At 34.9% G+C, this 72,089-nt stretch overlaps 4 protein-coding genes and 2 long non-coding RNA genes across 7 annotated transcripts in view; all 6 read right to left on the bottom strand.

Moving 5' to 3' along the window:
• Nucleotides 1-923, bottom strand: part of LOC115966100 — a 1,793-nt gene extending 870 nt beyond the window's left edge. Inside the window, exons 1-2 of the long non-coding RNA XR_004086308.1 lie at nucleotides 571-923; nucleotides 142-297 (exon numbers count right to left, since the gene is read on the bottom strand). This is a non-coding gene — a long non-coding RNA (uncharacterized LOC115966100). The remainder of the gene's footprint in view (nucleotides 1-141; nucleotides 298-570) is intronic.
• A 925-nt stretch (nucleotides 924-1,848) lies between these two features.
• Nucleotides 1,849-3,662, bottom strand: LOC115962890. Its single transcript, XR_004085632.1, has 3 exons — nucleotides 3,574-3,662; nucleotides 3,398-3,495; nucleotides 1,849-1,943 (listed from the first exon to the last, which is right to left on the bottom strand). It is a non-coding gene; the product is annotated as an uncharacterized LOC115962890 (long non-coding RNA).
• Nucleotides 3,663-13,522: 9,860 nt separating this feature from the next.
• On the bottom strand, nucleotides 13,523-26,812 carry LOC115963230 (vesicle-fusing ATPase-like). Of its 2 annotated transcripts, XM_031082161.1 has the most exons (24): nucleotides 26,431-26,812; nucleotides 22,757-22,788; nucleotides 19,146-19,312; nucleotides 18,510-18,605; nucleotides 18,348-18,420; nucleotides 18,212-18,262; nucleotides 17,950-18,078; nucleotides 17,711-17,868; nucleotides 17,515-17,623; nucleotides 17,344-17,443; nucleotides 16,912-16,967; nucleotides 16,770-16,832; nucleotides 16,548-16,630; nucleotides 16,346-16,479; nucleotides 15,916-16,120; nucleotides 15,448-15,585; nucleotides 15,301-15,361; nucleotides 15,156-15,215; nucleotides 14,917-14,975; nucleotides 14,737-14,821; nucleotides 14,528-14,650; nucleotides 14,334-14,393; nucleotides 14,115-14,236; nucleotides 13,523-14,015 (listed from the first exon to the last, which is right to left on the bottom strand). In XM_031082161.1, exons 1-24 carry the CDS (start codon nucleotides 26,576-26,578, stop codon nucleotides 13,733-13,735), a joined length of 2,595 nt encoding a protein of 864 aa, XP_030938021.1. In that variant the 5' UTR covers nucleotides 26,579-26,812; the 3' UTR covers nucleotides 13,523-13,732. The 2 variants fall into 2 exon arrangements, with proteins under 2 accessions (XP_030938021.1, XP_030938022.1); XM_031082162.1 differs by lacking the exon at nucleotides 18,212-18,262.
• Nucleotides 26,813-29,325: 2,513 nt separating this feature from the next.
• LOC115965720 lies at nucleotides 29,326-35,908 on the bottom strand. Its single transcript, XM_031085019.1, has 2 exons — nucleotides 34,739-35,908; nucleotides 29,326-29,341 (listed from the first exon to the last, which is right to left on the bottom strand). The coding sequence occupies exons 1-2, from the start codon at nucleotides 35,847-35,849 to the stop codon at nucleotides 29,337-29,339; spliced, it is 1,116 nt and encodes a 371-aa protein (XP_030940879.1). The 5' UTR covers nucleotides 35,850-35,908; the 3' UTR covers nucleotides 29,326-29,336.
• Nucleotides 35,909-46,984: 11,076 nt separating this feature from the next.
• LOC115965019 lies at nucleotides 46,985-49,626 on the bottom strand. The gene is made up of 2 exons (XM_031084232.1): nucleotides 47,339-49,626; nucleotides 46,985-47,246 (listed from the first exon to the last, which is right to left on the bottom strand). The coding sequence occupies exons 1-2, from the start codon at nucleotides 49,624-49,626 to the stop codon at nucleotides 46,985-46,987; spliced, it is 2,550 nt and encodes an 849-aa protein (XP_030940092.1).
• Nucleotides 49,627-56,687: 7,061 nt separating this feature from the next.
• LOC115965018 (G-type lectin S-receptor-like serine/threonine-protein kinase At1g67520) lies at nucleotides 56,688-61,155 on the bottom strand. Its single transcript, XM_031084231.1, has 7 exons — nucleotides 61,080-61,155; nucleotides 58,275-58,388; nucleotides 57,984-58,183; nucleotides 57,688-57,898; nucleotides 57,321-57,558; nucleotides 57,052-57,202; nucleotides 56,688-56,969 (listed from the first exon to the last, which is right to left on the bottom strand). The coding sequence occupies exons 1-7, from the start codon at nucleotides 61,153-61,155 to the stop codon at nucleotides 56,688-56,690; spliced, it is 1,272 nt and encodes a 423-aa protein (XP_030940091.1).
• Nucleotides 61,156-72,089: the final 10,934 nt, after the last annotated feature.

Here is a 72,089-nt window from a genome sequence, read left to right as displayed (position 1 = left end):
CCCAAATTTATTGTTTCTAGTCCCAAACAAAATATTGAACAAACAAAAATAAATTATAAATTCATCAAGATAAAAATATAATCAATCAATTTTCTTTCAAGCATTTTATCAAACATTATGGATTCAAAATAAAATATATACCTACTCTTGGGCTCTTTGCAATTCACATCCACTACAAAAGTTTCACCTCCACTGGCACTTTGATCCAATCCACATAGATACATGGGTCTACGCTGTGATTGCATGTGACATGAAAGAGCTCAATCTTTTAGTTAAGCTTCTTCCTCACAGATCTTTCTACATGCCCAACAAAAGCAAATTATTCAATCAACTCAGCCTTCGCCTTAGGATCCAAACAGTATCAAATTTGACAATTTCCCTTAATCACGACCCTATGTAACATATTTAAACCACTAACCTAAAGACCAAGTTATAAATTATAGAAATGGTGTGGGTCAGAAAATATCTCAACCAATAAAGAAATCAAAGCAACACAAACAGACCACTTCAATCAGTAAAAACCCATTACAAAACAACAACAAAAAAATGAACAGAGTTAGTATTTTGTACCTCTTTAGATACAAAAGAAGGTTTTGATATTCATTCCTTGGTAGCTGTTCCTCCTTCGGTTTAGTATTTTGTACTGCAATCGGTAAAGTTGAATCTTTGATTTTCCCGAGTCTGTGTTCCTATAAACATCGCTGACCAGAAACTCAATACCTGAAATAAAAAAATGAACTGAAAGAAACAGAGAGAGAGAGAGAGAGTCAGATATCAAATAGAAGGAGAGAAACAGAAAAGTATGCGTTAAATTGAAGGGGAACTGAATAGTTAAAAGAGAGAAAGAGGTAGCAGTCATGCGAGAGAGAGAGAGAGAGAGACGTGAACTGGTTTTGTTGAACGTTTCAACTTTTAAGATGAGTGCAAAGAAGTGAAAGACCTGTAACACAGTGGTTGGGTTATAATTCATTAATTGGGCTTTTTAAATGTCAGCACATTTTTAAGCTACATGCAAGCTTAGAGTGCCATATGGCAAAACCTCATGCACTCCTGCATGAGGTCTCTGCTTGTATATATATTGATATAGATCATAACAAAAGTGGGGTAAATGCCATAAAAATTCCAAAATGTGGGAAATAAAATATGGATATCCCTTAGAATCATATTGCAGTATATGAAGCATTAGCCAGTTTGCACAACTGATCACAATCCTTAAGCTCCTCTGAGTAAAGGTTCCACTAGACCTGTAATTATGGCTAAACAGAACTATTAGAACACACCTAAGGAAGCTACTCATATGGAGCTGTATCTTGTACCTCAAAATTTCACATCCGTTGTCAATGTACCCTGAATGCTAGGGTATTTGGTAACAGGTCTTGTCCTCAGGACCTCAGTTACACAACCTTTCTTCCCAATGCATTCCTTAGCCTGGTTTGGTGGCATGTAGAAGTACCTCTTCTGGATCCATATTCTTCACACATACCACCCATTCATTTTTGTTCACTGTGCATTTGGCAAAAGAAATCCTTAATCACACTTCACATGTGTGTGTGAGAGAGAGAGAGAGAGTCTTACAGTAAAAGGCTAATGTGGATGCTGACCACGAATGAGTTCAGTCACAACCTCTACCTGACGATTTTTTCTCTAAATGCTGGCAGATGCAAACTCCATAAATGCCCTGCCATATTGATTGCTTATTAATCATTAAATAAGCAAATGAAGGAAAACACTAGATTTTTAATATTCCAGTGCTTATGGAAGAACATAGGTTTTGAGAAGTTTGGCCAAATACAGGGGCGTAGCCAGGAATACATACTTGGGGGGGCCGGGTTGTAACAGAAATATACCAAATATAATTTTTAAGTCTATTGGATACAAAATTATCAACTTTCATATATTATTATATACTTGAACATGTTGGGAATTCAACCGAAATTTCAAACCTGTGAGAAACAAAAAAATAGAGAAAACAAAACGCCAAAAGTAAAACAATCACACGCACAAGACAGTATTTACGTGGTTCGGCAATTTGCCTACGTCCACAGAGTTGCAGGGATTTCACTATTATCAAAGAAAATTACAATGTGCGGCTACAGTGTTTTTCTTTCTCAAAAACAACAACAAGACAAAACCCCAATCACAAAAAAAAACAGCTTTTATATCCTGCGCACAGGATTCACAATGGGTTACAAAACGGGCCAAAAATTTTTTGTCGGCCCAAGCCTCCGCTCCATGAACTAAGCCTCAATAAATCTCCCATTATTCGGGTCAGGTCGGGTCATCAACCGAATCAAATCATGCCTGACGACGATTTTTCATGGAATAAAATTCATCCATTATCATCTCTATAGTGAATATGACTCATAATTCTTTTCGTTTGCTCATAATTCTTTTAGCTTTAAGAATATGACTCAATTAACCTGAAAAGAATTTTAAAAAATAAAATTTTAATTAGAAATTTTTGCTTAGTTATATGAAAATTATTCATACTCAAGGAAAAAACAAAATTTTTACTATAATTTAAACAGTCAACCCATTTTTAATACAACTTTAATTAATAATAACCTCTCAAATAATTTAATTAATTTATCTTTTATAATGTATTGGTTAATTTAATTATATAACTTTAATTATTATTGTTTAGCATAACAATAAACTATATTGCTTTAATTTATTTGTCATTAATTATAATGCTTTAATCCTAGTTGGTAATTACACGTATGTTACACGTAAAATACGCATACATACGTAACAATTAATAAAACTCTCGTTTGCCGATTTGTTTCCAATTGTACAGTAAATTACGCATTATTTTGGAATGAGAGTTTCATTCCCGTTTGTAACACACAAAAGTTATAAATTGCGGAAACATACGCGCTATAAAATACTAAAGAGATAAAGTTGAAGTCAACTACAGTAATAAATGATTAAACAGTTCCTAAAAAATAGCCTTAAAAGAGTAAACACATATTCTTTGTTACAATTCCTAAAATATAGCAATAAACAATTAAACAATTCTTAAAAAATTACAATAAATAATAGCTAATAATTTAATTATTAACTTTTGAATAAATATTAATTATTATTTAATAATGTTGGTTTACACTAAAAAGTAAAAACCAACACACTGACCATTGACCAACAAAGAGGAATAACCGGATAAGATAAAGACAAACAGGAAAAAAAAAAAAAGGGTAAAATCAACCAATGAATGATTGAAATGTATTCAGCAAAAAAAAAAAAAAAAAAAAAAGAGAGTGAGATGCTATTAATGTTAAAAGAATAAAAAGGCTCAGGCAGTCAGGCAGAATTCATTTCCACTAAACGTCTAAACCATTTGGTCATTCAGTGAGATAGAGAGAGAGAGAGAGAGAGAGAGAGAGTCAGAGAGAAAAACCTTGAGGGAGGGGCGGACTGCCGGAGCCGGAGCCGGAGCGAAGGAAGCAACGACAATCTACAAAGATTTACAAAGAAAAACCCTCCGGCGTCGACGATCTACAAAGCAACAAAGATTTCGTTTCATTTTTCATTTTAGTGACAGTGAGATAAAGAGAGAGAAAAAGAGAGAAATACCTTGAGGGAGGGCCGGAGGGAGCACCGGAGCAGAGGCCGATCTCCGATCTGCGATGAGGGGCGAGCGACGGCGGCGACGACGAGTGAGCTACGGCGTCGCGGCGACGTGACCGTGGGTTTGCTGGGGTTTGGTTTTTATCTGTGTATTGGGGATTTTTTTTTTAGATAAAAACCTCTGTCTCTCTGTGTTTGGTTTGCTGTTTGTTGAGTTTGGTTTGCTGTTGAGCTTGATTTGCTCTGTATAGGCAGTATCGGGCATTGTGGTATGCTGCCACCGATTTGATTTCTCTCTGCCAGCGACGTGATGGTTGGATTTTCTGATTCTCTGTAATATATATATTTATATATATATATATATATTTTTTTTTTTTTTTCGGTTGAGAATGCGTGGGCTTGCCGTGAGCGAGCTACTGGGCTCACCGTGGGCTTAGCTTAGCTTGCCGTGGGCTTCTCTGTAAATTTTTTATTTTTCTTCAGATTTTAGTTCAATTTTTTTTTGGGCTTTTTTTTTTTTTTTTTTGCTTGAAAGTAGAACAGATCATTTTTTTTTTTTTTTTTTTTTTTTTTTTAATCTGAGGATGTTACTAATTTTTGATTGAGGCCTGGGAGAATGGGTGAGAAATTGGGAGGGGGGGCCGGCTGCCTAAGGTTGGGGGGGCCTAATTATTTTTTCTTCATAGTCTAATGGGAAATTTTTTTTTTTTTTGCAGGGGCCTCGGCCCCCCCAAGCCACTATGTGGCTCCGCCCCTGGCCAAATATATCATACACAAGATTGATCAACCCCTGTAAAGAGGAAGGGGAAGGGGAACCCCACTGAAGGTCCTTTTTTTTCCCTGGTGGTGGGGGGCAGTTTAAAACCTACATCTACTCAAGCATGTCAGCTAGATAATATATATGAAACAATTAAAAAGAAATTGCAGAGAGTAAAACACCAAAACAAGTAAAAAACATGTGGCCTATTTTTTTTTTTTTTTTTTTGATAAAGTAAGAATGTTATATATACGAATGGCTACTCTATGCATGAAGAACATAGAGCAAACCCAGAAAATACAAAGAAGGAAAAAAAAAAAAAAAAAAAAAAAAAAAAAAAAAAAAACGAAAACCAATCCACAGATTAATTACAAAGAGAAAGAGAGCTAATGAAAAAAGGGAGAGAATCACTAGTCGTGAGTCCCCAAGCCCGAGACCAATTAAAAAGAGTCCCACTGAAAGAAGCAAGCATCTGATCACCGAAACTATCCAAATCCTCAAAAGTTCGCCGATTCCGTTCCTTCCAAATACACCAAAATATGCACAACGGAACTAAATTCCATTTCTGAGACGAGTGCTTCCCCAACCAATTCCACCAGCCAAAAAGCAAATCTGGGATCAATCTAGGTACAACCCAAGATAGGCCAAAGGTTATAAAGACAAAGCTCCATAACCGATAAGCCATCTCACAGTGAAGAAATAAGTGATCTACCGTCTCTCCCCAATTTCAACACATAATGCACCAGTCCATAAAAACCAATCTCCTTAATCTTAGATTATCACCTGTTAGGATCTTATTCCAAGCTACACACCAAACAAAAAAGGAAACTCGCCTAGGGGCCTTTACTTTCCATATAGCTTTCCAAGGAAAGACAATTGAAGGAGAATTCCTTAATTTGTTATAATATGACCGGATATCAAAATCTCCATCAAGCTTCAACTTCCATCTCATCCGATCTCCTACATCCATTGGAGAAGTATTAGCTCCCAAAATACAAAGAGAATGCAGCCCTTCATCCATCTCCCAATCATTAAAAAATGCAACGTCAGCATTTAAATTAAAAAACTTAATTTATTAATTTTAACTAAATAAAAAAAAATTTAAAAACAGAATTAAAAACTAAAAATCATATGAATTTAGATTTAAGTATGTCTTGAACAAGAACAAGAAGAACACAAAATCAGATTTAAGATCACAAACCCAGAAATTAAAAAAAAAAAAAAAAAAATCCAGATTTCGCTCTAATCCAAATGGCAGGCACCACCACGAAGGTGGTTCTTGCCTTCTCTCTCTAAAGTCCGAACACAGAAACTCCAAACACTTAGACCAATTCTCTTACTTTTTGCAAACACTCAGATCTAAACGAAATTGAGCAGCTCCTCCACGATAAACAACAAGCACCACCACCCATGGATGGCTTCCAAAGCTCTCTTATCTCATTTTCTTTCTCTCTACCCGAACCAAAAGCTACTCTCTTAAACCCACATTCTCAAACTTCCAAGCTTCGATCTACTACCTAGGAGATCCATACTCGGCGCATGAGCCACATAATGAAGGTGTGAAGGCTAAAGGTCTCACGAGTTGACCACGAACCACAACGGCGGTGGAAGCACGTGAAGAATGTTGAAGTGGGCCGTGTGTGGCTTGAATTGCCACAAGTCCACATCCTCATTGCCTAAGTCGGTCACTATTTGACCAACTCCTATTTGGAATAGTAACCCACCACTTTAGCCGACTTTGACATATATATATATATATATATTAGGTTTTGAGTAGTAATGTCTAGTCATGAGATTAAAAAAAATATAGAGAGATTTCCAATTAACCTAGTAAGCAAGCTGCATGAGAGAAAATAGAGAAAAGAGAGGCAGCCAATTTCTATTCTTATTTTTTCTGTGAGAGAGTGCTAGGGTGTAATTGGAATTTGGGTTTCTTGAGAGTGTTCTTGTGCACTGTTGTATTTTCCCTGATAATAGTGAAATCCCTGCAACTCCGTGGACGTAGGCAAATTGCCGAACCACGTAAATATTGTCTTGTGCGTGTGATTATTTTTCTTTGACATGTATTTTTCTCTATTTATTTTGTTTCTCACAGGTTAGGAATTTTTGGTTAAATTCCCTACAACTGGTATCAGAGCCTAGGGTTAGGTTTAAGTGGGAGCAATGGCAGAGGAAGCAGGAAAGGCGTCTGGAATAGAAAAGTTTGATGGCACAGACTTCGCGTATTGGAGGATGCAGATTGAAGATTATCTCTATGGGAGGAAATTGCATCTGCCTCTTTTGGGGACAAAACCTGAGACTATGAAGGCTGAGGAATGGGCTCTTCTTGACAGACAGGTACTAGGAGTTATCAGGTTAACTCTGTCTAGGTCTGTTGCACACAATGTTGTAAAAGAGAAGACCACAACAGATCTGATGAAGGCTTTGTCTGGTATGTATGAAAAGCCGTCAGCAAACAATAAGGTGCACTTGATGAAGAAACTGTTCAATCTGAAGATGGCAGAGAATGCATCAGTAGCACAACATCTGAATGAATTTAACACTATCACAAATCAATTGTCATCTGTAGAAATTGATTTTGATGATGAGATTCGTGCTCTGATCGTCTTGGCTTCTTTGCCAAACAGTTGGGAGGCAATGAGGATGGCAGTAAGCAATTCTACAGGAAAAGAAAAACTCAAGTACAATGATATACGAGATTTAATTTTGGCTGAGGAGATTCGCAGAAGAGATGCAGGTGAATCCTCAGGATCTGGTTCTGCCCTAAACCTTGAGACAAGAGGCAGAGGTAATAACAGAAATTCAAATCGGGGCAGATCAAAATCCAGAAATTCTAATCGGAACAGAAGTAAATCTAGATCAGGCCAACAAGTACAATGCTGGAATTGTGGGAAAACAGGTCACTTTAGGAATCAATGCAAAAGTCCTAAGAAGAAGAATGAAGATGATTCTGCTAATGCTGTAACAGAAGAGGTACAGGATGCATTACTTCTTGCAGTAGACAGTCCACTTGATGATTGGGTCTTGGATTCAGGAGCTTCGTTTCATACCACTCCACACCGAGAAATCATACAGAATTATGTTGCAGGTGATTTTGGTAAGGTGTATTTGGCTGATGGTTCAGCCTTGGATGTTGTGGGTATGGGAGATGTTCGAATATTGTTGCCCAATGGGTCTGTTTGGTTACTGGAGAAGATTCGACATATTCCTGACCTGAGGAGGAATCTGATTTCTGTTGGACAACTTGATGATGAAGGACATGCAATACTATTTGTTGGTGGTACTTGGAAGGTTACAAAGGGAGTTAGGGTATTGGCTCGTGGAAAGAAAACTGGTACTCTGTACATGACCTCAAGTCCAAGAGACACAATTGCAGTTGCTGATGCAAGTACTGATACAAGCCTATGGCACCGAAGACTTGGTCACATGAGTGAGAAAGGGATGAAGATGCTGCTGTCAAAAGGAAAATTACCAGAATTGAAGTCCATTGATTTTGACATGTGTGAAAGTTGCATCTTAGGAAAGCAGAAAAAGGTGAGCTTCTTGAAAACTGGCAGGACACCGAAGGCTGAAAAATTGGAGTTAGTACACACTGATTTGTGGGGGCCTTCTCCGGTTGCATCCCTTGGAGGTTCAAGGTACTACATCACTTTCATTGATGACTCAAGTAGAAAGGTATGGGTTTATTTTCTGAAAAATAAATCAGATGTATTTGAAACCTTTAAGAAGTGGAAGGCCATGGTTGAGACAGAAACAGGTTTGAAAGTAAAATGTTTGAGGTCAGATAATGGAGGAGAGTACATAGATGGAGGGTTCAGTGAGTATTGTGCTGCACAGGGAATTAGGATGGAGAAGACCATTCCTGGGACACCACAGCAGAATGGTGTGGCTGAGCGCATGAACAGAACTCTCAATGAGCGTGCTAGGAGTATGAGGTTGCATGCTGGACTACCAAAAACTTTTTGGGCTGATGCTGTTAGCACTGCAGCTTACCTGATAAACCGAGGACCTTCAGTTCCCATGGAGTTCAGACTTCCTGAAGAGGTTTGGAGTGGTAAAGAGGTAAAGTTTTCACACTTAAAAGTTTTTGGTTGTGTTTCCTATGTTCATATTGATTCTGATGCTCGTAGTAAACTTGATGCAAAGTCTAAAATATGTTTTTTCATTAGCTATGGTGATGAGAAATTTGGCTATAGGTTTTGGGATGAACAAAACAGGAAAATCATCAGAAGTAGAAATGTGATATTTAATGAACAGGTTATGTACAAGGACAGGTCAACTGTAGTGCCAGATGTTACAGGGATAGATCAAAAAAAATCTGAGTTTGTCAACTTAGATGAATTGACTGAAGGTACTGTCCAGAAAAGGGGTGAAGAAGATAAGGAGAATGTAAATTCACAGGTAGATCTGAGTATACCTGTAGCTGAAGTTCGCAGATCTTCCAGGAACATTAAACCTCCATAGCGTTATTCACCCACTTTAAATTATCTCCTGTTGACTGATGGTGGTGAGCCAGAGTGTTATGAAGAAGCCTTGCAAGATGAGAATTCAAGCAAGTAGGAGTTAGCCATGAAGGATGAGATGGATTCTTTGTTGGGGAATCAGACATGGGAACTGACTGAATTGCCAGTAGGAAAGAAGGCTTTGCACAACAAGTGGGTATACAGAATAAAGAATGTGCATGATGGTAGCAAACGTTACAAGGCCAGATTAGTTGTTAAAGGGTTCCAGCAGAAGGAAGGCATTGACTACACAGAGATATTTTCTCCAGTTGTAAAGATGTCAACAATCAGACTAGTACTGGGAATGGTGGCTGCAGAAAACTTACATTTTGAGCAGTTAGATGTGAAGACAACATTCCTTCATGGTGACTTGGAGGAAGACCTTTACATGATTCAGTCAGAAGGGTTCATTGCTCAAGGACAAGAGAATTTAGTCTGCAAACTGAGAAATAGCTTGTATGGCCTAAAACAAGCTCCTAGACAGTGGTACAAGAAATTTGACAGTTTTATGCACAGAATTGGGTTCAAGAGATGTGAAGCTGATCACTATTGCTATGTTAAGTTTTTTAACAATTCTTACATCATATTACTGTTGTATGTGGATGATATGCTTATTGCAGGGTCTAGCATTGAGGAGATTAATAATCTGAAGAAGCAATTGTCCAAACAGTTTGTAATGAAGGATTTAGGAGCTGCAAAGCAAATCCTTAGTATGAGAATCATTAGAGACAAGGCTAATGGTACATTGAAGCTTTCACAGTCAGAGTATGTGAAGAAAGTTCTTAGCAGGTTCAACATGAATGAAGCTAAACCAGTGAGCACACCCTTGGGTAGTCATTTCAAACTAAGCAAAGAACAGTCACCGAAGACAGAAGTAGAAAGGGACCATATGAGCAAGGTGCCCTATGCCTCAGCTATTGGCAGCTTGATGTATGCTATGGTGTGTACAAGGCCAGACATTGCACATGCAGTGGGAGTTATGAGCAGATTCATGAGTAGGCCTGGAAAGCAGCATTGGGAGGCAGTTAAGTGGATTCTGAGATATCTGAAGGGTTCATTAGATACATGTCTTTGCTTCATAGGTGCAAGTTTGAAACTGCAGGGTTATGTAGATGCTGATTTTGCTGGTGATATTGACAGTAGAAAGAGTACTACAAGATTTTTTTTTACTCTGGGTGGTACAGCTATATCATGGGCTTCAAATCTACAGAAGATTGTTACTTTGTCTAGTACAGAAGCTGAGTATGTTGCAGCAACTGAAGCTGGAAAGGAGATAATTTGGCTACATGGTTTCTTAGATGAATTGGGTAAGAAGCAGGAGATGGGCATTCTACACAGTGACAGTCAGAGTGCAATCTTTCTTGCCAAAAATTCGGCTTTTCATTCAAAGTCGAAGCACATACAGACAAAATACCACTTTATCCGTTACCTTATTGAAGATAAGCTAGTAATGCTTGAGAAGATTTGTGGATCTAAGAACTCGACAGACATGTTGACTAAGGGTGTCATTATTGAAAAGTTGAAGCTGTGCGCAACTTCAATTGGTCTTCTAGCTTGAGAACAAGAGGATGAGTTACAGGGATGAGAGACTGTGTTATGGAGGATTGTGGCTAATGTTTTTAGCTTGTGAGCCCTTAAGGGCTAAGGTGGAGCTGATGGAGGAGTTTGCTCGTGTAGCTTGATCAATTCAAGCCAAGGTGGAGATTTGTTGAAGTGGGCCGTGTGTGGCTTGAATTGCCACAAGTCCACATCCTCATTGCCTAAGTCGGTCACTATTTGACCAACTCCTATTTGGAATAGTAACCCATCACTTTAGCCGACTTTGACATATATATATATATATATATATATATATATATTAGGTTTTGAGTAGTAATGTGTAGCCGTGAGATTAAAAAAAAATATAGAGAGATTTCCAATTAACCTAGTGAGTAAGCCGCATGAGAGAAAATAGAGAAAAGAGAGGCAGCCAGTTTCTATTCTTATTTTTCTGTGAGAGAGTGCTAAGGTGTAATTGGGATTTGGGTTTCTTGAGAGTGTTCTTGTGCACTATTGTATTTTCCCTGATAATAGTGAAATCCCTGCAACTCCGAGGACGTAGGCAAATTGCCGAACCACGTAAATATTGTCTTGTGCGTGTGATTATTTTTCTTTGACGTGTGTTTTTTCTATTTGTTTTGTTTCTCACAGGTTAGGAATTTTTGGTTAAATTCCCTACAAAGAACACCTGCTCAAATGCTGGGTTTTTGTGCTTGTGTGATTTGTGTTCAGGTGAGCAAAATCGGAGCATGCATACAAATTAGAATTAGAATGTGTACTGTGACCCTATGATGGTGCGTGCATTGTGTACCAAAGTGTAAATGTCCCACAAAGACAATAAAATAAAGAAATGAGGGACAAATGGGAGTGTTAGAAACAAGAAAATATCCAAAAGCAAGAAATTTCTAGAGAAATAGAGAGAAACTTTAGGATGAGAGTTTGCTAACGTGAATTGCTCTTACAATCTCAGTCCCAAAGAGCTTTGCACCAAGATCTCGCTCTGTGATTAAAACCCAGATCTTCTTAGTTCAATCTCTTGATGTCTAGTTCGTTATCTCTCTAACTCATCATCTTTGTCTCTCTCTTTAACCCCATGGCCAATTGGTAGTGATTGGGTGGTCTATCGGTCCACATCTGAAAGAGAGAAGCATAGAGGATCCCCTTTTTTTTTGGGTTTGTTGAGGATTTGTGGCCATGGTTTTTTTTTATTTATTTTTTTTTATTTCTGAGTTTGTGTTCATGGATCTGGGTTTGTGTTCTTATTGTTTTTGTTCAAAACATTCATTGATCTCAATTCATATGATTTTTAGTTTTTAATTCTGTTTTTAATTTCTTTTATTTAGTTAAAATTAATAAATTAACTTTTTTTAATTTAGATGCTGACGTGGCATTTTTTAATGCCAAAAAATATTTTATTATTATTAATTTAGCCACATGGACAATAATTTAGTATTATTTATTTCTGCCGTTTGCCACGTCAGCTTTTTCCGTTTTTGATGTAACGGTAGGGACCAAAACGGAAAGCGTTTTTCAAGATAGGGACTAAAAACGGTAAAAATAAAATGTAGGGACTAAAATGGGAATAGCTTGAAAATGTAAGGACTAAACAGTAAAAATAAAATGTATGGACTAAAATGGGAATATCTTGAAAATGTAAGGACTAAAATGTGCTTTTTGTTAATGATAATTTGTTCTCATTAAAAATTAAACAATATCTTAAAAGTATTTTCAATATCTTGAACTATACAAATACATTATTTTAGTATTTATACTTGTACAATACACCAGCCAAGGCATGTGAGAATGCTAGCATGGTTGGATCTAGGACGTATACGTGGAACAACTGTGAGCAAAGTAAAAGGAACGCTGGTTGAAAGAGGGATCTTTAGCTCGTGCTAATGGCATGACCATCTTGAGGGAGAGTGAGATTTGCACCTGACATGGACAACCAATACTTGCACAAAAGGAAGATAGCATAACAACCCTCCCTTGTCATATGCTATAGAACACCCCTTGGCTAAGCTTGTGCTGGACTACTGTTATCACTCCTAACATCCATGATGTCTATTTCCTTGTCCGAGGTTTGCTCTCCATGTAGCAGCAAAGCCGCCCTTAGTCCCACTACCTTAACATTGGTGTTCTTTATCTCTCGTCCAGCCACTACATATTACAGTAGCTGTTTTAGGATTCAAATGGAGAAATCATTGTTTGACACTAGTCATTATGTACTTGGTAGCATTCCTCGAACTATAAGAGGAACATATTGCTGAATCATTAGGGCAAGAACCAAGAGAGAAACTAAGAGAAAAGCTAGAAAGTTTGGGTGAGAAAGTGAGGTAGAGAGAAAGATATCCTTTGGAAAGGAATATCACCATTGTACAAAACTTTCATTTTTCTTTACATAATAGAAAACAGAAGAGTGCAAGGGCGATTCCCCTTGCTCATTAATGGTTTTTTATATGTTTCAAAGAGTTTTCCACGTATTTCTCATGTCTCTTTTTACTTCTCATGTTACACTTTCTCTCTCTTTTGACATTAAAGTGTTAAAGCTTTCATTTTTAGTGTTCTTAGGCTTTTTCACTTAAATGTATTGTTAGACCTGTCACCCAGTCTTTTACACTACCTTTTACACTACCTGATAATTTAACTTGCACATACAATACTTAAGTTATACTATCTTCATCCCAATTTGTTTGTCTTCTATTTCATTTTGGGATATCTCAAAATATTGTCCTGTTTTTAAAAATAAAAGTCATTAATTTACTGATGTTCCTATTATACCCCTACTTTATTTTCAAAACTATTTGAAAAGAAAACTAACAAATATTTAAAAAATCAATCTAATTTGGGCATATTTTTTAGTTGCTTTGTTAAGAATAACTCTTTTTAAAAATTAAAAAAAAATTGATAAATTTATTTAAAAGTAGTTTTGTAAACTTATATATTTTTATAAGACAAACAAGACAATAAATGATATTCCTTTAAAAGTTTGACTTTTCAAATAAGATAAACAAATTGGGATAAAAAGAGTAGTATGCAATGTTTTTTTTTTCCTATACAACTAAACTTCTTAAGTTTCAAATTGATTATCATGATAATCAAAACTTATAACAAAATTACAATTGATATTATTCATAGAATTGATAGGCATAATCAAATACATAGTCATGTAGATTGTGTTTTGATATAAATTTAAATTCTCACTTCCAAATTAACCAAGTATTAACTCAAACAAAAATCATACCAAAGTTATAAGAGAGAGAGGACTTGCGATGAGGAACTCAACAAACACAACACCAAAACATATCAACTCCGAGTAAAATCTTAAAAAAAAAAAAAAATTCATCAACCTAAAATAATGAGTCCCTCAAGGGAGCTCTACATTATGTGAAGAAGAGGGCTGACTTGGAGGCATAGGTGGCTGCACATGAGTGGCAACAGCCGCAGGAGGGACCCCCAGATTAGCACTCCTAAAGTCCTCAGTAAGTGCCTGGATCTGAGACTGCAGGTTAGAAATCTGAGAACGGAGTTCCAATATCTGCTGGTCATGAAGCTGAGAATTTCTCTCTGTGTCGCAGGTTAGAATTTCTCTCTCTGTCGCTTGAGCTTGGGCCTGGGCTTGTCCTTGAGCTAACTCCCCGGCACTCTTACTAGAAATAATTTGTTGAAAATACTAGTTATATATCACGAAAGTTGGTATGTTAGTGTTGATAACTTAAAAAGAGAAATTCCAAGATGTGTTTACTCACTTGATGTAATTCAAATACTGCAAAAAGTCCCCCTCATCGATATGTTTCTGGCCACTAGAACAATCATGCGCATTCTCATTGGAGATGAGATCAATCAACAAATGCAATTTTTTAAGGGAAATCTGTAAAGAAAAGATAAAAACAAAAATGGAACATGGTAAAGTAGTGGCAAGTGTAATAGCGTAGTAAGCTATAAGATAATTCAAACAAGCTACTAACTTTCTTTGACACTGCTGCTTTAATTACTTCCTCATTGCGAATATTTAAGTGTAACAAGATCTGAAAAAATGACATGTAGAAGTTAACAATAAATTATACAAATGAAAGTATTAAAAAAAATTAAAATATTTATGCATAACGTACTTCTTACTTGACATTATGTGAACTCACATGATGCTATTGTAAAAACCTACCTTTTTTAAATCATCATCTTTCAATGGTGGAATTGCTACTTGGAGAGTAAAAACATCAGAGATTCCGATTTTCTCCAATATATTCCTTTCACTTGTGATTCCTAACACAAACACTTTTGTATCCTATTGTGAAATAGAGAAAGATTGAAATTAAGTTAAACTTCCTATTCAAATACCAAATATATCTCTAGCTAATAATTAGGTGATACCTTTGTAACATGCTTTCTCAGTAGACACTTTAAAGTTTCAGAAATTGCTTTTGGATATTGTCCAACCTCTGTATATCCTACCAATCTAAACATTAACAATTGACTTAGGTAAGCATAAGATGACAGTGGACGACAGAAATTGATGGCAAGAGTTTCAGAAAGTTCCAAATATAATATTACCTCTCAACATCATCAAGAATGATGAGGCTTGAACTGAACTTCAAGGCATCCTCAAAAATCTTTTAGCATTTGCAAAAGACAAGATTTGTTAGAGGAGACAACTGAATGTTTGTTAATCTAGATCAATAAATCATCCAAATCAATCTTTATTCTATTGAATTGTAGAAATGGTACAAAAAGAAAATAAAACACAGCTAAAACATATGACTATCATGGGCTAGATATTGATAGTAACAAACCTCCACAAGTTTTTGTGATTTTTCTTTTTCAGAGAAATCAATCATTGATTCAGGTTGAACCTACATTTGCAAATAAATCAAGATAAATGAAAGTATAACATGTGTGCTTACATGTATGTTCATGTTAATATATCAATAGACATACCATATTCACATGTTTAAAACGATTTTTTTGGACAATGTGTGCAGCCAAAGTTGTTTTCCCACTGTTGAAAATGATAAGCACATAAAAAACTAGAAATATACTTGCAAATGAAAGGCTATACTTATTATTTGTTGCAAAGATGATTACCACCCACTTGGTCCTGCCAAAAGGCAGGAAAGAAAGTGATGGGATTTACAATGCCAAAGGTTTTTTGCAACTTGATCAACTCTCTCGCAGGCTTCAGAAAGAGAAGGAACACAGGAGATGTCCACCAGGACATTTGACCTGCAATTTGCCATTTGTTAAAATATGAGAGTCAAGTAAGGAAAGAAACTAATCAGATTTTTTTTTCCTCGTTATGGGTGTTAAAATTTAAAGGACTAAAAAAAGCTCTTGCATGTTCGATCTACTTTAGATATAAATCTTAATAATAATATTTTTTTTTTTTCTTAAAAAAGTGCTAGAACCAAGCAACTACATTTCCCAGAAGTTAATAGTTGATAGAAGTTGCAAGTTCCAACCGTAAAATATCCTTGCTACATCCTAATTCGGACATGTACAAAAATATAAAAAAGAACTATAAATTATATCCATGTAGAGACAAAACTGATCCACCTGTACTTTTTTAGTTTTATAACTGTGGAGTTTTTGGTTGCACATCGTTCTTCAATGCCAAATTTGAGATCAGCTTGATTTACTCTGATATTTTTCTCTTCAACTTGCCCAATAGTGTTTTCCATGATTCGATTTATAGCATTTGACAATGCAAATCTTGTGAGACCAGCAAGGTCTGCTCCAGTCCAATTTGGAGTCAAAGAAGCTGCTCTTGTGCAGATTGCGTCAACCCATATAATCACAGGCACAGAAAGAAAAACATTGCAAGTACAAGTCAGAGATTCTAGCATCTTCAATACTATAAAGAACGCAAGAGACATACATATACACAATTAATTTCAATAAACAAATTGGATTAGAATACCACAATAATTAAAATTGCCAATACACATACATGAATATACAAAATAAAGCAAAGTAGCCACTTTACCTATCTCTTCAAGGTTAACATCTGATTCAAGCAAAGAGGTTTTATCTAAATTTTGGGTGTGAACCCTCAAAATCTCAAGACGCCCTGCTTCATCAGGGGTGCCCACCTCAAGAAGAAGCTCCAATCGGCCCGGTCTATGATTTGAACACAAGGGTGAGTATATGCAACAAAGAGAGAGAGAGATAAAGAGAGGATAAAATACCTTAAGAGAGCACTATCTATAAGGTCCAATCGATTTGTTGTTCCAACAATGAAGATGTTGTTTATACCAGAAAAACCATCAATCTGAAACACAACTTATAAGTTCCATATTGGACGAGATTTAAAAAAAGAAAAAAAAAATTCTCAAAATACTTCAATTGCTCAAATCAGTTTCATACGAAATGTTTATAAACATAATGAAGACTGAAGAGCATTCACTCACCATTGTCAATAATTGATTCACAATGCCATCCCGCATTTCTGATTGAGTGGATTGACCTCTTGTCTACATAAAACAATGCAATTCCTAACAATTAAATCATGTCAAACCTACAAATGAGTGGTTAAATTCTAAATTCTTTTACCCTTGCTATTGAATCTAATTCATCAAAGATGATTATATGGAGAGAACTATTATCTCCTGAAAAAGAAAGGGAAATAGAGGATAGTTAATATTCTAACATAATGTAATGTGAATTTAACTCAAATGTATTATATATTATTCTTTTCCTTGGATTCAGATTCTCTAAATTTCTTAGGTACTCTACTAAATAGATTTCCTTAAATCTTAACCATTCTTTAATGATTTAATGGTCTAGATTCTGCCATGTCAACATTCCACTAACAATAATATTAATTGTTTTGTTTGCAACATTATTTTGTTATTTTAAGAATATTATTAGTGGAATGTTGACGTGGCAGAATCTAGACCATTAAATCATTAAAGAGTAGTCAGGATTTAAGAAAATTTATTGATAGAGTACCCTAAGAAATCTAGAGGATCTAAATCCCTTTACCTTTAATCTTGTAGTCTTCTCTTGCTTCAGCGAAAAGACTTCTCACATTCTGCTCGCTCTGGCCCACCCACTTAACTAATAGCTCAGGGCCATTTACAACCTGCAATATGTCACATTATAATGGCTTTTTTTGAAACTGTGTTTTTATGTGGGGCAGAATGAGAGAGAGACCTTTGGTTCCACTACATCCAATAGTTCAGCAAGTTTCCTCATAAGCAAGGTCTTTCCTGTCCCAGGGGGACCGTATAAAACCATTCCTTTTACGTGATTGATGTTATGTCTGTATAATGAAAATCCCATTCATATTCATTAGATAGCTAGTGGAAAGTTCACGCAAAGCATAAAAGCTACAGTATATTATAATTACCTTTTGCAAAATGTTGGGCTAAGAAATCTACTGGCAAAAGCTTTTTGAATTATGGACCGAAATGTTGGTCCTATGCCACCAATGCCCAATGATATTAGCGTCTCCTCAATATTTCTCATCTGGATTTCTTTGTTGAAGCCTTTAGGGCGTTCGATAGTCTAAAACAAGGAAATAAATTTTTATTTGTAGTTACTACTTATCATAAGAGACTATAAAAAATTTCAAATTTTTATACTTACAATTATTGTTTCTTTGGTTATTTTGCCCCGTAGATTATCGCATTCATTAGCTCGTTCCAACCTTCTTATGCAAGTAACTTTAAAATAAGCCCCGATGTGAAATGACACATTCTGACCAATACTCATTATCTAAGGAAGAAAATAATAACGAGCAGATAATGTATCGTATGAGATTAGGACTCAGATGAAAAAAATAAACAAACATAAGATAAGTGTAACAGTAGCATCACACTTGCAACATTTTAGGTAGAGAGAATCATACTTGATTCTTAAACTTATTTCTCAGTTCTAGCGGCAGTTTATCGTAGTTAAGCTACAAATTATAAAATCTTGTTAGCACCATATATGGACACATAGATATGATATAAAATTTTTGAAAAAAATAAATAATCTAATACCTCAACTCCCTTGTCCAATTTATAAACTACCACCTTCAGTTCTGCCATGTTTGGCTCATTTGTGGGCTCAAATCTAGAAAGGAAACATTAACTAGAATGTCATATGAAGAATTAAAATTGATATATTTAAGAAATACAAGTGGAAGACAGGAGGATACTCACAATTGGACACTCACTGAGTATCCATCTGATGTATTGGCAAACTTGCATTGCATTGCATCCAAGGCTATCATTCCCGCATACATAGTATTGTCTTCTGTAATATCTAATTAAGGAACGAGCTCATGCTCCACAAGGTTTTAATATGGAAAAATTCTTAGGTACTTTTGGAGTACAGGGAAATGGTGCTCCCTCTTCTTACATTCACAATAGATCTCATTACGAATTTTAGGAGTGGACCCCACAATGAATGTAAGAGGAAGGAGCACCATTCTTCATGCTTTGAGAGTACCTAAAAATTACTCATTAATGTGATACCTTCTAAAAATAAAAAAGAAAAAGAAAAAATCAGACCTCAGTTAACAAATATTATGTGAAAATGAGAAAGAACATGTCTCCTCAACATCCATTTTGACGAGAAAATTTATGTTGAAATTATTTTTAGAATGCAAAGAAAACCAAAACAAATTAAAGTCTTCATTCAAATCATAACCACAATGGGACACTTCTTAAAAAATTAAAAATAAACGAAACAAGATGTTAAGAAGGAGAAGGAGCACACATAAACTCCTAGTTAATAACATTAGAATGCAAAAGAACGATTTAAAAAAGTAATTAATTAATTGAAGTATAGGATATTGAACCTCCACAATCAACTTGTTATTCACCAAGATATGACAGCTTTTCCTAGATTTCATTCGTGTAAAAGGGCCAATTGTGTTTTGCTCATAGTTCATGATTTCCCGAATGTGTTTCATCTTCATATAAGCCACATTATTTAATTTTGGATTCTCACGAAGAAAGACCTGTAACATCAAAATTGGAGTTGACGTAAAACTTTACATTAGGTTCTTGATTCAAGAAATGTTTGCTTGAAATGGAAAGTGAGAAGTTAATGTGGAGGAGAAAATCAAAGATTTTTGAAAAAACAAGAGAAAAGAACCGAGAGGTTTCTGCACTGCACAGTGGTTTTGGTATGTGGTATATGTGTGAGCGCTGATGAAACTGATAAGGCTGTATGAGAAAGCACTAATGGAACTAATAGAACTAATCATCATTCAAAAACCCTCATTTCCTTGCTCCAAAAATATGTCTATCGCTTCCTTAGCATGCCACCTTGAGAAGATCACCTACAATTGCTTCCAAGAACCCAACTTTCTCTCACGATTTTTCTCAAACATCTTATGTGCATTTGTAAACTCTTCCAATTTTCAATACAAGCTAATGGACCCACTCTCGCAGTTCCAAGTACCCAGCCCTTATGGCTATGAAATTATAGAGGAACAAGCGCTACCTTCTACTCCTTCCATTTCCTCGAACTTCAAAACATGAAAATTGTCTTTCCATTCCCTCCATTGATGGGATTTGAATGATTATCTTACTCCCCAAATCCCTCATTTTCTTTTTAAGGGAACTACCCTCATTTGAAATCCCCAAATTTGGGAAATTTGGAAGGGGTTGGGAGGTGTTCCACTTATTTTAAATGAGATTAAATTTTCAATTTTCCCTTTTGATGTTAATTCATATCTATTGTTTTAAAATTAGCAAACATGACTATTCCCCTCCCCTCCCTCTACTTAATTTTTTAAAATATCCAAACAAATGGAAGCAATATCTCTTTCCTTTCGGTCAAAACAGTGTGAAAAGAAAGGACAACGCCATTAATGGCAATGGCAAGTGGTGGTGAGGGAGCTCAAGGAAAGGCTCGGCTATGGCGATCTGGGTTAGAGAGAGAGAGAAAGGAAAGGGCTAAGAAAAAAGGTTTGAAAGTGACTATAGTTGGACATGAGCAAAGCTTATGATAGGGTTGAATTGGTGTGGCTTGAGAAAATAATGGAGAATTTGGGGTTTCACAATAAATGGAGAGAGTTAATGATGCGATGTATTTCCTCTGTGACATATGTTGCGAAGATTAATGGGATCCCCTAAGTTTGTATCACCCCAACTAGGGATTTACACCAAGGGATCCTTTGTCCCCTTATGTGTTTTTGAAATCTGCAGAGGGGCTCTCGGCTATGATTCAGAAAGTTATTGGAGTTGGTACTTTAAAGGGTGTTTTGACTTGTAAGAGAGGTCCAAGTGTGTCTCATTTATTATTTGCTGATGATAGCTTGATTTTATGTAAAGCTACTATTGAGGAATGTGATGCCTTGTAGAGAATACTCAAAAGTGTAAGGCATGAATTCTAGGCAACAACTGAATAGAGCAAAAACTTCATTTTTTTAGCAAGAATACACCAACTAATATTCAAGAGGAGGTTTAGTCTTGATTTGAAGCTCAAGTTATTCATCAACATCAAAAATACCTAGGACTCACATCATTGGTTGGCCATTCAAAATCCAATACCTTCTTGGATTTGAAAGAAAAGATGGCAAAAGCAGGCAAGGAAATATTGATTAAAGTAGTAGCTCAAGCGATTCATACTTATATTATGAGTTGTTTCAAAATCCCAGAATCTCTTTGTGATGAGCTAACAAGCATGGTGATGAATTTTTGATGGGTTCAAAAGGGTGACCAAAAGAAAATGGCGTGGATTAGTTGGAAGAAGCTTTGTATTCTTAAATCTCAAGGTGGTATGGGTTTTAAAATGTTAAAAGGAATTTAATTTAGCTCTCTTAGCTAAACAAGGGTGGAATCTCCAAACTGACCATAACTCCCTTGCCTATAGTGTTTTTAAAGCTAAATATTTTCCAGATTGTGAATTTGTGGAGGCTACGTTGAGTAGAGGACCATCTCTTTTATGAAGAAGCATCATCGCGGCCAACACATTATAAGGCAAGGGATGAGATGGAGGGTGGGAAATGGGAGGAAGGTTCGAATTTGGTCTGACGGGTGGCTTCTGGCTCCTACACTTTTCAAAGTGATGTCACCTCAAAACACCTTGGATAACAAAGTTATGGTTGGTGATCTTATTGATTGTAGCAGGGGTAAATGGAAAACTGATTTGATCCGTCATATGTTCTTGCGGCATGAAACAGAAATTATTTTGGGAATGCCTCTCAGTTCAACTCTTCCGAATGATTCTTTGACTTGGAATTCCACAGTCAATGGTATTTTCTATTAGAAGTGCCTATAAGGTAGTTACGGACTTAAGAGATCATCAGGACACAAGTGGTGGATCCTCTGATAGTGATATAAAGAAATTTTGGAGAAAATTATGGAGCTTACAAATTCCTAATAAAGTGAAAAAATTTGGTTAGAGTGCTTGTAAAAATATTTTACCAACTCTCTCTTAATCTAAAGAAGCGTGGTATATTGGGGGACTTCTTGTGGTTTTTAATTTTTTCCAGGGAAATAGATGATGAAGCTCTTACTTTGGTGGTGACAGTTGCTTGGGTGACGTGGTCAAATCGGAATAATAAGAGGCATGGGGCAAGGTGAAGACCAAGTTTTGATACAGTGGAGCGTAGATTACATTCGAGTGTATCAAATGGCCAATGAGATTCCTGTTATTGCTAAAAGCGTTGGCTGTCAATCTTGGATTCCACCTGCAGATCCTGTATACAAAGTAAATTTGGATGTAGCTATATTTCAGACTAAACTCCAGGCTGGGATTGGGGTTATAGTCCGTGACAATTAAGGCATGTGCTCGCTGCAATGAGTAAGAATTTTTTACTGCCTCTTGGTCACATGGAGGTTGAAGCCAAAGCTTTTGAAGAGAGTTCGTTGTTTGCTTGTGACATTGGTGTTCAAGAAATTATTCTAGAGGGTGATTCTCTTGGGGTTGTAAGTATTGCAGGAAAATCATCCCCACCTTCTTCTATAGCTTCTGTGCTGTATGGTATTATTTCCCTATCTCATGATTTCTGTAGTTTTCATGTGTCACACAAAAGGAGGAATGGTAATAAACTAGCTCACTTGTTAGCAAAACATGTTCAAAATGTTGAGCATTAATGTAACCTAGATTGAGGAGGGAGAGAGCCCTTGTTTCTTAGAATATGCTCTCTCAATTGATGTAATTTTTTTTCCTTTGATTTTATATGAATGCAGTATTTTTGTCGGGTAAAAAGTCCAACAAAACAAAATAACTACTAAAATCTTATGCTAGCCTAATCTAAGTGTGTGTGTGAACTATGAAGTTCCCTCTTAGAGACCATCACGTCAAGGATGTTTAGTAGTTTGGTTGAGAAAATGGTGGTTGATCAAATTGATTTTGATGATAAGGATTTCACTAAAAAGTATAAATATTACTACTTACTATTTTAAACTTTTCTCAACCTATCATGAAAAAAAATAAAAAGAAATCTTACCCAAAAATTTTCCGGTATACCAATTGGTGCACCTGTCAGAAACGGAAAGAATGATAGTCAAGTTGCATATAAGGCAAGTATAATTAAAAAGAAGGAAACAACACCTTCGGGGTCGCTTTCTTTAGGACTACTTTGAGTATTTTCAAAAGGATTTTAACCACATAGAACTCCAAAAACAACAATGTATAATAAGCTATAGATAGTACCATAGAATATAAATAAAAGAATTTCTCACTTTACCCTTTATTTTCTACTGATTATGATTTCCTTTTTTTATTTACAACAGGGTTTTAGTTGCATAAATCACCAAAACCATAGAAAAAGATTTTTTTTTTTTTGGATAAGTATTGCCATAAGTCATAGGTTATGATTTATGAGTATGAAAAATGCTCCAACCACAAACTGTCAATCTGGTGAGTGATTATTGATAAATGAAAAAATGATATTAATGGTGCGCCTAGATGAAAACAGTAAAAAGTTAGTTATATTAACAATTTGTAAAAATGTTGTAAAGTTTAGGAGAAATGGATTCTTAAACACTACTATTTTTTGTTGTTGTATTTAAATAGTTGGAGTTATTTTCAATTTTTTATTTTATAATTTGATAGTTACAACAGAGAATGGTGGGTTTGAACCTAGATGTCATGGAGACGTTTGGGGCTGTCAACCAGATCAGTTGAGTTACAAAGTTCTTATCATAAAAGTTGGGATCTCTAAAACCAGTGGATGTACAAAATAGTGACACATGTCCCTTTATCAATGCATATGATAACGACAAGCGTAATTTTTAAGAATGATGTAAACCGAAAACGCCATATGACAAACAATGATTTGTACACATCATAAATATTTGACCCCTCATAACGAGTTTCCTCAAATACTCTTTAATAAATTACCATACTTTTTTAACTGAAATCTCATTTTTATTTTAATAAAAAACTGCCATATCACCCACTATCGCTTATCATTGTTATTTAAAACAAAAAGAGATGCCCAGTTAAAAAAAATACTAGAGGAAAACCAAATCCAAAAAATTCTATGTCCATTGCACATTCTCAACAAATCCTAAGTGCAAGATTGTTACTAGCTATTACTTATAGGGAAAAAAATAATTTCAAATTATAACTAATAATAATTTACCATTTAGAATTTGTTGTGGGAGTATTGTAAAAATATTGTGGACGAAGCACTTCTCAAAAATATATTTAGAAACATTTCGTTGCTTCTAGACTTATCCCTTGTTTATTTTTGGTAATAACTATGGACATAAAAATCCAACAAAATGCACAATCAAGTTATTAGATTCATGGTGAGTTCCAGTTAGCTCAACTGATAAAATCTCTGATAGTTGAATAAAAAATATGAGATTCAATTTTTGTCTAAACTAAAAATTAATTGGTATTTTGGACTGATGATAGATAGTACAATTATCAAAAGCATACGCCAAATGTCGAAAACCATAAAAATCTTATTAAAAAAATCTTATAAAAAAATGTTATTACATTCATGTGTAAGACAATTAATTTCATCTCAAAATAAATCTATATAACTATGGAAGGAAGCCTAAAGTCATTTTTCCACTTTTTAAAGATGGAAAATGCTAATAGATGCACTTAGGGTAATGGTTAACAATCTATTTAAAGAAAGTTTTATGGGAAAAGAAAAAAAAAAGTAATTAATGTTTTGATAGTTTTTTTCATTTCTCATAAAAGTGGGGTCAAAACTCTCCTAAGGGCATCCGTTAGCTAAAATATATTTTCCCCATAATTAAATATATCGAAATTAGGAATTTTTTTTTTCCACTTTTTGACATAGGGGTAGTAAGCTATACTATTAATATGATCTATTTTTATTGTTATATTACATTATATTTTTTCCTTACAATTATATTTATTTTATTATCCTTTAAGTGTTATGCTTCTTTCTCCTAACCTTTCCCTTTCCTCACCTACTCCTTATAGATAGATATGGTTTTTTCCCTTTCCTCTCCAATTTTTTAGATTTAAATATGTTCTCTCCCTTTGCATCACAATTGTTTTTTTTTTTTTTTTGATCTCCATCATCAAAGTTACCCTCTCTCTCTCTTTTTCAATTTATTTCTAATCTCATTTCTTATTTTTTCAAATTTTTTTTTCACATATTGCTTTCTTCATAAATAGATTTTACGATTTTCTAGTCAAAGATTGATTGATTTATTTTATTGGTTAAGAATGATTGATATTATTTTGATGTACTGTAGATTAATCTATAATAGGTTTTGAATGCGTTAAATTTTCATTAGTGGGTGATTTCAATTTTATTTATATCTTTTTTGAATGAGTTTGTATGAAATGAATAGTGAGCAATAATTAAAATTGGAGCTAGATAATGAATAATTTTCTGAAAAATTGACCCGCAGGGTCCTGATTCAAAAACTATCTGATCCAATTGTTACGATATGCATGAGAATGTGTATTATAAACAAAGCATTGTATTTGAACAGATGATGAAAATTGTTGTTACATTTTCTTCGTTTTCCTGATTCATTACATTTTTCTTAGTTTCGATTGAACTTGTATTATGTAAGCTTTTTTGGTTTTAGGAATCTTTTTAGCATTGAATTATATTATTTTCGATATGTTAAAAGGCATTGTGTGCATTTGGCCCCAACTTATTTGCTATTTGCTTTTTGGATCTCCAAAAATCAGAGATGAAGCATAAAGTCGTTAAAGAATAAGATATTTGATTGAATTTTTAATAATGAATGTACTTGTTTCTCAAAAGAAATAATAATAAATAATCAATGTACTTTAAAAAAAAAAAAGTGAATGTATTTATTTTTATATATTGTTTTATTATAAATTTTGTTTCATTTTAACTTGCAAGAAAATATATTGATATTTATTGCCTTGGACACTATAGACCATGATGCACTCATCACATTATAATAATTAACCCTAAATGGTATTCTGAACTATGAATCTAAATATTTATGAGGTTATAGGAAATTTACTTGCAGCAAATCACATGTTTCTCATTTTATAAGTTTTGTTTGTGATTTAAAATTAAATTTATGAACACACATATTACCTTGAATAATACTATAATACTAATATTTAAACAAAAGTTATTTAATATAAAGGCAAAGGAATATACCGTATTAAATCAGATCAAATTATCCATTAGCTTGTCTATTATATCTATTATCAAGACTTTTTTTTTTGAGAAAGTATTTTGCTTATTTATTATACTTTATGTTTTAATTTAGTAAAATTTACATATTACACGTTTAAGCAGTTCAATCTTCAATGTATAATTAATATTTAAAAAAAAAATTCACAAAGATTAATATAATTGATCTTTATTTTTCTTAATTAATGAGATTTATAGTTTATTTATAAATTTATAATCAAAACTGTGCAACAAGTAACAAGTAGTTATAAATTAGAGAATTTCCCTCAAAAAAAAATTATAAATTAGAAAATTAAAAAAAAGATCCAAATTTTTTTTTTCCTAACAATAACAAGAAGCAGCAATCTACCGCTTAAAATTTGTATTAAAAATATTATAGACATATTTTTTTTTTTTCTTCTTTTTTCACTAAAAAGTACCAAAGTGCTTCCATCATCCATCCAATCACACAGGTCAACACAATTCAACACTGATGAAAGCACAGAGAGAGAGAGAGAAAAGACCTGAAGAGTTCTCCAAATCGAAAACAGCGTGAAAATTTCGCAGGGTCTGGAACTCGTTGGATCGAAGTTCTTCGTGTTGAGACCACTCGCCGTAAGCAGGCTCCAGCAACGAGGAAACCGGGATCGGTGGTTCTTCGTGTAGTACCATTTTGACTTTCTTGGAATTCGAATTTTAGATTTCTCGGCAACTCTGAAATCACTGCCTCTAACAAAGTCACAGTCACAGAGATCCAGCAAAAACAGAACCAAGCAGCGCTGCTTCTTCGACCCTATGGTTGAAGGAAGCACGACCTCCGCGTCGACGAACAACCCGGCCTCGTCAAATCTACTGACAGAAAATGAAGAAGCTAGAAGGCTTCAGAGTATGAATCAAAAAAATACTTCTCGTTAACATTGCCAGTGAAGGACAAAATACCTCTGGCTCCCAATTTGGTGTGAATCAAACAGAGACTTCCTAGTGTGAGTGTCCAGGTGTCTAAAAGGTGATACGTGTGCACGTGGTCTTTCATGTGGGCGAGTGTATAGAAATATACTAATCTACTTCTACTATCTACTCATGGTTTTAAAAAGGGACCAGACCATCCGATTCAACCGGTTTAATCGAAAACCAGATCATATTCTGGTCCTGTTATTAGTTAAAATCGAAAATAAAAGTAAATCCAGATAAACGAACGAAATGGGAAAATAGGCATAATTTCCCAACTATCTAGTTAATAGGTCCGGTTTTGAAAGAAATTGGGTTAATAACATCTCGAGTTTATGACGATCGATTTTGGGCTGTATAAATCGACTCTCACAGGGTCGGTTTTGATGGTCCGTGGCATCTGATGTGGCGTTATTGCCAGGTGGCAGCCATCTGAAAATCGACCATCAGAGAGTCGATTTCCATGTTGGTGTCACGTGCCATTGACGTGGACTGACGTGGACCCACGTGGACCTAGAAACCGAGTCTATGAAGGTCGATTTCTAATAACATATTTTTGAATTTAACGCTCTCTCTTTCAGTCACCCACCCACTCACTCTCCCTCATCAGTCAAACGCCTCTACAGACGGACACTCTCACTCACCCTCTCCTTCTCTCACTCTCTCAGCGTCACCGTCGCCGACGCCGGCCCCAACCCAGTCACCCTCTCTTTCAGTCACCCACCCACTCACTCTCCCTCATCAGTCAAACGCCTCTCTGTCTCAACAAACCGACATTCTCACTCACCCTCTCCTCCTCTCACTCTCTCAGCGTCATCGTCGCCGACGCTGGCCCCAACCCACTCACCCTCTCAGCCTCACCGACCCAGTCTCAGTCACCCTCTCACTCTCTCGCTCACCTACGCGGTATCTAAAAGAAATAGAAGAAAAAAAGGTGAGTCCCTTTATGCATTTTGCAATTTAATCAGTTCGTTTTGTTTGTTTGTTTGTTTTTTTTTTTTTTTTTTTTTTTTTTTTTTTTTTTTTTTTTTTGTATAAGAAGCATTCTTCTTCATTCCCATATTGTTGCTTCAATTCCTTCCCATTTTTCAAGTATGCCATTTCTCAGTTACTTACTTTTTTAGATTCGAATTTTATGTTCGAATTAAGACAAATTTCGGGGATGAATTTTAGATAACATCAGTATTTTTTATTTTTTTTTTTTGTTTGAGTATATTATTGTGATGAAGGAGGACAAAAAAATGGCATGACATGTGGTGTGGCTTTGAAGGGGATGAATTTGGGTATTTAATTGCAGATAACACAGATGCTTCAGATTCATCTTTGGTAGGTTTTAGAAAGACCATAAGAAATGTAGAATGTACTGCTGTGTAGATAAACACTTAGAAATGAAATAAGACAAATTAATAAGCAAAGCACTTAAAAATCCAAATTTCTCTTTGACAGACCAATATATAAGATGCTGGTGTGTTCGTGTGTGTGCGTGTGTGAGAGAGAGAGAGAGATGCATTTGGCTTAGAAATTGAACTGCAACATGATGAAAAATCAATAATTGTGTCTATGCTATGTTATAGATAGTACCTCAAGAACCCCATCATGGGCAACTAATCTCCCTGCTGCTGATTTAGCACCTCCCGATAGAAAACTTGAGTGCTGGAAAACACCTTTCTTCTTCTGACCCACATACAAAGCCCTTGATGTGCTGAGCACAAAAATCCACTTAGAACCCTCAACTGTGTTAATAAGCATCCCTGTTTGCCTGTATAAAAGCTTTCCACTCTCTACAATTACTTCATATGCTTCCCTCTCTTTCTGTAATACCAAACGACAGAGAATGTAAAGTTATAACAGTGAAATAGTGAAATATATGCACTTATCCACATTCATAAGAAGCCACTTAGTTATCTATGTAGGCACTTATCTAGGTTGCAAAGATGCTTATGGGAGTGTGTGCATGTAAATTGAACACAACAAATTTGATGAAGAAACAAGATTGGAGGGGGTCCATTTCACAGTTAAGATATTATTTTTTGGATCTAATGTATAAAGAGCCATGTTACTTAAAATTTTAAATGATGTTGCAGTGGATACACTTAAATTTGTAATATTTAATCTAAACCATGAAATAAACACATTTAAAATGGAGAGGGGGTGTATTATTGGAATGCAGTAACAGATGGTATGATTAGTAATACTTACTGGTCCAAGATACGCGATGCATTGACGTTGTAGAACAGTCCTTAGGCACCTTTCAAGATTTAGGTCTTTACCATCACCAACATCCAACCTTCAGTTTCAGAGGAGGAGAAAAATAAAGTTAGAAATCAGTGATAAAGAAGGATAAGGCTAAATCAAAAGCAATTATACCAAGAAAGAAAAAGTTAATTTTCATGAGTACCAGTAGAAGAAAGGTTGGGTGCTCTTGCTATCAGAGCAGACATCATAGTAGAAGTGTAAATTGTGTCCATAATGATGGCGTGGATCAATCTGAAAAAAAACAAAGATTAACAAAGCCCATTAGTCCAGTGATTCTACTTCCTTACCTATTAATTGGGGACTAACAACATGGAACCTATTAATATCCAAAAATATAAATCCATAGAAGATATGTACTTAGCTAGACCACTATTCAAAAGCCCAAAACTTGAGCTCAATTTGAAATTTCATCCAAAAAAAAAGTCACCAATTCCTATATAGGAAGCATACATTGGCCAAGTTTGACTCTCTTTTTTAAGTCTTATTATGAGAAGTGACTAGGAATACATGTCCCCTAAATTCCTAATATCTAATACAGCAATCGTTTTTGAAACCATCACTTGACCAAAATTAGATTGTTTTGAGGAAAATATTACTTTCTCCATTTTTAGATGGAAACATAAAAAAAAGCAGAAAGAACAAAACTGCATCAAATTTAGAAAGAAGCATGTCTGGTATAAGCATATGAACTTACAGCTTCAAGCCAGTGTTGTAGTGTTGTTGACGATTCTAGGGAATAACAAGCTTTAGCATTTTGAATATTGAATTCTTTTAGATAACTAAACTAAATTATTTTGCATATTGAATTCTTTTTTAAAATTATTTCTCGTATTTTGCATATTGTAATAAATAAAAAATCTAATGCCATATAATTGTCAATAATCAGTTATTCAAATTATTGAACTCTCTCTCTCTCTCTCTCTCTCATATGCACTCTGCTAACCATGCAATACATACACAACAACAAGTTGCTTAATTAAAGCTTTGGGACAGAGATTGTTCCTTTGTGCTCTATTTTTGACCTATTAGATGGATGCAGCTTGAAAGTAATAATTATTTGTATTTTGTGGTTTTGTTAGAGGTTTGTTCAAATAACCTATATAAAAGAAAAAGTTAGATGTAACATCAAATGCATACCTTGTTTCATTATGTATTATTATTGACAATATTTTTTAGGTTGTTTTTGTTTTTGTTTTCAATAATGTCTAGTATGTGCTAATTGCTTATCATTTTTGTGCAGTATGACTGCTGCAAATGCTGGACAGATTAACCATGCGCAGCCTGGCCCCATTGACACGTCAGTGTTGACGTTGCAGCCCAACCATCGATCAGAAGCCATTTGGAATGGGCAGGTAAAACACACCACTAAAGATTTCACTTTTTTTTGTGTGTGGTGAATTTCGTTTTTTGAACCTGGACTTTAGTTTGGTTTTAATTAAATGAATTTAAAATTTAAAATTATTTTTTTTAGTCGAAAATAGGTTATTTGTATTTTAATTAGGGGGATCCTTCTAATATCTATCTCTTTTTTTTTTGGGTTTATAAATCATATTTTTAGGAAGGCTAGTGTTTTTGCCCATAAAATGGAGCCAAATGAGAGATTTAACACTATCTCTTCCTCACTAAATTTTCGTTTTAAATCACAAGATAGAGAAGGGATTAATTCCCTCCCCCTGTGATTTGTTTCTAAGTCTTTTCTTTCTATGAATATTACATGTTTATTTAGAAAAAACGAATGTTTAACATTGATGCCAATAAGAGATTTTATGACCTAAATATTTTTAAAGTGTAATTTTCTTAGTTAGCATCAAGTTATTAACTAGCTTTTAGAAATTAATAATAAGTTGTATGTTTATAAGTTGTATGTTAATCCATGGTTATGTTAATCCATGGTGGGTGTTATAAATACTATAAACAACTTCTATTGCACTCAACTTGCTGTCATATGTTAATCCATGGTTATGTTTTGTGCAGGATCCAGGGTCCCTTAAATGTCGTGCCCGTAGTGAAGAGTTCTCGAATCGAGAGCCAATGGTGGACGATCGAGTGATTGACATCATTAAGGCACTTGGTTCGGAGGGACTTCTCAGGACTCTGGGTAGAGAGATTGATCATGGCCTGATAACGGCCTTAGTGGAGCGATGGCGGCCTGAGACTCACACATTCCACATGCCGCATGGTGAGGTCACCATCACATTGCAGGATGTGGAGGTTCTTCTTGGACTTCCTGTTAATGGTGACGCTATAACAGGGAGCACACAAAAAGAATGGGAGAATGTGTGCGATGAGTACCTTGGCTTTCGACCTACCAATGAAGACCATCTGGAACGTACTGGCCAGAGGATTCTCATCAAACGGCTTTTGGAGCAAGTTGCCGATCCATTGCCGCCTAATGCTGAAGACGATGAAGTGCATAGGTACGCACGATGCTACATCCTAGCGCTATTGGGGGACACAATCTTCATGGACAAATCCGGTGATAGGGTGCATCTAATGTGGGTGCAGCAGTTGGAAGACCTTCGCAACCCACGAAGGTATAGTTGGGGAAGTGCTTGCCTTGCATGGCTGTACCGAGAGTTATGCAAGGCAAGCGATAAGAAAGCCAGTCAGATTGGTGGGTGTTTATTGTTGGTCTAGTATTGGGCGTGGGCTAGATTCCCCTATTTGTGCCTGGCAGTTGAGCGTGGCCCACCAGTGGGTGCTTATGGTCCTCCAGTGTGTGGTCCACTGTCCCTTAAGTAAGTCTGTACCTTAGTAACTTCATTTACAATATGTGATCATTACCTAAGCTTACAATCATGTAACTTAAAATATAAATTTTTATTTTTATTTAAAAGGGTTGTACGAATCATTTATGTCAAAATTTAAAAATGTTAAACAGAGTTTCAGTATATATGATTACGTTAATATACTCTAATTTTGTCATTGTCATATGGCTTGTATGTGCTTTGTTTTTATAAGGACTTTTTTTATTCTAGTGATATTATTAATTGAGTAAATTTCTATAAGATTCTATTAGTAGTTATATCTGATTACATTATAGTTTTAATCATAATATTATCTTACTTGGGAAGTTGTAGATATTGATCCCCTGTTCTTGATTGTAGGTGGGTGTGGGTCCCAAACAAGCAAAATAGGCCCGCCCAGGTCTTCAGGGACAGGTATCGGGAGCAAATAGCTTTAATGTTGCCAAACCAGGTATGAAAATGCTTTGTTCAACATGTTCAAGAACAAGATATATATTTGCTGAACTTTGAAATAGAAAGATAGTTGCCTAATGTGTTGCATATTTGTTTTTGGGCTGTTGTAGGTGGTGTGGCAGCCGTATGAAGATGAATACGAGAACCTTACGCCGTGGTGCGTTGCAGGGAGGGCAGTGTGGACGGCAATGGTGTCGCTTGTATGTTTCCATCTAGTAGAGAAACATACACCGGATCATGTCGTTCGGCAATTTGGGATGATCCAAGAAATTCCCCGCCATGTTAACACGGACCCGGTGCTTCATGCCATTGATTTGAGGGGGAAGATCGGTGTTGATTGGATGCGGAGACATGCTTTGCATCTCACGGAGGGGGGTCATCGCCTTCAACGGCATTGTCAAGCAGTGCTTGGTGATATGCCTCTACAGCACGAGTACTTCGATTGGTTCACAAGGATAACTCGAAGGTTTATCGATATCCCCGGTGCTAAATTCATTCTAATGGTAACTTCTCCACGTGTTCTACATCTTACCATACTTGTTACTTAGTTTACCACTGTTTAGAGAACTCTTCTTATGTGGTCCAATGTTTGCTTAGCATCAAACCTCCCTTTTAAATTGTTGTCTACTTAAGATTGCTTATAGACAATCTTGTCGATTTACCTTATAGAGAACTTTGTTCATATACAAATCTAATTTGGGATGCTCTAAGGTCATATCTCGTATTTCAGCCTTTAGAGTTATGGTATACATTCTTCTTTCCATTTTTATTATTTTTAATTTTTTTCCTCATTTGAATTTTTAATTTGCATTTTTGAGAACACGATATCCGCTAACTACATCTTTAATACAAAAGCTAATTTCAATTTAGTCCAATGTAACACTTGGTGTCCCTATAATTTCCAATTATTAGTTGCCGTATCAATTTGGAACCAATCTTTATTATACTATTGATTGGCTTTCTTCATTTTGATATTGCATTATTAATATACTTGGTTTTTCCATGTGCAGATTGAAGGATATGTCCGTATGATGCGCCGTCACCCAGTGGGCACGGAGGACCACAATGACATTATTAATGTGCTGGAGGCAGTGCATGAGATTGGCCGTGTACGACCTCGGGAACCTGAGGCCCCGAATGAGGAGGCAACTACTCCTGTGGCAGCGCCTACTCAGAGGCCAAGCACTACTGAGAGCCCAAGCACGAGCACAGCTCCTGTCGGACGTTGCTCTCGTCCGCCTGTTGCTACCCCTCAGGTTGTCCCTACCCTCGATCCCTCTCCATCCACCGCACATCCATCCCTTAGCCCCACCATCCCTTCACCCACCCCACATCCATGGGTCAATATAGTTGGTCGCATTGAGATGCAGACCTTGAAGAACTTTAATTGCATGTGAACAAGGGATCTTCAAGTTTTGCCACTTTCTGCAACCACATGTTCTAGCAAATATGCGCACTTCATGACTGTGGTTTCCCCCTCCACCTCTATGGTCATTGTACGGGGTAACCACCTGATATACACCCTCTACATGATTAAAATTCCTCACAGTGTGTCATGCAATTTTCTGCTCATTTCTGCTATAGATCTCCATTGCATAATCACTCCACAGCTTACCTTGAGAGAGATCAAAAGTAATTTTTTTATGTCGATCGTGGAAATATGCAACAAGTTTGCACCAAGTGAAATGAACCATTGCAGCAATGGGCAAACTGCGGGCACCTTTAAGTACCCCATTAAAGCACTCGGAGATATTGGTTGTCATTGCCCCGTAACGTCTTCCACCATCATGTGACTGGGTCCATTTTTCCACATCCTCACTCACTAGATATGTGTACGGCATATAACGTTCAATCCGCGTATCAGTAGGGTCTACACCCCTCAGTAAATTAATCTCGGCCTCCTTAATGGTTTGCATTATGGACTTAAATTTAGCTTCATTACTCGCATATCCAGCTTTCAAGGCCAATGCCTTTAGAATCGGGTTATCAAAGTGTCTGTTGAAGTTGCTAGCAACATGTCGAAGGCAATATCGGTGATATACCTGTTCTCTTCCGTCCTCACGTCTAGGCCACTCTCGAATGGCACATTTGATACCTTTATGTCGGTCAGAAATAATACAAATGCCATCGTTAGGTATGACATGCTCTATGGAAGTCCTGAGACACTCTAAAAACCACCCCCAACTAGCCCCTGACTCCTTGTCCACAACAGCGAAGGCGAGAGGCAAAACCTTTTGGTTAGCATCGGTTGCCATTGCAATCATCAATACCCCTTTGTATTTACCATACAGATGAGTCCCGTCAATACTAATCACTGGCCTGCAATATTGGAATGCAGCAATGCATGGAGCGAATGCCCAATATACATAGCATAGTAACGCAGTACCTTCGTCTGGCCTAGGTATGGTGTGATAGCTGTACTGGGTACCTGAGTCCTCATCCAAGTATGCCAACAACAACTTTCGCAACTTTTGGTAAGACTCCTCCCAATCCCCAAATATCTTAGCAATTGCCTTTTGTTTTGCGTCCCATACTTTATAGTAAGAAAGCTCATGATTATACTTAGTACGTATGATCTCCCATAGCTCATCAATACGTGCAGTGTGATTTTTTTGCAATTTTCCCACAATTTCTGATGCAACAAAATGCGAATCCATCATTCTACCATCTCTTTTTAGGCCAAAGGGTATACAAGTGTGTGGACCCACATAAGACGTGACCATCCACATACCATTGAATTTAGTCTTCATGTATGCCCCAACATACCACTTGCAGTTGTCGTCAACACATGCGGCGCACAATTTCGTTTTGGTCGACCTCCGGATTATAAAATTTCTATTATCATTTGCTGCGTATATTATCAATGCATGCTTCACCGCCTCTTTATTTGCAAAAGCCAACCCTTTAGAAAAATGCATCCCATCTTCCCAAGTAGAGACAAATGGTATCTGAAGACGTGAAGGATCAACCATATCTTCCCAAGTATTTGAGTAGAATGACTCAGCAGGAGGTCTGTAGCCAGTGGTCGTATTTCTATTATGCTGGACACCAATATCATCATTTGCATCACCTTCATCATGGTGCTCCATATTTTCCTCTTCAAAATTGGGAACGACTTCATGTTCATCCACATCGTTCTCAAAGTCGCCTTGCTCAATCCTCTCTTCGTACTCATCCACAACCTCAACATTTTCACCATCATTCGCAACATGATCTTCGTCTTCGTCTTCCTCCTCTAAATGTGTCTGTTGAGGATAGAGGGTTTCACTAGTATTAGCAACATGATCTTGAGATGGGAGCGTATAACCTCCCATCGTATACCCTTCCATTGTATACCCTCCCATTGTATACCCTCCCATTGTAGTGCATCTATCATCTAGGGCTGTAAATTGTAAAGCCGTAGTTGTTTCTTGCACCACCTCAGTAGTGTTATCTGCAAGCGCCTCCAAACTTACATACAACTTAGCAGCATTTACTTGGGGCATTTTCTGGATCCTATTAAACATCATCTTTACATGTTTATCTTCTTTGATCGCCATATACCCATAATTTATCCGTTCATGAAGGACTTCTTGTGGGTAACGATAAATAATCTTGATGTCATACCAAGTACAATTCAATTTCAATTCGTCCATTATTTTCCTCTTCAAATCATTCAACGTCTTCAACTTACGACGTAACATCATGTAGTAGCATTCGATACCCTCCCCTCTAAATGGGAATCCGTCAATCCCTTCAGGATTGTGAAGGGGTCCACCGAAGTATACATTTATATCAATATTCTTCAAAGATTGTGAACCTATTAGAGAGCCAAGCCAAGGAAATTTATGTTAGTGACATATTTTATCTCTTTCATTTATGTTCGAATTACAAAACCTTTTCTATCTACTCAAAGTACAAAAATTACAAGGGATCTAAAAGTGTAACAATTGCATATACTCACCCCACATCACATACAAACACACTCAATCATTATAATTTCGTACTCAAACAAATAAAAAAACTAAAAACAAAACTCACCCCCATTACAAATTTTAAACTCAGCTCTAACAAAAATATAAATAAAAATATCATCATTCCAGTGCTACGGAAATTAATGGCATACCCTATTACACTACTATTAATGAAATAACATAGAGCAGGGTTCATCAGACAAAAGAAAATAAAAAACACTAATGTGAATATGATCATGATCAATCAAATTAGGCATATCATCTAATTTGAAAATCAAGGCATTAATATACAGTGAAATATACTAGATGTGATATACAAACTCAAATTTTGACAATGGTAGTCATAAAAATCATACAATAAAAAATCCGTCATGACAGTAAATTTGTTTCGGATCAGCTAATATGTCATCCAGAAAATGGAAAAATGCTAGCTGCTTAATTAGGTGCAACTGGACCGGTGACCCAATTATTTTCATAGCTTTTACTGTATTCAATAATGTCTTTCTCATGGTTGGAATTTCATAAAAGTTGGAGGTTGCACAATTCTTTGAACCTGTTTCTTTTTTGTTTCCTTATGTGTCTATTATTTATATATTTATATAAATATATAAATATTTAAATATATAGTTGTATAAATATATAAATATAAATATATAGTTGTATAAATATATACATATATTTATATTTATATAAATATATAAATATAAATATATAAATATATAAATATAAATCTATATATTTATATAAATATATATATATTTATATTTATATTTGCATTTAGTTGTATAAATATATAAATATATAAATATATTTATATAAATATATAAATATATTTATATAAATATAAATAAATAAATAAATAAAAATATATATATATATAAATATTTAAACATATAATTGTATAAATATAAATATATATACATATTTAAACAACCAACTAATATACATAAGGAGCCCTGCTTGGGCTTCCAGGCCGGTTACTCAAAAAAAAAAAACTAATATTATGAAACAAATATACATATTTAATACAAACAAATATCTTATCAGGAAACAAATATAAATATTTAATACAAACAAATATCTTATTAGGAAACAAATATAAATATTTAATACAAACAAATATTTTATCAAGAAATGGCATGACAAATTCAATGCAAGCAACACTTTTTAAAGCAGCTATATACACTAAACAACCAACTAGATAGTGAGGAGGAGACCCTTACTTGACATGAGGATGAGCAAATATACTGCTAAGATTGTATGAGAGTGAGAGGAGCAATGTTTTGCTGCTGATGTATGAGAGTTTATGAGAGTTGTATGATGTTTTGTGAGAGTTGTTGAGAGAGGTTTTGTGATAGAAGTTGCTGAAGGTGTGAGTTATGTGAGGCAGTCAAAATATTTTCTGAGAGTTGTGTGAGAGGTTGTGTGAGAGTTTTTTATTACTGACCACTCACCCAAAAATAAAACACGGATATGACCAATGCCAAAACAGTGCTGGTCAGACTTTTCTTTATAAGCTTTGCACATTCAAAATAAACACAGTAGGCTGGTCAGATATTCTCTGCATGCACAAAAGAGACCAAAAACAAAACACAGTAGGCTGGTCAGCTTTGCACATTCAAAATTAAACATTTGACATGACCAATCACTCACAAAAGAGACCAAAAACAAAAACACAGTAGGCTGGTCAGCTTTGCACATTCAAAATAAACATTTGACATGACCAATCACTCAAAAACACAGACAATGGCATAGTCAGATACTGCACGCCCAAAAGAGACAAAAAACATGGACACGACCAAGACGTGTGAGGGGGGGCCTGAATGCGTAAAAATCGAGTCTTAGAGACTCGATTTTACTTTAAGTAAATCGAGTCTATGAGACTCGATTTCTACGTGTTCTCCACGTAGAAATCGAGTGTTTGAGAGTCAATTTCCGCGTGGAAATCGAGTCTCAGACACTCGATTTCCGCGTGTACTCCACGTGGACCTTTTGGCATGGAAAACAAGGTAAACCGAGCCTTACAGGCTCGATTTATAGGCCCTAAATCGACCCTCTAAGGCTCGAGTTGTTACAATCACAAATTCTTTGCAAACGGGGCCAACTAACTGAATAGTTAGTTTTTTAATGCTAGTTTCCTACAATCTCCCAGATAAACTGTACAAACGGCCAATTCAATCGGCAGAACTCCTAATCGGTGGGATTGAACCGGTTTTAGCATTTCCTCATAAATACTCCAGTTGTTGTGTTTTTTAACCCCAAAAAAAAAAAAAATTTAAATGAGAGATCTTGTTTCAGATTTAAAAAGAGAGATTTTGATTTTAAAAATGCTCACTCAAGTATGAAGTAGTGAAGCCTAAGACACCTAGTAACTCAAAAATATCAGATTTACTTTACTTACCTTTTGCTGAAAAGAAAAAAAAATTAGATTTAGTATATGTGTTGAGAAAGAACCAAAGAAGCCCAAATATAAATAGTTTTGTAATGACATGTCTGCTTTAGTTGAGTCTTTTTTTTTGCTGCTCTTGCCTCTTGCAGATGCACATATTCACGAGAGAGAGAGAGAGAGAGAGAGAGAGAGAGAGAGAGAGAGAGAGAGAGAGAGAGTATTGAAGAGAGAGATATGAAAAGCAAAAATTGAGATGGGAAAACTATTGTTGAACCAATCGTGTGGATGCATGTATGGATTGCAAAATGTGTGGTAGTTGGGATATATAACGTATAGAATGTGTGGAGGGAAAAAAAATATCAAGTGGACAATGATATTGTTGCCCAGTGGTGCACTTAGTAGAACGTGTGGAGGGAAAAAAATATATCAAGTGAGCAATGATATTACTATTAGGGATGGCAATGGGGCGGGGTGGGGCCAGAGGATGGGATCTTCGTCCCTGCCCCACATGGTTGTTGCCCTTCCCTATCCCTATGGGGCAAACTACCTCGTCCCATCCCCGCCCCTTAGGGCCTTGCGGGGACCCACCCTGCCCCGTCCCGCCCCTAATACAATGTTATATATATAAATAAAATTTTTGCTACAATAATATAAATCACAACAAAACAAAATGTTTTAAAATCCAAGAATTTAAATAAACCAAGTATTTAAATAGTCTAATACATAACAAGATAATTCAAAACTGCCTAATAGCAAGTGTGGGGTCGAACATATAATGAATCACATCTAGCTTCAATCTGCCTAATACATAATAAAATCCAAGTGTGCCCAAACCTACTGCCTATTGGAAGCATGAAACAATGTGCAAAAAAAAAAAAATTGAAACAATTGGAATATGATAAGAAACAAACCTTCTGCCTACTGGAAGCATTACGTGACCAGCCTTTTTTCCTTCCAACTGTGCTTATTCAATAGCTATAAACAAAAACACCAATTTTAGATATAAAAAAAGAACCAAAAATTTAATTGAAAAAAAACTGATTTAAGAAACACTAAAACAAAAGGAAGATAATGAATGAGATGAACCTAAAAAGCAACGTCTTGGACTTGGAGTAGAGTTTGGCTTGAAACTTGAAAAACATGTATAGACTATAGAGAAGAGGGATGGGTCAAAGGGCAGCAATAGCAGTAGGGTTTTAGAATAAAAAATATTTTATCTCATGTTTTGTATTTTGTGTTTCACTTTAAATATTAGTGATTTAGGATTCGCTAAATTTACAATTATAGTCCTTATTAATGCGGGACGGGACGGGGATAAAAATACTAAACCCATCCCCACCCCGACCCGGGGTGTGGGGACAAAATACTGCCCCATCCTCACCCCACCACCTTTGCGGGGCAGGGAAAACCTGCACGGGATGAGGTGGGACGAGCGGGGCAAAATTGTCATCCCTAATTACTACCCATTGGTGCACTTACTTTTTGTTATTTGAAAGATTAAAAGCTAATTAAAATATTTTATACTAGGCTTGTGGGTTATGGGTGATTGTATATGTTTTTTAGTTTTTGCTTTGATTGAATTGTGGTAAGCTAAAGTTTAATATTTTACTATTATTTAATTTTTTTTAGTTAAAATGACCAGTTATAAAATATTTATTTATTTTTAAAATTATTAATTAAATTATTTATGACATCATTGGTTTGACCATCAGTCGGACCCCAGTCCGACTAGAAAACCGATAACCAATCTCTTTTCCAGTTCTTTCACTATATCGGTTTTTAAAACCATGTATCTACTTAGAAGTTCGAAGGGCCCTATCTCTAGTATCTACTATCTACTATCTTTACTAATCTGCTTCTACTAATCTACTAGTTTCAGGTACACTTTTGGTCCCTACATTTTGGATCAATTCTCATTTTATTCCTTAAATTGATTTTGCTAATAATGTAGTCCCTAAGAAAGAAAATCGATTTTATTTTGGTCCTATGAAATTGTTTTTGGCCAAAACAAACAGCTTGAGATATACTTTAAAAGAATGAAACTGATTAATGCAATGCGAGAAATCACAAACCATTTTCCTTACTTTTTTTTGGCAATATCGCCAGTTTCATCATTCTCTCCATCATCTTCATCCTCATCATCATTGATACCCAATAAGCAACATTAGGATTACCAAGAGAGAAAGAATAAAGATACAAATGAAAAATGCCACCACTTGCTAAATGCTTATGCTCAATCAAACAAACTTGCAAAGTAAGAATTTTTCCTTAACATGTTTGTTTCAGTTATGCAGAAGAGATTTACATAGTTCTGATGTGTAGAAGGTTAGTTAACAATTCTTTTTACCATTCTTTTCCAAGATCCTTTTAACATTTAAAACAGTTACGTGCTTTCACTAAACTAAACAAAACGTAACCTAAATCCTAATTCACAAATGACAAAGATTTTTATTCAGCTAAAGTAACAAAGTTCAATTGAAAAAAAAAGTATACGGAGAAATCTGAAGTCATGAAGTCTAGGGCAATTCTCTTCGCCAACTTGTAAAACCACCTTAAATCACTATCCTTTGCTTCAATTAAACACACAAACAGTTAGGACATCATAAAATAATTACCTTGCTAAATTTCTATCATGTAAATCTTTTTTGTTTTCCCCTCTAATAGTCTTCCACACCAAAGACTAGGGGTGTCCATGTAACCCGTCTACCCAACCAAACCAATAAATCCTTCCTAGGTTTTTACCGGTTTGGTTTCCTAGGTCATCATATTTTTGTGTTCTTTATATTCCGCACTTTACATTGATATGTTTATATGATTGTGTTAACCTAGTTCTGAAATTTGGACTAAGTAATCACTTGGCTAATTTATTATGTCAATTTAGTTGTATTTTAAGGGGTCTAAAAACAAACAGTCTTGATAACTAGTAATAAAATAAAGTGGGTGTTTTGAAAAGTGGATTTGATGCTGGTAAAAAAAAAAGGTTAGTTAAAGGAGAAAAAAAAAAAAAAAAGAAGCTTTTATTCTAAAACAGAGAAACAAATTTTAGGGAAGTTTGCTACCAAATAGTTTTAGCAAGTCAATATCAAAATTAGTCTTAGCAAGTCAATCCATAAGATTCCTTTTCTTTTCCATCATAAAAGAAAAAGAAAAAGAAAAAAAGATCCATTTTCTTTGGTAAACTAGTACAAAAGATTGTTGGCTTTACCATTATTGTTCTTTTGCTTTTTGAAAATTCTAATCTTACAATGTGGATCTTTTCTCTTTTGAACATATAGTGGCAAATGCCAAATGGTGACATGGGGAATATGGGAGGAGGAAGAGACAAAACAAATGGGTACCAAATATAACGATAACCAGATAAAAGTCACTTTGAACTATTTCTCTGTCATTTCTTCCTGTCAAAATTAGGTAGTGGAGGCTAAATTATTGATTTAAGTGACCTTGCCAAATTATTTATAAATTGTCATAGAAGATCACATGCTCCTTGTCTTGATAAACTTCGTTAAGGTGATAGGAGCATGAAAAATTTGGAACCAATTAGAATGCCTAGGATGAAGATGTGGAACCAATTTGCAGATTACAACTTTGCTTCATGCTTTTGAAATCTTTAAAAATCAATTGGAAATGTAAATAACAACAAACAAAACAAACAATGGGTTGATATGTGAAATAGAGCTGGAAGATTTTTTTCTTTTCTTTTCCATTTGACCCCTCAAGCGATATGAGTCAACATTTTATGTTTGGGAATAACTTACCTAATTTTTTGTTGAAAGTACTATAGATAAGAGATAAAAACTAAACAAAATAAGTTGACTATTTATTTTAATTTTTTGCTAAAAGCACTTAGCAAAAAAAAAAAAAAAAAGTAAAGCAGGACTCGTAGTAAGAAAAAATGTGAAGAAAAACATAAAGTGAGATATGCAAACAATAGCTTTTTGACTAAAAATAGTAATTGACCCTAGCTTTTTGACACCAAAAAAAAAAAAATAATAATAATAATAATAGCATTTGGTCATGTGAAGGATAAGGTACAAATAAGATTATTTGTTGCAGGATCAATGTGAGACCTATAAATAGTAAAATATTTAAGGAAAGAGCCGTTTGATCATCGGAACCTAAACACACACTAAATCTAATGGTTTAGTTGAGTCACAAAGTGAGTCAAGTTGGTTGAATCAGGAAAGTTCTTGAATTCACAGAGTAATTCACAAAATGTTTGGACTTAGTAAAATTACCCATAGGTGATATATACATTAAGAGGATTAACAAAGTCATCTCTATATATTACAAGGATGCATAAAGCTATGTATTACATTTTTTACTTACCAAAAAACCTATAATTTAATTAACTTATCCTTATTCCTAAAACATATGAAATGAGATTAAGTTGGTAAATTTGACCTCAAAATATCAGGGGACATCATGTAGGCATTTATGAATTCTAAGTTTACTTATTACCATTTCAGCAGAAATTTGAGCAAGACTTTTAGCCCCACATCTTGCTATGTCTTTCTGCTTGTCTCGACTCGCCTTGTTTTTGAGACTTAATGTCTGCAACCACATTACCATCAAAAAAAGAAAATTTAAAAAAATCAAAACATCTCTTGACTAAATTACCATGAACATGAGTAAGACGAAGAAAGTAGCAGTACCTCAGTTTTTTCATTGAACCAATAATCAACCATCTCCTTCCACTGTGCTGGGATAACCCCAGGCGGTTCAATAGCCAATACTTGTTCACGTGACAGCCCAGGTTTTTTGTGATCCTTCTTCAACTTGGTCCTGCGATTCCTCCTTAGTTCTCCTAGCTGACTCATTGCCCATCCCATTTGATTGGGTGGTTTGACAATAGTGGGATCAATTATATACCGTTGCTGAAATAAGACAGTAGAGTTAGCAAAATGTAGTATATTAATTAGGACAGCAGGTGTAAATAAAAATAACTAATATTTCCTTTTCATACTACCTCAATCTCCGTCCAACAGTCATTTTTAAACTTTTGAGGGACACTTGGCCACCCAGCAGGCGTAAGCGGGCATAATAGGCCATTCTCGCAAAACGAGCCCAACCATCGAATGAACAATTCCCCGTCATTGCCAATCGGTTGGCCTTCATCATTTAACGGCAACTAAATTTTGTACTCACCAGTCATTGCCCATATGTCAGCCAACCTTGTTTTCCCACGTTTTCTAGGCCTATTTTCTGATGCTCGATTTTGTTCCAGTGCTGGATTTTGTACCGGTGTTTGGGTTTGAACATAATCATCTGTATCTACAAAACCAGCCATATTAGAACTGATTTAACAAAGCTTAGAAGTAGTGAAAAATGTCACACCACGCAAAAATTATGCATCTACCAATTGAAATAATAAAAGGTTTACGATTTCATGGTTACAAAACATAAGTAAATTTAGGCCTTTCTCCCACGCATTCATGTAACCCACTTACGTAGCTTTCTAAAAAGACGAGCAACCATGCTTCGTCACGGGTTGCCTTCAATTATCCTTAATAAATTTGGATTTAGAATATATAATTTCAACCCGATCTTCTCTTTGATCATTCAACTTCAACAAATTTGTTTACCAATTTCCTAAAGTTGACTTGTAATTGGAAATTGCTAGCTTAATTAAGCAAGTATAACAATAATCTACAAGAACATATCACGTTTTTTTTTAATCATCATCCGGATAGAATGATACCCAAGATGGAATAGATCCTACATACTTGGAATTGATAATCAAGGTTTTGCATTTTTCCACACTTTGTTAATTTGGAAATACAGAGGGAATATCTTGGTTATACTTTACTGCATATAGTTGGCTTCGAGTCAAGTATATAACATGTCAGGAACATCCCAATTGAAAAACCAATGCCATGAAATTGGACTGAAGTGATTGAATGGACCATAGTGGACCTAAAGGACCGAGGTAGACACTGTAGGACCAAAATAGACTGAGCAGAAATGAATGGACTGAGCAGACCAAATTGGACCAAATAGACCAGAACCGACTGAATTGGACCCAAAGGAAATTAATGGACCAAATGGACCAAAGTCAGCAGAATATACTCAATATACCTTGATATTTTAATTATATTATGAAATGATGTAAACCACCAACTCATAATTGAAATTGCAAAACATAAATTAATCCTACAATATTAAAAAACTGTGAACCAAATGAATTCCTATATGTATTAGCTAGAATTGATCTAAGCATCCAATAATAAACATCAAACCTTACATTCGAAAACATGACCAATACCTGGAGCTAGTATCTCATCATCGTCACTTGCCACCGGTGTTGCCACCGGTCTTGCGTCCTCAGAAATGTGGGGTTCCTCATCAGCTGCCTCCACTCGTTGTCGTGACTGTGATGATCCTTGCCCAACGTAAACAAGTCGCAACTGACGTTTCCTCCCCATTCTTGTGTCCAACACCTTTTACAACACAAAGAGGAAAAACGGTTAAGAAGCACGGCCAATAATTGTTAACTGTAGTAAAGATAATTATGTATGTTAAAACTATTATTTCTTAACAACACGAAAATATAACAGTTATAACATATATATGCAACAACATGAAGAAGTAACAGTTTCACCTACTAATTATATATGAGTATCAATCCGATTCTTAAGTCATGAGGACACATATACCCTATAACAAAGACACAAGTGTAACTAGAGTCTTCATTTCAAAGTAAGAAAAAAAAAAAGACAACTCAACCCCATACCAAAACCATGTTGAATGTTTTTCCCTACAATTTTCTCTTTTAGTATAGGTAAAGATTTAGTTTCGTTTGTAGCAACTTTGTTATGTAAATGAAGTAAGTTTTATTTTAGCCTATTAATTTCCTACTAAAATTATTTTCACACTTCCCAGTTTGTTTGAATTAGCTTAATCACATATTAGTCATGCTCAATCACAATTAAATCATGTACATACTACATACATCCGTAGGCAAATTGTGAAAGAGGATAGGGTCATAGACTGATAGGGAGGAATTGACAATAACAACTGTTTCAAACGTCTAAATCCTTCTGGGTTGTGCTTTTCAAGTCATACGCAGAGTCATAGTGACTCCAGAGCTCTGAACGAATCGGAAAGATATGTCTATGTTATTAGTGATTATATGTTCAAACTTTTATTTTTTAACAATTTTGACAAAATAACAGTTTGTACATATATATGCAACAATGTCAAACTTTGCACGCAATATGCCTTTACAAATGAGAACTTATAATTTCAATAATAATTAACTATAACACAATTGCGCATACCACAACAATATCCTATTACACTACTCATCATCACTGTAATCGACTTCGTTGTCATCTTCATCGTTGGAGTCATCATCAATGAACTCACACTCATCTAAGTCGTCCATTTCAGGAAGATCTCTTGGGCCAATGATAGAGGCATCAATTGTCATTCCCTCCACATCATCTCGACCCCAACGAAGGTCATCCCTACCAACATCAGGACTAGTGACAGAGTACGGGATGTTCTCAAGAAACTCATCCGTGTCATCCTCATCACAATGGGGCCCAATACCTGCATCAAATACATCTCTGGCTTTCGTTTTAACGACAACAAACCAATCTTTCTGCCTTTTATCTTCAACATAAAAAACTTGTGTAGCTTGAGACGCCAACACATATGGTTCATGCACCATTTCCTTCCCACCATGTACGGAATGATTAAAATTCACCATAGGAAACCCAAACTCATCAATCTTATATCCCCTCCTATTTTGATCATCAACCCATTTACACTTGAATAACACATGTTTGATATTGCCTGAATAATTCAACTCAATGATATCTGTCAACACACCATAGTACATATTGCCACCTTCAGTGGCAACACTAACTCCACTATTTTGCGTTTTTCTATTTCCCTCGACATTCGAACTCCTAAATTTTAACCCATTTATGACATAATGTTTCAGCTGATTTACTGAAGTATATGGCCCTTTCGAAAGCGTGACAAGTGTATCACTAAGTCCAGTTCTTTCCCTATCAGCAGCAGTCATTGACATCACCTAATATAATCAAACAAATTAACTGAGTCTAATTAGTACCGTCCTTCTACTTATGGGAAAGTTGCAATGTTAAAAAGTTGAATATATGACACGTACGTGAGATCTAAACCAGCCACAAAAGTTCTCCATGTGGTGCTTATGAATAGTAGCATTGGATATACGACAGTGGCCCTTTTGAAGTTCATCCTTCGTCAAACTTTTGTGCATCCTACATGAGATGGCAATTGTATTAGTGTTAATACACGGAGCGCACATTGGATTCTCGTGCAATTATATTGATGTCCATAATACTTACTCACAAAACTGGTAAATGTTCTCGGAATTGAATAGCACATAGCGATGAGCTTGGGTCAATTCCCTACTTTCTAGTGCCACACTTGAAACCGCCCCTGTTGACTCCTCCATCGTCCTTGTGGGTCGTGAGAATATAGTTTCAACTCCTTCCATATACCGTGAACAAAACGTTAAACATTCCTCCACTATGTAGCCTTCGGCAATACACCCTTCTGGAGCAGCCCTGTTTCTTACATAAGACTTAAGGCGTAAGAGGTACCTATAATGCGCATGACAAGGTTAGTAATTGACACTAGTTATTACAAAGCACACATGAAACCTCATACTGTACATGTATTACCTATGACTTACCTCTCAATGGGGTACATCCAACGGTACTGAACTGGACCACCAATCTTGGCTTCAGTAGCCAAGTGCATGACCAAATGTACCATCACAGTGAAGAAAGATGGAGGAAATATCTTTTCCAATTCACACAACGTCACTGCAATGTCAGTCTCAGCACTCGCAATATCAAACACCGTAAGGGTTTTCGAACAAATTTTCCTAAAGAAACAAGCTAACTTTATCAAAGGCCTAATAACATGCGATGGCAAAGATCCTCGTAAAGCAATTGGAAGGAGTTGTTGCATCAAGATGTGATTATCGTGACTCTTTAAACCATAAATCTTACGTTCTTTGAGGTTGACACGACGGGAGATGTTGGAAGCATATCCATCGGGCACTTTTACGTCTCGCAAAACTTGCAAGAAACCATCTTTCTCCAATGCAGTCATATGAAAACACGCAGGCGGTATCATATACTTATCATCACCTTTTCGCTGTAGGTGGAGTTCTCTCCTTATTCCCATTTCCGCCAAGTCAAGGCGTGCCTTGTAATTGTCCTTTGTCCAGTCCTTCACGTTCAGCAAAGTGCCAAGTATATTGTCCATCACATTCTTCTCTATATGCATCACATCAAGATTGTGTCGCAACTTGTGATCCTTCCAATAAGGCAATGTGAAAAAAATACTTCTCTTCTTCCAAACACACTGGTTTGCCTCACCTCTCTTTCTTTTGTTGTATTTTTCCCGACATTTCTTTCCCAGACAACGTGTAAGTAAAGTTTCAGTGTCCACAATTATGTCTGACGCAACTGGTGGCATAGGAGCCACTCGCATATCAGTGAATCCATCAAATAAAGTATCTTCTTTCCGAAATTCGTGGTCACTACCCAACCATCGCCTATGTCCCGTGTAACAGAATTTACGGCCATTTTTTAAATATTTCGAGTCAGTCTCTGAGGCACAACAAGGACACGCAAACTTACCCTTCGAACTCCAACCCGACACATCTGCATATGCAGGAAAATCATGTACTTTCCACATCAATGCTGCATGCAATTGGAATACATTTTTTGAAGATGCATTGTACGCTTCTACTCCAACATCCCATAATTCCCTCAGTTCTTCTACTAAGGGTTGCAAGTACACATCTATTGCAATCCTTGGCGATTTAGGTCCAGGAATAACTAGTGATAAAATCAAAGATGATCGTTTCATGCACAACCAAGGCGGGAGATTGTAAGGGACTAGCATGACAGGCCAAGTGCTGTGAGTAGTACTCAGCATTCCGAAGGGGTTAAACCCATCCGCAGCTAATCCAAGTCTGACATTACGAGGCTCAGACGAGAACTGTAAATGCATAGTGTCAAACATTTTCCATGCATCCGAGTCAGCAGGATGCCGCATTACCCCGTCCTCTGTACGACCATTAGCATGCCATTTCATAGAACAAGCCAAGTTGGGTGACAAAAATAATCGCTGCAATCTTGGCTTTAAGGGAAACCAGCGTAGGATCTTTGTAGCTTTCTTCTTTCCCTTACTAGATGAGGCATTATTATTTGTAACAGATGCCTCATTCGGTTTCCACCTACTTTCTTCGCAACAAGGACATGCCTCGAGGTTAACATTCTCCTTCCAAAATAGCATACAATCATTGGGACAAGCATGGATCTTCTCATACCCCAAACCCAAATCTTGAACTATTTTCTTAGCCTCATAATGATTCTTTGGCAACTTAGCGTCAGAAGGGAGCATATCCATCAAGAGTTGAAGCAACATAGTAAATGACTTGTTCGTCCAACCACAAAGAGTCTTCAACTGGAACAACACAACGATGGCTGAGAATATGCTAAATTTTGTACATCCAGCATATAAAGGTTTGTCCACATCATCTATCATTTTGTAAAACTTTTGTGCACCATCATTTGGACCTTGAGCCGGTTGTTGCACAGTTTCCCCTTCGTCCATTGGTTCAGGTAGCATTCCATGCGTGGGGCACAAATCATGCAACATCCCACGAAAGTCACCGTATTGTTCTAAGGACTCTTGGACATGACTACTCCCACATTCAGTGGCAGTTGGCGTAGCCGCCGATTCCCCATGCCATTTCCAAAGTGTGTAATTTTGAAGCATCCCCTTACTCCAAAGATGTTCACGTGCCACCCCTGGCAGTACCAAATTCATATTCACACATTTGGTACAAGGACAAAAGATTTTCCCATCGCTTGCATGTTTTGATGCAAATTCCACAAATTTAAGTACACCTTCAATATATTCCCTTGAACCCCTCTGCTTCTTCATCCAACTTTTATCCATGACTATACAAGATAAACAATATCTGACCTACAACAACATTTGGTAATGCATAGCCAATAAACCGTCAAATTAGATTCAGAGGTGATTTGAGACCTATTACTGATTTGTAAAGAACAAACATACCCAACTATGCATAGATTTTCGTAGAACATATATATATATATATATATATCACTACATCAAGAATAACCTATACTTTCAATTTTCTAAATAGTAACACTAAATGAAGCATAACTTAATGTGATATGTTTGGAATATTTTAAGCATAATTGTTGGAATAAGATATTAACAAATCACATATGCATGCAATTGTAATAATTATAACCTCCAGAATACCAAGATAACTATGTCCAACAACGAATTCATCTCCTACATGTGATAATCTAAGCTAAATGCTATGTATGATGATATTGTAAGTCCAAAATAGAATATATTGTTGCCCACCCCTTTAAGGTTCCAAGAGTTGGTCTAAGTGAATTGTTACGAACAAATCGATATGATTTGTTGATTCTATATTAGCAAGAAAGAACCGAATGCATCCATGTAATTAGGTATTACTTGTTAGGAGTCGATTGTCACATTTTGTTTTGGAGTTTAAAGTTTATTTAATTTATGAAAAGCGTTAGTCAAGAAGAAAGTTGTATGAAGGGTTGAAAATCATTCAATTTATGAAAATTTATATCATTTATGAAATAAGTTAGTCAAAAGAGAAGATGTATGAAGTGATAATATCTATATTTAGGTACTTCCCAACTTATTAAATTAAGAGGAAATTGAAGTTAATTGCATATACACACACACACACGCCGGCATCTCTTCATGCAATATGAAGAGCGAGATATTCACCCATTCAAATATAAAACCACTGCCCTTTCCAATACAATACTGCACGTTGGGTATGTTCCAACTGTGTTTGTTTTACAAGTATCTTTTCAAAATTTGTATCATACGGCTACATATGTCTCAGATACAGCCCTATGATACAAATCTTAATCTATATAATTAAAAGAAAAGAACAATTACAACAAAAAGAGTTACAAAGATGCAAGGACGCATCAAATTAAGAAAAATAGTAAGCACAACGAAGAAAAGGTGTGGGAATTGGGCGGGTACCAAGATAAAATGATAGAAAATGAAGGTGAATGGCTTTTGAGAGGCGTCTGGATTTTCTTGCACAGTGACCGGAATTTTTTGTGAACTTTGTGCCTCTGACTATAATTTCAAATCTTTGCGAACAACATCACCTGTGAAAGACATGTAAGGAACATGTTAATTAATAGATACATGTACACGTGCCCAACACCAAGTAACAGGTTGTGATGGCAGTCAAGCACACTTTGTTTTACACCTTTTTTTTAAGACACAAAAACTGATTATGCACGCAATAAAGAGGCTAGAGGTTTTAATAAAAATAAAATAAAATTGTTTTATTCTTTATATTGAGTTTGGTTTTTTTATATATAAAAAAAAAAAATTATTAACTTATCTATATAAAGCCTTTTAAAGCATCCGTTGTTTCTATGTACAACTACATTTATACACCCATTTTTAATAAATCAACAACGCAACAAATAAGTCAATCCAAACACACATATTTTAACAAGAGAATTGGTACCATATATGTAATTATGAATATTAAGAAATTCCAACTCCTTCGATAGAAGAACATATTCCTAGAACATTAAAACCTCAATATATATATATATATATATATATGTATGTATGTATGTATGTATATAATTAAAAATAAATAAATGATTTCTTACCTCCTTCAAGAATTAAAAAATAAAGTACTAACAAAATCCCTTGAAAAAATATGAGAATATCTGACTGAAATTCACACATATATTGCTAAAAAAAAAATGACAAATCACATATAAGTAGTCATCTTAACTAATCACAAGAAATTGATACAACAGGCACTACAAGTGAGATATGCCCTTCATCCAAAGCACAATACATCTAGATGTTAGCTTTCATGAGTACCAAAAAGATAGGTGCTTTCGTCTTGGAACAATTGTCGCAATGCTTACTTAATTTTATTTTGTAACATAGCAATGAGATTTATTCCTTTCTTTTAGATTATTTTAATATATTGTATACCAACATAGAAAATATAATATAAAGTATATTGTTAACCTTATCAACTAAACCAACTTCGTAAACAAACACTATCAAATTTCACAACTACCATAAGACATCAATAATCATAGTAAAATAAGACAAACTAGTCAGTAAAATTTTCATAATTAAAATTAAAAAAAAAAAATCCACTTTAGGGTCCACCAATAGTTGTACCATCTAGAAACTTAACAAAAATTTTTCCTACTTTGTACTTTGTACCAAACCAATCCAATACGATTAATCGATCACTATGCATCTCATAAACAAATGGACTTAAACTGTTGGCCATTCTGTACCAAACCACAGTTTGCAGTTCAACCAACTGAATTGATCTACAATAATACCTTCAAAATCAAAACCAATCTAAAACAAAGTCACAAATAAAAATCTGATTTCCTTAGGCCCCAAATTTTGTTGGGCCAACCCTGTTTCATTCCCTTTTCACTCAAACCTGGCTAAATAAAAAAAAAAATCACATGTTTCTCGTATTTCCCAATCAAACATCAAGAATAAAGTGTGTGTTTCGCAAAATAAAAAATTAAAATTAGAAAAAGAAAGAAAAAAAAAAGGACTAGAGGGTGAAAAGGCATAAGGAAATGACATAAAACAGTTCTACATGACTTGTTTTTCATTGACCATGTATAACATTTGTTATTGGATAACATGAGTTTAAAAATTAAATTAGTGCACTTTACCTCCCTAATGGATTGGTTATTATCATAACTAGTTGTAGGTCTATGCAATGCATGAGGCATTTACAATTGTTTGTATCGATATATATATGTTCAATAAAAAGTCTGTGCTTCTTCCAACCACATAACAAGAGTCTTCAACATAAAAAGCTACTTTTATGGCTTTGTTTTATCATATTAACTAGTTTGTGTGATTGTATGAAAATATTAACGGCGTTTATTGTTAGAGAATGAAGAGGGCAATAAATTTATTTACAGATGAATTTCTGCCATGATATGTTATATAATTTATACATTGTAAGATGAGCTTCACAATCTTCATATGAAATAGAATTCCATTGAATAACTTATGCATTAGAAGATTGTAGATTATGATACTAAATTTAATACCATAATCTTTAAATTTCTTACCCCTATAAAAAAAAATAATAATAATATCATGTAGGGGGAACATAAACAAAGATAGTAAATAATACCACAAATAATTAAATTAAACAATTAAAAATAATTATATTACTTTTTGTCATTTTCGATTGAACTAGACCAATAAGACCGAGTGGATCAAAGGGCCAAATTGGACCGAAAGGACTGAAGTGGACTAAAAGGACCGAATTGGACCGAAAGGACCAAAATAGACTGAATGGACCAAAATGACCGAAGTGAACTGAATGGACCAAAATGACCGAAGTGAACTGATTGGACCGAAAGGACTGAAGTGGACTAAAAGGACCGAATTGGACCGAAAGGACCAAAATAGACTGAATGGATCGAAGTGGACCGAAAGGACTAAGGTGGATTGAATAGACCGACATGGACCAAATTGAACAAATTATCAATAATTCTGAAATGTCATTATTAGTTTATTACCATCTGCATATTATGTGACAAAATATGTACTTTAATAATAATAAAAATTCTAACAAAGCATTTGAGTTATCACACCTAACATAAATGAGATAAGTTGTTCAAATCAAGGTTCTAAAACTTGTTTAGCAACACACACACACACACACATAGCAGCACCAGCAACACACACACACACACACACACACACAGCAGCAGCACACACACAAACACAGAGCAGCACCAGTAACAACACACACACACACACAGAGCAGCAGCAGCAGCAACAACAACATACACACACAGAGCAGCAGCAGCAGCAACAGCAACATACACACACACACACACAGCAGCAACAACACACACACACACAAAGTGGAAGAACAAGCATGCCATACAAAAGTTTTCAGCTAGACAATTATATTCAAATTGATTTCATACTTAATCATGGTAGGGTATGAAAATCTAGTCACAATCGATTTTATGGACTTTAAAAGCCACGATTCTCAATTGATCAAGCCTCAATCAAAGAGCAGTTGAACACTGTTTTTCCTGCACATCTTGAGCTGCATCTTCCACACAAAACACATTCTCTTGAACATGAAAAGACTCTAGTGAACACAACAGAGATGGCTTGAAAGTTACAATGTTATGGGATTTGCCAACGCTAAACCTAACACAATCCACTTTATCAAACTTCACAAGTAGATTATTTTTGTTTGTTATTTTTGGCTGTCAGATTTTGGACTATTTCTAGACATTCTCTGCAATAGTAAAATTTTTAAGTAAAATTTTACTAAGAATAGAAAAAACACCAAACAATACATTGGTTGTGTAAGGATTTGGTCATCTTATATATACGAAAAGATGAACTGAAAATACAAGCTACAACAAAACAATGATTGATTCATTCCTAAGAATTAGTTCACAGGTTTATTGCTTCTCATAAGTCATGATGGCCACGTCAAGTGTACAAACCAAACACCAATGTTAACCGTTTTTGCATCTGTCTTGTTACAGATTCTAATAGCAAGGTAATAACAAACATAGCCAGAATAAACCACCTTCAAGATTAGACACCAGAAGCAGTCGCATTTTACCTCTTCAATCCTTTATTCAGCATTAGCAAATCTAAAGAACGGATATAATAATTGATAGTTAGATTGAGGAGCAAAGTTGGAGGAGATACTTTAAAGAAAAAAGTGTTTCTTACTCACCCAAGCTATGAAAGCTTCAAATGAACTTCAACATAATTTGGTAAAGAAGGCATGAGTTCCTGAAGCAAAATTGAGAGAACATGAAGTTGAAGCAGCGACACACACACACACACACACACACAGCAGCAGCAGCAACACACACACATACACACACACACAACAGCAGCACCAGCAACACACACACACCAGCAGCACACACACAAACACAGAGCAACACCAGTAACAACACACACACAGAGCAGCAGCAGCAGCAATAGCAACATACACACACACACACAGCAGCACAAGCAACACACACAAACACAGACAATAGGATCCGCAGCAACACACACACGCAGAGCAGCAGAGCAAACATACCACACCACAGGAGCAGGCACCACCACACACACACACCAACACAACAGCAGCACAGCAACCCACTACCAGCAGCCAACACACACTAGCAGCCACACACAACACAGAGCAGGCCAACCAGTAACAACACCCACACAGACCACACACAGAAGCAAAGCAGCAGCAGCACAACAAATACACACACACACACACACACACACACACAGAGCAGCACAAGCAACACACACACACACACACAGAGCAGCAGCAGCAGCAACACACACACACACACACACACAGATATCAAAAACCCACCAAGCAAAAATGACAAACATGAATAAACCCAATATGAATTCATCGATCAAACATCTCCTAAACCAAATATTGAAATATTGAAATATAAAACCAAATATTGAAATTGAACATTTATACCCAAAATCAAAACCCTAGATCGACGGCCGAAACCCTAAACCTAAAATCGAAACCGTAAAGCAAAAATAGGAACCCCATAACAGGAATCAAAACAAAAAATTTTGAAAAACTTACTGCTAGTCGGCCTTGCGAGAATGGGTGTGTGCCAGCGATCGATGCGAAGGAAACGAAGAGGAGGAAGAGCGGAGGGAGGAAGGGGATTCACATAGGGTTGAAGTGAGGGGATTCACATAGGCTTGAGATCGGTGAGAGTGGGCTGAGATCGGTGAGGGGAGTGTGAGATCGGTGAGAGTTGTCTGAGATCGGTGAGAGTTATCTACGATCGGTGAGGGGATGTGCGAGCGGTGAGGGGACTGTTTTGGAGCGGTGAGGGGAATGTGTGATCGGTGAGGGGAGTGTGGGCGATCGGTGAGGGTTTTGTGCGATCGGAGAGCCAGTTTTCTGTTTCGATGGTGAGGGATTCCACGTTTCGTTTTTTTTTTTTTTGTTTATACTGAAACTTGAAGCTGCGTTTCAAACGCAGCTCCATCCTTGTACAGTACGTTTCAAGCATTTCTGAAGCTGCGTTTTTGAAACGCAGCTCAAGCTACAATTAAAAAAAAAAAAAAAAAATTTAGCCGCACGGCATGAAGCCGCGTTATTGAGCCACATTTTTGGAAAAACGCGGCTCCAGCCTTTCCTTTGAGCCGCGTTCTTGGAAAACGCGGCTCAAAGGAATGGCTGGAGCCGCGTTTTCCAAAAACACGGCTCCAAAACGCGGCTTCAGGCCCCGTTTTTTGTAGTGAAAATAGCTAAGAAATAAGCTATATATTAGTAATAAATTAACGTTTAATACATATATGATATTGATGTCAATCTTAGTATTAATGTGACATTGATTGAACAACAAAACCCCCCCACCCCCACCGCCCACCCCCCAAAAAGAAAAAAAGAAAAAACCCTTGGCAATAAAATGTGTTGTTTTAGCAAATATTCTTCTCATGTACGAGGAATTGAACAATAAGTCAAAGAAATCGAATGTTCTACAAGAAATGGTTAAAAAAAGAAAAAGATATATGATATCTATGACTAAGAAAATTGCACACTAATATGTAGCGTAGTTGAAAGGTGAAGATTTAGTTATTAATTTTATTTTTTTAGATAAATACCAATTTCATTAAGCAAGAACAACACTAACATCCTTCCTCCACACATCCCGAGTAGATTCAGGCAGCGAGTTCATATTACAACAATTACAGGGAAAGGTATAGTTGACAATTCTCTACTATGAGCCACCATGACAGCCATATAGGCAAAGAAAGTTAATGAGGGAGAAAAGAAAAACCTGAACCTAGCAGAAGTGGTAAAGCTAGATAACAAAGGATAATTATCCTCTCTATTACTATATCATCTGCCATGGCAGAAGTGGACAAGCAATCCACTAAAAAGAACGACTTGAGTCTTTGTTAGGACCTGGGAATAATTGCCCTAAAGCCATTTCATCCAAAAAAAAAAATGGTTGGTTTTTTGGCAAAGGCAATGGTGTACTATCATTTCTCAACATAAATAAAACATCTAAAATAGTGGGCCGATCATCAGTGTTATTCTGTATACATAGGAGACCGATATGGATCCATCTCAACACCTTATATTTGACACATGAATCACTTATTGAAGGATCAATTAGTTCTAGCCCTTGGCCTTCTTCCCATAAATTCCATGCCTGAGAAAATCATTTACAATATTAGAAGCACACATAACAATGAATATAAATAAAATCCAAGGCTTAAATTTAATTGACATACATATCTTGCTAAATTGAGTGTGTAGTCAACATGGTAGAAGCTATTGTTTTTTCTACCACTCACGATTTCAAGCATCAAGACTCCAAAGCTATAGACATCGGATTTTATAGAGAACACCCCTTCCATAGCATACTCAGGAGACATATAGCCACTACATCAAAAACACAATAAATATTTCATTTCACAAGTGATTGAATTGAACACATGTAATAGTAATATTAAAATAGGAACTTAATCATCACAAGTGTATGGGTTTATTATTAACTTACTATGTTCCAACAATTACATTAGTGTTTGCTTCCAATTCATCTGGTTTGAAAATTTGTGCCATGCCAAAATCAGAAATCTTAGGATTCATGTTTTGGTCAAGGAGTATGTTACTAGCTTTTAGATCTCTATGAATTATTCTTTGTCTTGAATATTTATGGAGATAGAGTAGTCCTTGAGCAATTCCTTCAATTATGTTGAAACGTTTTTTCCAATCTAATAACTTGCTCCTCTTTGAATCTATCCAATATAAACAATTAAATAGATGTGATCAATAATCTAGTTTTTAGAAAGTAGTATAATAAAGTTAAAATTTATTTTTGAAAAATAAGCGAAGGAAGTACTAGTAAAAGTCAATGTTTTTCTAACCAAATAGAAAGTAATCTAAACTTTTGTTGGGCATGTATTCATAAACCAACATCCTCTCTTCTCCATGAATGCAACAACCAATAAGTTTAACAATATTCAAATGACGGAGTTTAGGTATGACTATCAGCTCATTCTTGAACTCCAATATTCCTTGTCCTGAATTTCGCCCCAATCGCTTTATCGCTATTGTTTGCCCCCCTGCCAATTTTCCCTGATGTGGTGATTAAAAAAGATTAATTCAGCTTAGATGTAAGTTACTCAAAACTACTTGATGTAGAAATTTATTTAGAGGTGACCTTATACACAGGCCCAAAGCCTCCTTCTCCAAGCTTGTTTTCTAACGAAAAATTGTTTGTTGCAGCCATGACACATGTATGGCTAATAACACTGAAACGAGCTCCATCATTCCAATCATTTAGAATTTCATTCATGTTGATAGATGGGTCCAAGCTCAATAAAGCAAGCAATCCATTTTTACCGTTTGTTTCATCACTTCCTGTTTAAATTTCCACAGAACATCATAATTTGCATATATCATATTAATAATCAAGAATTGGTAAATTTAAATATTATATATATATACACACCTTGATTTACAACTGCTCTCCGTTTGAGTAGATAACACAATATGCAGAAAACAATCACGAGTAGAGCAATGGCTGTGAAAATTGCAACGCATATCCACTTCTTTGTTCCTATACCTGGTCATATATAGCAGTGTTAATAACCATCAAATAAGAAAATATTTTCTGATTTTGATCCAAGTTGTACTGAATATGGAAAATCTACAAATACAAGGGAAATAAATTTTCATTTAAAAAAAAAAAAAATTATGGAAGATGAGTACCCTTACGAAGGGATAAACGAGTGTTAAGCATAATAAGCAAAAGAGATCGATCTAAGGGATCATTCAAAGTTCAGATCCTTCAAACCTAAAACTTAACTAAAAAGGTGTAGAAATGTAACTAATTAATATAACATAATATGAAGCTCCAATCTAACCAATTTTAGAAATCTTTAACAGTTTGTATTTGAAACCTCAGTGGAAGAGAAAATTAGACAAGCCTTTGTTTAGTTAATTTTACTAATGGTTTGTGTTTTGAAATTCTTGCCCTAGATTCATTTTTTGTTGCATCTGTAATTTGTGTAAGCCCAGAGTACAAGGCACATAAAACTTGAATAAGATCAACATTTCCTAAGATCCTTAGCAATTGCTAATTTGTGTACCATCTATAAGTAACAAACATTTTTCCAATAAAACGTCAATTAAGATAATTTAGATGCAATACACTTGAATATCTAACTAGGGCATGTAGGGAATTAAGTCGAATTCCCAACCAGTGAGAAACAAAAAAAAAAAATTGGAGAAAACACACGCCCAAAAAAAAAAAAAAAACAATCACATGCACAAGACAATATTTACGTGGTTCGGCAATTTGCCTACGTCCACGGAGTTGTAGGGATTTCCTTATTTTCAGGGAAGAATTCAATACAACATGCGGCTACAATATTTTCTCTATAAATCTCCCATTAAAAACCACGCAATATTATTCGGATTGGGTCGTCAAACCGGATCAAACAAAATAGGCTCCATAAAGCCCAACAGGGCGAAACTTTTAAAGAAAAACCTTTCAGTGTGTGTATATGTAGAGAGAGAGAGAGCTGCTATTTCTTAAGGAAGTTTAAGTTTGGAGAGAGCTCGATCTGAATCTGTTTGGGAACTGAGTTAATGATTGAGCATATTTAAATGGAATCAGGGGCCAAGAGAATTTTATAGGTTTTAAAAAAAGAAAAATCAAAGATAATTGAGGAATTGAGTAAATGATTGAACAAATCTAGTGTGTGTATATGTAGAGAGAGAGAGAGAGAGAGAAACTAGGAATTGAGTGTATCACCTGATTTAAGATTATCCATACTTACGCCATGAGAAGTAGACAACAAGCATGAGAAAAATAGAAAGAAAACTAATTTGAGAATGTTTATCACGTTGTTAGCCATGACGATTGACTACTGTCGTTTCACTTGTGAGCTAATTACCTAGCTACTTATATGCTCCTGTCAGCGTATAACGCGGGCCTGCTAAGGTCCAACAGGTTGGTTAAAAAAGTTAGCCGTCCAGACTTTTTTATTGCTTTTTGAGAAACAATGGTATTTACGCTCCGACACCTCATTGGTTAATGATTGTCACTGGTCCAATTATATATTCTGATAAATATGTACGCTCCGACACTTCATTTCACATTTCACATTGCCTCTTTATCTATTTACCTCTTTATCTATTATGAATCTATATTATTGTTGTTAAGGGTTTACAGGAACGGACCCAACCCCCGGCCCAAATTTTTATTTTTTATTTTTTTTGTACTTGTTATATTTTTCAGTTTTGTGGTTGGGTCCCTATTTTCCCAAACCTTAGCCCCTCTTCTATCCAATGAGTCTAACAAGCCTAGACCAACTAGCAACTATCCAACCCAAAAACTTAACAAAAACAATAAAAGTATTTACAATGACAATTGTAATTTAGCCAAAAAAAAAAAACTATTTTACCTCCAAAGAACCAAAAAACTATGTTCTTGGAGAAGTTAAAACTAAATTTTTTTTGTAACTACAGTAAACTAGTTTAAATACCCGTTGACTATAATAAGTTTTTAAAAATAAAATACAATATTTTATTAAGATTCTCCCTCTTCCTTCAATTAAAAATCACATATTATCTCTCTTCATTTATTATTTCAATGAGTTGTTTATATTATTTTAAATAAAGTGGTAAAAAACTAGAATATTTGAGGTTTAGTGTGTTGTAAAGTGAGGTGGTAAAATAAATAATATAGCCTTTGAGGTGCTAAAAGCTAAATTTTTTAGCACCACTACTGTGAATGCTCTAATTTCAAAAAAAAAAAAAAAAAAAACTTAGCTAGCTTAGTATTAAATTTTTATTTTTTTTATTTTTTTATTTTTTATTTTTTTGTCTTTGTTAGTAGATGATTGTTGCATCTTAATGTATTAATAAATAATGATTTTGTATATTTATAATTTTCTAATAGTATATGGATGCCTATTTGGAGTTTTTTTTTTTTACTTATACTTCGGCTCCCTCTACCTTGAAATCCTAGGTCCGTCCTTGAGGGTTTAGGCCTCTATTGTCATAAAATTAATTAAATTTTAGTAAATATGCTCTTGATTGAATTGATTAACACATCACACAAGCACAAATTACAGATGAGACAAATATGATGACCCATAAAAAGTGATGAAACAATTTTTTTCACAATAAAATAAAATAAATAAAATGAGGATGATTTAACCAAAACAATCTTCAAGGCAACATATCCACTAAAATATAATCAAAATTTGTATAATAGGTTTAACTCTAAATCTAATGTAGTATTTACTGGCATAACTATATGTAGCTCCAAAATCCTCAGACTCTTCTATTCTAGATATCTGCACACGAACTCCCTTGTTCATGACATAGAGATCTACTCTCAAAGATTAGATTGGTAATTATGGTTAATTAGATTATTTCAAAAACATCGCTTTATCATTGGATTTGTTGTTTGCACGTAATCTCTAGTTGATTCTGTTAGGTTGTTAAAGTTTAGAATAATTGGAAAACTGTAAACATAAACTTATCTAGATATAGATCTTAGATTCTATAGGTTTGATTAAACAATGCTCAAGGTGGTGCAAGTCAGAATACATGATTAAGAAAGTTGCAGATTCAAGAAATTGAAAACTTGCCAAGTTTGACCGATTGAGACATGGGTTCTACAGAATTTTAATTAAGTCCAATAGTCCATTGGCCCATTAAGTGATTATGGTTTTAGATCTATTTCACATAGTATTTAAATAAAACCCTAGGTATGTTTTGTTATCACTTTGGAGATGCTCTTTTGAGATCTAAAAGGTTCTATGACTTCTCCTTTCAAAGTCACTACCGGAATTCCATCTACATATTATTAGAACCGATCAATCTAAAGTTGTTGGAACAAGATCATACATAGCTAATAATTTAAACCTTTAAGGGTAGTCTTGAAGTCACAAACCAGAGAGTTTGTGATGCTAAATCTTTGAGTGAGATCTCAAAGTCACAAATGTGGGTGCTTGTGCAAAGCAAATTCAAGATAGAAAAGTCCATAGAGTTGGAGCTGCATGTGGTCGTGTTAATAAGTTCTACATGAGATAGCTTTAGATTTAGGATTTAAATCTATTGTAAACTTCCATTCTATCATAGTGGATTTGTTTACCTTGAGGATAGTTAGATTAAATCCTCTTCAGATTTTTACCTTAAAATGGTTAGTTTCATTGGTTTTCTTGGGTAATCATATTGCTGTCTTATTTACTTTTCCGCACTAAGTAATATGATTGCATATGTTTAACCTAGATCTCATAATTAACCTAAGTAACTACTTGTCTAATTTATTAGGTTAAAGAAATTTGGTTTACAGGGATCTAAACAAACAAACAAGTGATATTAAAGTGGGTTCACTCTGATTGGATTAACATCCTGAGTGAGATCCTTGATCCCTATTATCATGGATAATTTTAATTGTCTTACTGCTTTTAGCTATGATGTTTTGAATAAAAAGGAAACTAATGTTTCTATTGATTTTATTAATGCTTGTGAAACTCTTAGTAAGGAACTATTTAAATCTATGAAAATTGCTAAGAAATTTAAGAGTTAAAATTTGCTAATCTTGAAAAAGAGGAATTGATTGTGAGATTAGATGAATCTAAAGAAAAGACTGAATTTTTGAGAAATCAATTCTCCTCTCAAGATGAAAATTTTGGAATAAAAGTTAGCTGAGTCTAAAGCTAAACTTGAAAATTTGTCTAATACCAAACTTGGTATTGATGACAAATTTGTTTCTGTTTCTGTTCCTCCTAAGCCTAAAGGCAAAATGTATATTCCTCCTTTCAAGAGAAATTATAAAGAAAAGGCTTATGTTTCTAGGTTAGACAAAGGTAAAGGTTTTGATGTAGACACTGAAGTTTCTAAACTTGTGTCTAAACCTTCTATTAGAGTGCAAAAGAAATATGTTTTTTGTGCCTACCTCTCACCTTTGTGGTGTTGTTGGTCATATTAGACCAAATTGTTCTTTGTTGAGGTAAAAACCAAAATCTGAAACTAAATTTGCTGTTAGGAATACTGATATTCCTAAATTTATTCTTGTATGTCACTTTTGTGGTGTTTCCGATCACATTGGTCCTAATTGTCATAAATTGAAGCATGCTGTGTTTCAGTCTAGGATATGTGATGATATTTCTCCTCCCATAAGTCTTGATAAATTGTTTCATCTGCTTTTGAAAAATTTAAGTTTGTTGGCTTGTGAAAGGAAATTGCAGGATTTCAATCTGTTTCAGAAGAAGTGTTTAATCCCTCAAATACACTCTATTTATCATGGTTACTCACCTACAAAGCCAAAGATGCATATTGTATGGGTGAGAAGATTTTCTCAGGTGAGTGTTGTCTACTTATCCTTTATTTAATTTTTTCAATTATTTGTGGACATGTTTACTTTTTGTTTTTGGCTGTCTAGTTTTTAGTTTGTTTTGATTATTCCAAAAAAAAAAAAAAAATCCAAAAACATTGAAAAATTTCGAACAGACAAAAATACTTTGTTTTGTGTCTAGTTTTATTTTTCTTGAGGATTACATGAATTATGATCTTTCTCTCTTGATTTAGAATGTGCTTGATATTGTGGAGAAACATAGAAAGTATGTGTTGCATAACTAAAGGCATGAGCTATTTATGATTTTGTATAAGTATGTACTAGTTTGTACATGTATTCCTGGGTTAATTAAGAAATTGCTATTTCTTGTTTGTGTGACATCTATAGCTTAATTGAGCACTTTCATACATTGCTTTTGCATTGTATTCATTTAGCATAATATGTGCCTTTTGTTTTTGGTCATAATATAAAAACACAAAAAGATTTTTATTTTTTTTGTATTACACACCACTAAGTGCATAATTAAGGGTGGCTACTGAAATTTACATTTCATGACTGTGTACCTTGTTTAGCTTTGATGAGCTATTTTTTGCACTTTGCTAGTTTGTGCTATGTATTGCTTAATGGTGTGAGTTATTTATAGTCTTTATACAAACAATCTTGATTTTGATGTCACATTCTTTTGATTGTAAGGACTAGAAAATCCTAAGAGAAAGGCATAAATAACTATCTCACCACTGCTACTCGCCAATTATGAGCACCTGTGTGCAAACTATAAAAGTTGTATTTGGTAAGGTGTAGCACTTGCACAACAATATTAAATGAGGTGTTGAAAAAGAATTAAAAAAATTGTGTAACAAGGGTTTTTTCTTTTCTATCTCCCATATGCCCATGAATAATATCTTTGATTGTGCTCAAAAGAAAAATATAAAATATAAAAACAAAGAAAAAGAAAAAGCAAAAAGAAACAAAATACTTTTACATGATTGCAAGCGTGTTTTCTAGGAGATGTGAGAGGTATAGATCTTAAAGTCTATAGGATTTATTAGACATTGCTCAAGGTGTTACAAGTTAGAATACAAGAACATACAAGCTGTAGAAAGAAGAATTCGAAACATGCTAGGTTCGACCAATCAAAAGATAGGCTCGACCTATCGAGGTGCGAATTTTGTAGATTTTAATTTTGGTCCACTGCTCATTAAGCCCACTAAGTGATTAGGCTTTTAAATCTACTTCACATAGTATTTAAAGGAAACCCTAAGGCACATTTTGTGAAGACTTTGGAGGTGCTCTTGTGAGATCTAAAAGGTACTGTGCATTCTCCTTTCAAAGTTAGTACTAGAAACTATTCTCATATCATTAGAATCGATAGAATCATCATAAACAGCTGATGATTTAAATCTTCAAGGTCTTGAAGTCACAAACTAGAGAGTTTGTGTTGCTAAATCTTTGAGTGGGATCTCAAAGTCATAAGTGTGGGAGCTTGTGTTTTGCAAATCCAAGTTAGAAGAGTTCATGGAGTTGGAGCTGCACATGGTCGTGTTAGTAAGTTCTACTGGAGGTAACATCAAATTTAGAGTTAAATCCTTTGTAAACTTTAATTCTTTTTAGTGGATTTGTTTGCCTTGAGGATAAATTAAGTTAAATCCTCCACAAGTTTTTTACCTTGAAACGGTTGGTGTCATTGGTTTTCCTAGGTAATCATATCGTTGTGCCTCTTTCTTTTCTGCTGTGCATGATATAATATTTTTTTGTTTAACCTAGATCTCATAATTAACCTAAGTAGCTACTTGGCTAATTCACTAGGTTTAAACAATCTATTTTAAGGGGTCTAAACAAACAAACAGATTCCACTTAGTTCTAATTGTAATTAAATTTACAAAAATATAGGTATCAACCTAGACTAATTAAATAATTAAGTAAAAATCCTTTAGTTAAATAACTTTGTATATAGCTAAAGTAATCAAAATTGTTAAATGAAAATTGTAGCAAGTTTTAATATGAATTGAAACCTAGATAGATACATAGAGATTGTAATCAAATTTATTTATTTCTTGTTGATTGATAGTATTTTTTTATGTACATTATTAATAACTAATAAGTACGATCATCAAATAAATAATTGATTAAATAAATTAGAACTAATTGGAATCATTTATAATAAGTAAATATATAATATAAATTTAATGAAGATTTATTCATGAGTTAATAATAATAATGTTAGGGTCCAAAGATTTAAGATTAAATGTTTAGAATTTCAACTAGTATTGTTGACAAACCGAGAACAAAAACATGTCTAGGATTAGTGTTAGATATTGCTCAAAGTTTTATAGGTCAAAACTTAAGAATGTACAAGCTGCAGGAAATAGAATTGATTTTCTATGAAGCTCGACTGATTGAAGGATTAGGCTCGATCAATCGAGAATCATAGAAAAATAATTTCTGCAGATTTTTTAAACAAGCCCAAGCCCACGAAAATGTTTAGGGTTTCAGTTGAACACCTCTATATATAAAAAGAAAACCCTAGCCACGTTTTGAAGACTCTTAGAAGACTTGTGAGTTACACCTATGAGATCTAAGAGGTCTTCTAACTTTACAAGCATCTACCAGAACAAGATCTACAATTAAGTTCTGGTGGAATCTATTTGCTACATAGATCAACAAGCTGTAATAAAAAACCTATGAGTGGGATCTCAAAGTCACAAGTGTGGGTGCTTGTGTGCTGCTTATCCAAGAGAGAAGCTCGTGGATTCAGAACTTGCATGTGGTCGTGTTAGTTAATAACTACTGGAGGTAACAATAGATTTAGGGTTAATTCAGATTGTAAAAACTTCAATTCTCTATAGTGGATTTATTTCACTTTGAGGATGGCTAGGTCAAATCCTCCTTAGGTTTTTACCTTGAAATTGTTGGTTTCATTGGTGTTCCTAGGTCATTACATTGTGGTATAATTTATTTTCCACTATTGCACATGATATGATCTATTCTTGTTTAACCTAGATCTCATAATTAACCTAAGTAATCACTTGGCTAACATATTAGGTTAAAAAATCCGTTTTAAGGGATCTAAACAAACAAACAATCTATTCTACTAGGACTAATCATATAGTGATTAGATATCACTTTATTAGGGATCTTGTTGAAAGGAGAGTTGTTCTCTTGAGTATATCCCTACTGATAATCAGAATGCTGACATCTTTACCAAAACTTTTGATAGGAGCAAGCAAGTTTGAATCTCTTCGTCAAGTGATTGGTGTTATCACTTGTCCATAGTCTTCCTTTAGAAATCTGTGGTCCTTGTGCTAATTCTTTCAATCTCTTGTGACCAAAATGTTTTTCATTAGGATCTGCATTTGCATTACATTATTGCATTTCATTCTAGGTTTTGTTTATGATGGTTTTAAGTTTTTTATTTTTATTATTTTTATTATTTTTATAAATAAAAATTTGTATTTGTATTACACATCTTCAATTGTGTAATCGAGGTTGGCCTATGGAATTTGCATTTCGTGACTGTGTACCTTCTTTAGCTTAGATAAGCTATTTTTCTGCACTTTGCTAGTTTTGCTATGTAGTGCTTATGTTGTGTGAGTTGTTTAGGTTTTTAAACACATGCTCTTGATTTTGAAGTCACATTCTTTTGATTGTAAGTTCTAAAAAATCCTATAAGAAAGGCATAAATAATCATCTCACCACTGTTACTTGCCAATCATGAACACCTGTGTGCAAATTATAAAAGCCGTGCTCAGTAAAGTGTAGAACTTGTACAGCAAGATTAAACGAGGTGTTAATTGTGAAAAGAATGTGAAAATCAAATGTGAATTCAAAAGAAAAATAAAAGCAAAAAAGAAAGGGGCATAAAAAAAAAAGAATTAAAAAAATTGTTTTTACATGATTGCAAGCGTATTTTCTAAGAGATGTGGAAGTTATATGATGTAACTCTTTAGGTGATAATCACTTTCAAACTTGTGTGATTGATTATGTAGAAAGTGTGTTTAATTTCTTTCTATCTATCACCTTTTTAGGTAACGCATACACTTACTAGTTTCACACACCACAAACAAATCCTTGTTCAACTCTGTACATGTGATTGTGTGTTAATTTTTGTGGCCATCCGAAATTGTGCTTCTTGAAATATTTAATACTTTTTGGGGTTGTGAGATAAAAATCGTGTGAGGAAAATTTTGAAGCTTGATAAATTTTTTTAGGTAAAGAATTTTGAAAACATTTGGAATCATTAACATGCATCTCATATTATAAAAACTGTTTTAAAAATGTTTCTACAGAAAATTCCCAAGTTTTCAAATTTTTAGGATTTGATCGAATGAACTTGTTTTTTTTTTTTTTTTTTTTTTTTTTTTTTTTTTTTTTTTTTTTTTTTTTTTTTTTTTTTTTGACGATTGGAAAAAATCCATTTTTAAGGCTAAAACTCTTGGGTTGACTCGATTCCTTCTTCGATTTCTTCCAATCAGTCGAACTTGTTTTTAGAATATTTTCGATTCCTGGCTTGTTTCATTCTGACCGGTTGAAAATCATTTTTTAAAAGGAAATAAGAGGAATCTAAACCTCGTTCTTCATTCTTTGTCATCTCCATCAATCCTTTTCTCAATTCCTCTTAGTCAAAATTTTTTTTGTCTTTTTCTGAGTCAAAGCTTCAAAGGTTTTTCTCCAAAACATCTGGTAAGACTCTTTTGACCCTTCTTTTTGTTTATTTTACATGCATTCATGCATTTTCTTCAATTTCTCAAAAATTTCGAACTAAAGAGATTTTAGGGTTTTTGTTGATTTTGATGGTTTTATCCAATTTGTTGGATGGGTTTTTATTTATGCATCATATAAACATGATTCTCATACTTTAATTTCAAAAATTTCATGATTTATTCAAAATTTTGAAATTAGAGTTTATGTGTTCTCGAGGAAATTTGGGATTTTGTTCAATTGGATGAAATTGAGTAAAATTGGCTTATGAGATTGTTTAATTGAGTAATCATAACATGTTTTATACCTGTTGTGTTGTTCAATTTGTTAATATAAGGATTTTTGGAAAATTAGGGTTTCAAAATTGGGGATTTCGCTAAAATTTCTAATTTTCTTGGTCAATTTTCAAAATTAAGATAAAATTGAACTATGTTTAAGCATTAGAGCATGCATCATATATGTATATACTTCATGCATCATATAGTTTCTAAAATTTCATGTTTTCCTTTGCTCTAACTCTATTTGATGCAATGCATAACAAAAAGGGAGAGTAGGATTTAGTATAGTCCCTTGTACTTAGGGGGAGAGTAGAGAGATTTTGTATTCAAGGGGAATAGTTAAATAGTTTAGTTGGTTTGTTGATGAGAGTTTTTGATGTATTTTTTTTTCTCATTGATGTTATTTTTATTATTCTTGTTTCACAAACATTATTGGATCATTGACTATGATAGTTTATTTGATGTTTATTCATTTGATATATAGTCTATCTCTTATGTTTTGTGAATTCAAGTTTAGTTTTTATATTTTGGATGTAAATTTTACACATGCATTTATGGTTTGTTTTGAGTGTTTCAGAAACTTACAGGTTAATTCTTTCGCATCTACAATTAGTTCTAGATGAGTTAGATCCTTCCATCCGTACGAATCTAGTGTCTAGAAACTGGGGTCCTTTGTGTGAATTTTCTCAGCCCCTTCCTGCTGTCCTGGTAAGAGAATTCTACTTAAATCTCTCTATATATTCTGAGAACACAAGTGGTCATTATTTGACTTCTTGAATAAGAGGCAAAGAGTATAAGATAACTAAGCATGTAGTTTCTGAAACTCTAGGTGTACCTCTAGTTCGTAGACCCACTTTCCCATACACCAAGAGTGCTAAGCCAAGCACTAGGACTTCAAACAGATCAAGAGGTGAAGTATCTACTACTGCTCTTGCCTCTAGTGATCAGCCTACTACTGAAGAGATACATGTGGATCCTACTGCTGCTGTGGATCCTTATGCTGATGATATTGCTGATCCTACTTTTGCTTCTCCTCTCTCACTCCATGCCATGATGGAAACCTTCATGACCGCTCAGGCAGCTCATGGACAGCTCATTGATGAGCTACTTACTGAGGTTGCTGTATTGAAAGTATATTTTGCTGAGTATAGGAGTGCTTTTCCACCTTCTCCACCCTTTGACCCTTGATGGTTGCCTTTGACAATGCGTAACAAAAAGGGAGAGTAGGATTTAGTATAGTCTCTTGTACTTAGGGTGAGAGTAGAGAGATTTTGTATTCTAGGGGAGTAGTTAAGTAGTTTAGTTGTTTTGTTGATGAGAGTTTTTGATGTATATTTTTTCTCATTGATGTTATTTTTATTGTTCTTGTTTCACAAACATTATTGGATCAATGACTATGATAGTTTATTTGATGTTTATTCATTTGATATATAGTCTGTCTCTTATGTTTTGTGAATTCAAGTTTAATTTTTATATTTTGGATTTAAATTGTAAATTTTACACATGCATTTATGGTTTGTTTTGAGTGTTTCAGAAACTTACAGGTTAATTCTTTCTCATCTACTATCTATTCTAGCAACAAATAGTTAATGGATTGTGATGGAATTGTATTTAGGCAACAATGTGTAAGTTGGGCTAATTCTTGAGTTGAGCAATTATTTTTTAAGTGTGTTTTGTCACAGATTGCCAAGGGGGAGATTGTTAGGTTTTAAAGATTTAGGACTAAATGTTTAGAATTTCAACTTGTAATGTTGGCAAACCAAGAACAAAAACGTGTCTAGGATTAGTGTTAGACATTGCTCAAAGTTGTGCAAGTCAAACTTATGAATGTACAAGTTTTAAGAAATAGAATTGATTATCTATGAAGCTCAACTGATCGAAGGATTAGGCTTGATCGATCGATAATAATAGAAAAATAATTTCTACAAATTTTTAAACAGGCCCAAGCCTGCAAAAATATTTAGGGTTTCAAGTCAACACCTCTACATATAAAAAGAAAACCCTAGCCACGTTTTGAAGACTCTTACAAGACTTATGAGTTACTCCTGTGAGATCTGAGAGGTTTTGTACCTTCTAACTCTACAAGCATCGACTGGAACAAGATCTACAATCTAGTCTTGGTGGAATCTAGTGGCTGCATAGGTCAACAAACTGTGATTTGAAATCTTTGAATGGGATCTCAAAGTCACAAGTGTGAGTGCCTGTGTGCTACAAATCCAAGAGAGAAGGAGTTCGTAGATTTGGAACTTGCACATGATCATGTTAGTAAGTTGCTACTAGAGGTAGCAATAGATTTAGGATTAAATCTGATTGCATAGGGTTTTGTCAGTAAGTTACTACCATTAGCTTTTGCAGTCAGAGTTCAATGTTGAAACAAAGAACATTTAATTTAGGAAGGCGTCCATGAAGAGAAGTTATTATACAGGCCAAAAGAGAAGGTGTTAGGTTTTGTGTTTGTAATATTGGCAAACCACGACAAAACATGACAAAAACTAAGTCTCATTAGTTTAGAATGGTCTACATTGAAGCCCAAGACAAAAAACTCAAGTTTGGGATAAAAACAAATGAGTTACAAGCTGGTTGGTTCGATTGATCGAAAGACAGATTCAATTGATCCAAAATTTCAGCAAAATCAACAAACGTAAAAAGGCCATAACTTATTCATTTGAAGCCCATATCACGAGCCGTTTTTTCCAGTATTTAAAGAACATTATAAGCTAACCCTAGGCGGGGTTTTGAGAGTTTTTTAGAGAGATTAGTGTGCATCTTGTGCCTCTTTTGTAGATCTAGGGTTTTGTACCCAAAAGCTCTCTTATGTCTTCTACCGGTGTTATTCCTTGAAGAATCTCAAGATCCGGTATTGTAGAAGTTGTTGCCTTCTCTTGTCATCAAAGGTGTTGATGATCTAAACCTTCAAGGGTGGTCTTGGAGTCACAAATAGGAGAGTTTGTGTTGCTAAACCTTTGAGTGGGATCTCAAAGTCATAAACGGGGGTGTTTGTGTTTTGCAAAAGCCAATGAAAGAAGGAGTCCGTGGATTCGGAGTTTGCACGTGGTCGTGTCAGTAAGTTCTACTGGTGGGTAGCAATAAGAAGTCAAGCGTGGGGGCTTGTAAGTCTTATTGTATGAACTTCGATTCTTTCTAGTAGATTTGCTTTTTACCTTGAGGATAGCTAGGTTAAATCCTCCCCAAGTTTTTTACCGGTTTGGTTTTCCTGGGTTATCATATCGTTGTGTTATTTATTTTTCCACTGCTTTGCATGATATGATTGTTTGATTGTGATAACCTAGATTTGGAATTTGGACTAAGTAACAACTTGGCTAATTAGCTAGGTTAATCCATTTGTGTTTTAAGGGATCTAAAAACTAACAAGTGGTATCAGAGCAGGTTGCTCTTTTGTTTTAGATCTTTTGATCTAAGAGCTGATCCTTGACCCCTGTTATCATGGATAATTTGAAGTATCTTTCTGATCATGTTTGTGCTCATGCTTCTGTTGATTTTATTGATGCTTGTGAAACTCTTCGTAAGGAATTATTGAAATCTATGAAAATTGCTAAGAAATTCAAGGGAGAGTTAAAATTGGCTAATCTTGAAAAAGAGGAATTGATTGTTAGATTAGATGAATCTAATAAAAAGAATGCATTTTTGAGAAATAAAATTTCCTCTCAAGATGAGAAGATGAAAAGTTTGGAACAAGAGTTAGTTGAATCTAAAGCTAAAATTGAAAATTTGACTTGTACCAAGTCTGCTGTTGATAACAGAAGTGTTTCTGTTTCTCTTAAGCCTAAAACTGAGAAAGTTTATATCCCTCATTTCAAGAGGAATAATAAAGAAAAGGCTTATTTTGCTAGGTTAGACAAAGGTAAAAGTTCTGATGTTGACGTTGAAGTTTCTAAACCTAAGTCTAAACCTATTGTTAGAGAGCATAATAAATTTGTTTTTGTGCCTACCTGTCACCTTTTGGTGTTGTTGG

Source organism: Quercus lobata, chromosome 10 (assembly GCF_001633185.2).
Source record: "Quercus lobata isolate SW786 chromosome 10, ValleyOak3.0 Primary Assembly, whole genome shotgun sequence".
NCBI classification, from domain to species: Eukaryota; Viridiplantae; Streptophyta; class Magnoliopsida; order Fagales; family Fagaceae; genus Quercus; species Quercus lobata.
This window is presented reverse-complemented; position numbering and strand designations above follow the sequence as displayed.

Bases quoted from the DNA above. Each gene is read 5' to 3' on its own strand.
- LOC115965019 (XM_031084232.1), bottom strand. From the start codon at position 49,626: ATGGATAAAAGTTGGATGAAGAAGCAGAGGGGTTCAAGGGAATATATT. The intron at 47,247-47,338 runs GTAAGTCATAGG...TGCGCATTATAG, and splicing joins TGGATGTACCCCATTGAGAG to GTACCTCTTACGCCTTAAGT.
- LOC115965720 (XM_031085019.1), bottom strand. From the start codon at position 35,849: ATGGCGATCAAAGAAGATAAACATGTAAAGATGATGTTTAATAGGATC.
- LOC115963230 (XM_031082161.1), bottom strand. From the start codon at position 26,578: ATGGTACTACACGAAGAACCACCGATCCCGGTTTCCTCGTTGCTGGAG. The intron at 18,606-19,145 runs ATATCCTATACT...ATTAGATATTAC, and splicing joins AAGTTGATTGTGGAGGTTCA to AGAAGACAATACTATGTATG. The intron at 16,833-16,911 runs GTAAAAGAATTT...TGTTTTATGTAG, and splicing joins AATTAGATTCAATAGCAAGG to ACAAGAGGTCAATCCACTCA.
- LOC115965018 (XM_031084231.1), bottom strand. From the start codon at position 61,155: ATGAACAAGGGAGTTCGTGTGCAGATATCTAGAATAGAAGAGTCTGAG. The intron at 57,559-57,687 runs GTTAGAAAAACA...TATATTGGATAG, and splicing joins TTTAGATTACTTTCTATTTG to ATTCAAAGAGGAGCAAGTTA. The intron at 57,203-57,320 runs GTAAGTTAATAA...TTTTTGATGTAG, and splicing joins AATGTAATTGTTGGAACATA to TGGCTATATGTCTCCTGAGT.